This window comes from Episyrphus balteatus, chromosome 4, assembly GCF_945859705.1.
Source record: "Episyrphus balteatus chromosome 4, idEpiBalt1.1, whole genome shotgun sequence".
Lineage (NCBI taxonomy): Eukaryota > Metazoa > Arthropoda > Insecta > Diptera > Syrphidae > Episyrphus > Episyrphus balteatus.
The window spans coordinates 14,860,803-14,919,146 of record NC_079137.1 but is presented as its reverse complement, the minus strand read 5'-3'; the positions used below and the strand labels follow the sequence as shown (position 1 = coordinate 14,919,146).

General features: G+C 32.1%; 6 protein-coding genes across 8 annotated transcripts; 3 read left to right on the top strand and 3 right to left on the bottom strand.

The window, feature by feature from the left end:
* The first annotated feature begins 15,089 nt into the window (after positions 1-15,089).
* Positions 15,090-21,430, top strand: LOC129917955 (calcitonin gene-related peptide type 1 receptor). Its single transcript, XM_055998213.1, has 11 exons — positions 15,090-15,174; positions 17,762-17,914; positions 17,991-18,228; positions 18,544-18,634; positions 18,702-18,793; positions 18,854-18,980; positions 19,042-19,143; positions 19,255-19,376; positions 20,799-20,872; positions 20,956-21,062; positions 21,128-21,430. Exons 2-11 carry the CDS (start codon positions 17,782-17,784, stop codon positions 21,398-21,400), a joined length of 1,359 nt encoding a protein of 452 aa, XP_055854188.1. The 5' UTR covers positions 15,090-15,174; positions 17,762-17,781; the 3' UTR covers positions 21,401-21,430.
* On the bottom strand, positions 21,127-47,608 carry LOC129917952 (uncharacterized). The gene is made up of 7 exons (XM_055998209.1): positions 47,496-47,608; positions 34,523-34,867; positions 34,079-34,456; positions 24,889-28,544; positions 24,715-24,829; positions 22,418-22,665; positions 21,127-22,338 (listed from the first exon to the last, which is right to left on the bottom strand). The coding sequence occupies exons 2-7, from the start codon at positions 34,841-34,843 to the stop codon at positions 21,897-21,899; spliced, it is 5,160 nt and encodes a 1,719-aa protein (XP_055854184.1). The 5' UTR covers positions 34,844-34,867; positions 47,496-47,608; the 3' UTR covers positions 21,127-21,896.
* LOC129917954 (histone acetyltransferase Tip60) lies at positions 37,895-40,372 on the top strand. Of its 3 annotated transcripts, none has more exons than XM_055998212.1 (6): positions 37,895-38,145; positions 38,237-38,363; positions 38,432-38,679; positions 38,745-39,490; positions 39,547-39,759; positions 39,932-40,372. In XM_055998212.1, exons 1-6 carry the CDS (start codon positions 38,086-38,088, stop codon positions 39,939-39,941), a joined length of 1,404 nt encoding a protein of 467 aa, XP_055854187.1. In that variant the 5' UTR covers positions 37,895-38,085; the 3' UTR covers positions 39,942-40,372. The 3 variants fall into 3 exon arrangements, with proteins under 3 accessions (XP_055854187.1, XP_055854185.1, XP_055854186.1); XM_055998210.1 differs by having other exon boundaries at positions 37,896-38,145; positions 38,733-39,490; positions 39,932-40,367; XM_055998211.1 differs by having other exon boundaries at positions 37,897-38,145; positions 38,733-39,490; positions 39,927-40,363.
* Positions 42,102-44,559, bottom strand: LOC129918204 (CWF19-like protein 2 homolog). Its single transcript, XM_055998601.1, has 4 exons — positions 44,479-44,559; positions 43,528-44,310; positions 42,293-42,970; positions 42,102-42,230 (listed from the first exon to the last, which is right to left on the bottom strand). The coding sequence occupies exons 1-4, from the start codon at positions 44,557-44,559 to the stop codon at positions 42,102-42,104; spliced, it is 1,671 nt and encodes a 556-aa protein (XP_055854576.1).
* Positions 47,496-48,402, bottom strand: LOC129917956 (uncharacterized). The gene is made up of 2 exons (XM_055998215.1): positions 47,716-48,402; positions 47,496-47,645 (listed from the first exon to the last, which is right to left on the bottom strand). The coding sequence occupies exon 1, from the start codon at positions 48,239-48,241 to the stop codon at positions 47,738-47,740; it is 504 nt and encodes a 167-aa protein (XP_055854190.1). The 5' UTR covers positions 48,242-48,402; the 3' UTR covers positions 47,496-47,645; positions 47,716-47,737.
* A 3,214-nt stretch (positions 48,403-51,616) lies between these two features.
* On the top strand, positions 51,617-56,395 carry LOC129919128 (ras-related protein Rab-35). Its single transcript, XM_055999975.1, has 3 exons — positions 51,617-51,978; positions 52,378-52,677; positions 55,831-56,395. Exons 1-3 carry the CDS (start codon positions 51,927-51,929, stop codon positions 56,076-56,078), a joined length of 600 nt encoding a protein of 199 aa, XP_055855950.1. The 5' UTR covers positions 51,617-51,926; the 3' UTR covers positions 56,079-56,395.
* Positions 56,396-58,344: the final 1,949 nt, after the last annotated feature.

The window sequence follows — 58,344 nt, the reverse complement described above, 5'->3', positions numbered from 1 at the left end:
TTTTTTTTTTCAAAATAATTTTTTTCTAAAAGATACTTGATATAGAAATTTATGATATCTGAAAATCTTGGTGGTTGAGGTAACTTCTTATTCTTTTTTGAAGCAGACAATTTCAGTTGTCGATTCCTAATTTGGATGAAAAAAAGTAAAATATTACCATAAAATATCTCCATACTTTAGATCAAATGCAAAAAATATTTTATTCAAAATTAGTTTTTGGGAATTTATAGCAAAAATAGTGATGAGCAGAGCTCAAAAACTAGACGTGATGGAATAAATCTGTAAACAGTTTTGAATTCAGCACACTCAAGTTAATCAATATCACCTTACAGAGTTCTTGATCCCGACTGTTTTTTGTCGACCAGTGTTACCAAAGAGATACATGATACACTTCGCCGCCGGTGCTCTAGTGACGCAATTGTTTCAGTTATAGATCTATCATCTAAAACAGTTAAGTGCATTAGAAGTCTTATGCCGACTTTTCATGAGTCGATTTTTACCGCAGGTGACTAAAGTGACAATACCCATAGAAAAATCCTAGTCGACTTTAGCCGTGCGACATATCGTGGGCTAAAATTGAGTCGTGAAAAGTCGTCATAAGACAGGAGACCATTAGTAAAAATGGGGAAAAGAGTCGGAGAAAGAACGTAGTCATGGGGCACCAGCTTTTATTTTGTGGCTTTCCGGCTTGAATCCATCCAATACGACTTGTATTGAACGGTCAAAATGATATTTTCTAATCGAACGAAGAAGAGAATTATCGATAGGAAAGGCATGCATTTTCAATAAGAGAACTTAATGCCAAACTCTATCAAATGCCTTTGAAATATCAAACGCCATAATCTTACGTTCTCCAAAACGATTTGTTCCATTGTTCGGTGAGACATACCATCAGATTACTAGTGAACATAATATGCATTCCTACGAAAGCCGTACTGCCTTTCATTAAGAAGCATCCATTCTTCGAGATATTTCTTCATCTGGAAATAAATCAGAGTTTCCATGTGTTAGGAAAGAATGGACGTAAATGCAACCGGTTGGTAGTTGGATGGTGAGAAGGATTCGCCTTTTTTAGGCACAGGCTGGACAAATGCTATTTTCCATCCACTCTGAAGTCTCGTTCAGAGTGAATGGATGAATAAGCTTTCGCGGGGGTTTTGCAAGTTTATAAAACCTGAAGCTTATTTCTTTAACCCTGATAATCTCTTTACAGCTTGAATCGAACCATGCATTCTCTCTCGGTTTGATAACTTGCCGGAAAGAATTACATTTTTGATCATACCTGCGCTGGAGTCTACGTCACTACCTAACCTAGGAAGCATAATAGACCGGCCGGCCACTGCAGAAACGCTCAACTCATCGAGCTAAAGAAAATTTCAAATTGGAAGTGAAAGAAAGGCCATTAGTAGTTACGAAAACCACAGGTCTTCCCGTCCGCATCCTGGCACGATTGGCGTGGTAAAGTTCATTGTGCATCTCATAGATCTAAAAGACTATATTGGTGTCAAATTAAAGGAAATACCATCTTCTTTTCAAATTCAGACGTTTTTCGGGGCAAAGGTTGTCAGTTTAGAAACGCAGCCTGCTTTAATGTTAGAAGCGATGAAAGTGAGTTTTTTTATAAAGTCTTGTTTTTTGGTATGTTGGTAGATGAGTTAAGGAACTTTTTCATTATAAAATAAAAATAAGAGTCCTAAGCATTTAAATACAAAGGTATTTTGGAAAAAGCTGGATAGATTCTTAACAATGACCCAAAGTATATGCAAAACTACGAATAAATGAGGAAAAAGTCTCAAATAATACGCTGCGCCCCTTACAACTTATCGAATTAAAAGGCGAATTTAATTTAAATTACAGCTAATAATGTCTCCTTTTTGGCCAAAAATGGAGGTTAGGTTATGCAGCCTGTTTTAAGATTAGGAGCGTTTTTCACTTCAAACGTTTCCCCACGCTGCGGGGTGAAATGTTAAGATTTGATCTAGCAGACCTCTCAATTTTGAAAGAATATGTTATTACCCTTATTTTGACATCACTGATTCTTCAATGTCTATATTAACAAGATTTGCATGGCACCTTTTGTCTAATTTTGCCTTATATTTTAATAATTTTGAAAATACCTACTTTGTATGGATTAAAAAAAAACTATCAACAAATGGCTTTATAAACTTATATGCCAGGAAAGTGCATAGTTTTACCTTTGATTTGATACCAACAAGACTCCTTAACTCGTTCACGAACACCACCAAAAACAGGACTTTAGACAAAAACTCTTGTTTAGCGCTTCTAACCTTAAAATGGGCTGCATGACAAAACTGCCAGACTTTCACAGGGAAGACCTCTGACTTTTGATAGCTGACAATATCGCTTTTAATTTGACACCAATATCGTCTTTTAACTCTATGAGATGCACAATGCACTTTACCACGCCAATCGTGCCAGGATGCGGACGGGAAGACCTGTGGTTTTCGCAACTACTAATGGCCCTCTTTCACTTCCAATTTGAAATTTTCTTCAGCTCGATGAGTTGAACGTTTCTGCAGTGGCCGCCCGCTCTATAATGATCAGTTAAAGTTTCTGAAAAAAATTATTGAGACCGTTTCATTTGGCTTTCTCATATTGCCAAACATTTCTCTTTGGTGTGTTTTTTTTCACTAGAATAATTTTTGAAGGCTTTTGAAGTTTGCAACTTTGTAGCCTCTATTTAGCTTAGCTTAACCACAAAATGTATTTGAAATTTCCAAATGATGATTTTATAAAAACATGAATTCTTAAGTTAGATTTGTATCCTATTCGTAAGGACATCGACTCGGAGCGTTCTCAAAAACCAAAAACCTCTTTAAGAATGAAAATTTTAACAATTACCTGAGTCTTTTATCATGTTTTTCTAAAACTTTTGTCCAAGCAATTAATTTTCCACCTAAAACCAATAGTTAAGAAGATTTAGTAGGTATATTCAAACCTTCTTATAAAACTATATGAGAAATTAATAAAATTCTTTGACATATTCTTAAAATTATATCTCTCAAGCCTTCCACCTAGAAACTTCGAATGACAAAGATATTATAACAAACAATAACGGTTATACGCCATTTGAGTTTTGAGACAGTTAATCGTTAAATATCAAAAATTTTATCTACCATAAATGTGCCAGACAAAACAGCAATATACATTTCTAGAATTGCTACTTTGTATGGCAACAAAAAGAAAAAAACAAAAAAAAAAACAGGCCTTATTTTTCTATTAAAGCACAAGGCCATATCCCCCTTATATCAGTAGGCATCAGGGAGTAATTGTAATTGTTTTTAAATTAACTATACAAAAAAATATCATTGTTGTATACCTCTCCCAATATAATAATAAATCAATAAAAGTCCTAGATGGCAGAGGCAAAGGCAAAAAGGATAAACTACAGCACAACATTTTTACCTGGGAACATATTATACAAAACTCATGGGTCGATTCCTTTTGAGCTAGCATCTGCTGGATGCTAAAAATATCATCACCTCGCTCCGTGTTCGAATCTGTAGTATATTCTCTATTAACAGGACGCATGTTTACTTCCCCATGCTCATGGTGGTCGTCGAAAGCATCAAGAAGAGATAATTTGTTCTCAGCAAAAGCAACAGTTAGGCAATAATTCATGGGTTAGAATGGGTGGTTTTGGTATTGGTTGTGATGTATCACTGTTTTGTTGTTGTTGTTTCGTTTCGTTTCGTATTTATGCCAGACAGCAGCGAGCGAAGAGGCACGTGTGTGTGGTGGGGATGATGTTGTTTTTCCATATTCCTGTATCCTGTTTATGCTTCATTAGGGGTAGTTTTCCATGCTATCAACAGGATACCCCCAGACCATCACCGTCGTCGTTGTTTCCCATAACAACCCATTAAAAAGTTATTACCCAGGAATCAGAGTTGGAACTTGCAAAAAGTGTACCGCTCCACTACATAGTGATAGTATGTTACTGCTACTGTTAATATATGTATGTATACATTTTATTATTAAAAGGAATTTTCTTCTCATTCCTGTTTTTCATGTTTTCGTCCTGGGTTTTTTGGATAAAATTCCGAATTAATTTTACATCGAATATTTTTTGAAGGGGCCCAGGCCACTTATGTGAAAGCGATTAACATTAACGAATGAGCGAACACACGAGAGATGATTTATGAGTAAAAATGGGTTTTGTGTGCCAACAAACTTTTCTGTATCTTTTTCTAGCTCCTTTAAAAATCTTTTCCCAACATCTTCAAATATTATGAAGGTTTGAAATACTAATTATGTAGAATGTATGGGTACATATACCTACTTACCTACATTTGCTACTACGACATTGATACAAAATCAGATAAGCAGAAAATGTAGCACTCAACTTTATCGAGAAATCCGTTAAGGAGAAACTTCGAAAATAAAGGTCGAAGGAGGAGGCTGTGAGAGGAAAGATTTTTTGAATTTAAAAAGTTTAAGTGGGTTGTCGAAATATGTCCATAGAAACTATGACGATGCTTAAAGTCAGAGTGTGAGAAATTTTAACCACTAAAAATGATTAACTGTGGGGGGAGGGGGAGATTGAAATGTAACTGTATTTGTTGGCTGAAGTTTGCTCGCAACTTCTACTTCTTGTTAAGGTCACAGATGTACATTGTAACAGACTATATAGAATATTTTCGTATACTTTTCAAGTTTGACAGTACTACGAACTACAAGTTGTGTCGTTTATGTTTAAGCAGTTAAGTTAAAGGACACACCGTCGTAAACCCTCGAAAATTGTTGGAGTATGAGCGAGGAGAAGAAAGAAGCACGTTGTCAAGGGAGAATTTAAAGGTATAGGGAAAGAAGAGAAAACTGAGAAGAGAGGTAGAAAGTAGCACGAGAGGAGTTCTTTCTTAGGTCAGAGAGGGGTTAAAGAAGAAGTAAAATTAAAATATTTGTATTGATCATTATGGTTCAAGGGCGAACACAAATCTGTTTATGGCATGTTAAATATTTTGGATATTCGGTATTGCAGTTTAAGAAAGTGCGTATTGTTAAATTATAAAAGGACCAGACTTTTTTTGTGTGTCGAATCATTTCTTAAATGAAATATTTGGACTTAGAAGACGAATACCCTTATTCCCAGTTAACAAAAAAGAAATCCAATTTATGACATTGACACTATTCAAAAATATCGAGGGGAAATCACAAAAAATTATGATAAGTTCTGTTTATAAAGAAAATCTGGAACAGGAAAGGTTAGATAAGAAGAAGTGCGTAAAAGCTGTCAGAAATAAATTAACAAAAAAGTACAGCTTTGGATTCTACAGGGTTAATCTTCGACTATCAATTTTGAAATTAAAAAAAAAAAAAAATAATATTTCGCAATGATTTTCTATTGAAATTAATCAAACACTAATAAGAAAGATTTAAATGGTTAAAAAAATCACAAGGTATTATTACCCATTGATTTACAATAGGTACCTTCCAAGCCAATTTTATTTGTCTTGAATTATTATTAGTAGTGTTCAATTCTTATGGTATCAATGTAAGAAATTCGTCAAAATATAACAATGGTTTTCGAGTATAAGAAAGTTGACAAGAGGATAAATAACTTATGGCAGAAGTGTCTTATTCGCATAAATATGTAGGTACCTATTTCATATAAAACTTATTTTATGTTATAAATCATTGAAAATTTCCTTTTATACTTTTATGTTGCAAATCATACAAAATTGTTTTTTTTTTGTTTTATTTTCTTCTTTTGTGTTTCACGTAAAAATTGTCAAAATTTTACTTTGAGTAAATCCTAGTATTCAAAAAATTGTATTACTTTTATAAACTAAAATTTTGTATTTCAAATCAGGTAAAAATTGTCTAAACTTTTCTTTGTGTAAATTCAAACAAAAAAATCCTTATATTCAAAAAAATTTTATTAATTTTTAAACTTAAATTTTGTGTTTCAAATCACGTAAAAATTGTCCAAACTTGATTTGAAAAAAAAAAAATAATTTTTAAATACAAAATTTATTTAAATGAATTAAAACTTTTTCTGAGCTTTATTTATTTGTTCTTTTCTTAACTACAATAGCTCAGAAAAAGTTTTTAATTCATTTAAATTAATTTTTTATTTAAAAATTATTTTTTTTTAATTCACTCAGTTTTTTTTATGAAATAAAACTTATTTTTTTTTTATGAAAATAAACTGGGCTTTAATAAAAAGCACAAAAAATTAATACTCATTAACGTGTTTTTTTGACTTAAATGATATGAAAGTGTAAAAAACAACTTAAAAAACGAAGAAAATTGTGTTTGATGCAAAATTGTGGAGAAACGGTTGTCCGCAGAAAAAAAAGTTTTTAGACAAACTAAAACTGTAATAAATTCTTCATTGGTGTAAAAAATTTTTCAAATCAAACGTAGTTTGGCAAAGATAAAGCCAGATAAGGGAAAAGAGAACAAAAATCATAAAAACCGTGGTAACTCGAAAACGGGAAGAAAACGAGAAAATTACCTCATAAGTTTTTCGACTTAAAATGACCTCAGGAATCCATGGTTTTCGTTTGGGGCGGTGACTGTGGGACCAGGCGCGGATCTAGAAAATTGATTTGGGGGGGGTCACAGGATTAAAAAAACTTACTTCCAAAATAATTTTTAAAAAATGCTCAAGTGCTCAAAATATATGCTAGATTTTAGCTGACATAAGAAATTCTATCCAAAATCTTATATCAAATGCATTTTCGAGAGGATTTTGTTTCGGAGCTTAAAATAAGCTAAATTTTTGACAATACATTAAAAAAAAAAAATTTCAGCTGTCAAACATTTACCTTGCTTTGGGACCCGGTTAAACTTTTATCTTCAGAGTAAAAATTGTTTGCAGAAGGATTGATGTATTTTTTTAATAAATTATCAAAAACTGAAAATAAAGAAAGAAAAGTGGGAAAGTAATGCCGACTTTTCACGAGTCGATTTAAGCCACACGATAGATTACAATAAAAGCAGGATTTTGTTTTATTATTGTTTCGCAAATAAATACAATGATCTCATCTGGATCACGAGAAAAATAAAACACAGCTTTTATTGATGATGAAAAAAATTTTAAGTTATTCAATTTTTGTATTCTAAACGCAAAAATAAAATTCACAGCTCAACGCTTGTTTGAAAATTGTAAATATTTATAAATGTTTCATGCATCATTAATTCTTATCCTCGGCTAAAAATTTAACCAAATTCACACACGACCTAAAACTAAGACTTGAAATATATGTCCCGTTTTCGAAAAATTAATATTTAAAAAATATATGTTTACATTTTGCTTAATCCAAAAATTAATTTTTCTATATTTAATTTTTAATTAGTACAACCAAGCTTTTGTTTAAAAAAATCTGTTGAAGTTAATGAGGTTGTCATTTTAAACAAATTTAGAAGTTAATAACCGTTCTACACTGTGTGAATCTTGAACCTTGTTAAATTAAACAGAAACCACTTTGATTAAACTGTTTTTCGTATATCTTCTTAAACCAAAATATCAAATTAAGTTATTGCGATTAGTTATGATTAGGGCCCGGATTTGTATGCCCTAAAAACACGAAATATGCGCCTAAAATATGCGCTTAAAATTACTAAATATGCCATCAAAAATCTAAAATATGCCTTAATAAATTCAAAATATGCTGCAAAAACACTCAGTACAATACAAAAGTAAACAAAAAAAAAATTTTAAATAAAATAAAAAATAATTCAGTCTTTTATTAATGGAAAGTTTTCACAGCAAATAGCAAATAAAATTAACATTAAATTCAGGTAGGTTTAACAAAAAATATATCATTTATATAATATCTTAGTACATTAGTTTCCTAAAAAGGTTTTGTTAGCATGAATCATGAAATGCTTCCTGAAATTTTCAAAACTAAAACGTTGGGATTTGGTTTTAATAAACTTTTATACATGGAAAATGACCTCTCCAAGTCCACAGACGTTAGAATATTGACTATCCAGGCACTCTTCATTTTCATTTAGGGATAACATGGTGGAGAAATTCTTAATTTGTATGTACCTATCCTTCGTTTTTTTTTAAGAACATTTTCTATTTTTTTACAAATAGACTGACCCATTAAGACTCTACTGCATTTATTTTCGAAATTGCTTCCTTCATCAAACTTACTTGTTTACTCTCTTTTACAAATGTAGCGAGTTCCAACCCTCTAGTTTTACTATTGTCTCACTGAGAAACCCATAGTTTCTCAACAGTATTCTTTTCCAGATGAAGATAGAAATGTTTTATCGGAGAAATTAGTTTAAGGTCCTTAAAATTTATTTTTCTTAAAATATGCTCGAAAAATATGCATTTATTGTGAAAATATGGTCACTAAGCCAGAATATGCATTTATACCAAAATATTGCAAAAATATGCGCTAACGATTGAATGCCACTTTAAAGCAAATCTCTTGATTCGAAAAACTATCTGATTCATTTGTTTTTAAGGCTGTCCAAAAAAAAAATATGCATTTGCATAAAAATCCGGGCCCTGGTTATAATATAGCGTTCGTGGATCGGAATACATGTAATCATGAAATAGTTATTATATAATGGAAAATTATATGATTATTCAGGTTTTAAAAGTTTTCATTAAAAAAACGTGTAAGTAATCAAAAATTTTTTTTCATGGCCTCATTATATTTACAACTAAAAACGACTTCTTGCTAATATGCCCATGAATCATTTCCTAAAGCATAGTCATAACAATAAAGAAACCCTTCTTATGGTTTAAAAGCTCGTTTCCACCTTTTTGCCTTATAATTTTCTGTTTTTCATCTGAGGTTTTGGGGGGGGTCATGACCCCCACGACCCCCCCCCTAGATCCGCCACTGTGTGGGACACCCTGTTTTTATCTAATATTGTGATTCCTTGAATCCCTATCCGAACTTAAAAACTTCTATTTTCGTAAAAAAAAAAAGAAACCAGTAAAATGTTGTAAGAAACTTGAACTATTTATGAGCAAGAATTGTTTATGAAAATGTCATTCAAACTTTGTTAAAAAATTATTTTTTTGTTGTTTTCAGTTAAAAAAAAAAAATAGTACTCATACGCCATACACCATTTTCTTAAAAACAAAAAATTGTTTTTTTTTTAAGAAAAGTTTCTGCTTAGAGAACCACAATTAATTCAAAGTTAATTATTCCTTCATTTATTATAATATTGATAAAGCAAAACACATGCATAAAATTTAATCATATAATTTCAAACATATTTTATATGGCTCTTATCTCAAGGAACTTAAAAAAACTGGATGAAACCAATAGCATATTAACCTAGCCTAAAGTATTTCCTTGAATGACTCAATTCATCCTGAAGTTAGTCCTTGTTACAAGAGCTTCCTGTGCTTCTTCCGTAAACGTTTCAATAAGAGACATTGCTGATTTTATCCTCTATGTAACAAAATCTTCTGAACTCTGTTTAGTACGTAGAACCATATCTATACAAATCGATGTAGATGTCAATATCACTGTGTACTTGAATTTACTTACGGAAAAGATGGATTAAATTCTCGTCAACTCCAGTAATTTTAGATGTCAGAGCGTAATAAATTTTGCATTTTTAAACATAATTTCTATTTTTCAAGGTATTTTTTTTTCTGATTTTAAACCGGAGATGAATAGGTATCTAAAGACCCATAGACTCCATTAAGATAATGATATTAACAAAATTATATAGAATTATTTAGGACATAAATTGAATTTTATCATTTTTTAAAGCTTAAATAGTTAGTACTTGGTAATTAAAATCTCATTTTATATAGTTTTTATTTTGGAAAAAATTTCAATGCAAGTTTAACCTTTGACATTTAAAAGTTTATCAGTTCACGATTTTAAAACCGCATTTTACACGAGTCTGTATTTTATTATTTTGATTTTGCAATTTACTTCCACGAATTTTCGTGGGGTTTTCTGCTTCAAACACACACTACCACCCCACTTTTCAGAGTTTTCAACAGATGTTTTGAGCTTGTGAGTGAATCATTTTCCATAGCAAGCAAGGATTTGTAGTTATTTTTTTTATGCATACCTCGTATACCTTAGTTGTTGCAAATTGTTGTATAGCTATGTATTTATTTCGAAATGCGAAACAAAATACTTCATTGAAAATGGAATGTGGGTGTAGGATAAAAGAGTGTGGAATTATTTTATGTTTAATTCTGCTTCACAGAATTTAAACTTGTAGATAATTTTTTGTATTTGACTTGTTTTTAAAATAAATTTTCACTTCTTTCTTTCAAAAATTAGAAACTTATAGTTAGTTTTATTCAAAGTATTGTCAAGTATTGCAGCCATGGCAGGAAAGAGGAAACATTAAATCAAGGCTTTAATAATTCATATAGACCCTAATTTCATTCAGTCACTAAATTCAAGTGTTGAGGACTAATTGTTTTTGAAACTTTTCTTCTTCCAATTAATGATTATAAATCCACGTTTTCGTTTTTTCAATACCTTTCACCATCACCAGTTCTTTGAAGTCAGGTCAAGCTTTTGAAAAATAAAATAATTACGTCAATAATAATTGTGAAACATCCTATATATCATCAGATTTGAAACATTAAATTTCACAAACAATACTTAGGTTGTTTTTTTAATAATTTCATAAGTATTTGAAAGTTAAAAGAACAACCTCAAGGCTAGGGAGCAAACACGATTTCGCTTAGTACAAGAAAGATAGACTTTTTCGTAGAACGAAAGACAGGAAGGCGGATTTTTTTTTTCAAATCTGAAAGAAGGGTATTTAAAAAGCTTGAGTCCTAGTTTTGGGGACGCCACCCAAGACCCAACCCCCTGGCGAAATCCTTTATTTTATAAAATGCGACCGATCAAAGTTGTTAGGTAACACAAATATCTCTTTTGTGCAGTGTGCACGCACTTTTACTAGGTGTGGGCAACAGTTTTGAAGTTACGTTAGTTTATTTTTTCAATCTTTTAAATTTTTCTCAGTCCCTTTGATAGTTACATAATTTTTTCTCAGAATTAAAGTTGAATCGCTCATTTCAAAAACCACAACAATTTGAATTTTTAAGCTTAATTTAGCATTTGAGTTTAAAGAAACTCACTGATGTCTAAACTCTAAAATAACCGTCATATTTTATTACTATTAGAGATAATAACGAAAAAAACTCGAAAAATAGTATTGAACATAAGTTGTTTTTCCAAGGAGTAGCATGTAGCATATGTGGTATATAATTAAACCAATATAATCTCTTTTACAAATTTTGTAATGGCTTATTATTGAAAATTATTCTTAAAAAAAAAACATTTATTTACATGTCACATGTATTTATTTGTAATGTTTCATTATTTTAAGGTTTTAAATCATATTCTCTATCATTCTTATTTGGGTTCAGTAACCAATCGTTTCAACAACAACAAAAATCAGGTCTATTTGTAATAATTCCTCTATATTTGTGGCAAATATTATCCAAATTAAAGACTTGAATGTTGTTGAAACAATCAGGACGATGCAAATTTTAAACTCAGCCATATATAACTACACCTGCCATCAAACAGTGCATGGAGAAACCTCTTAAGTGACTAGACGCTGGACTTAAGTTGTTTTTGGAATATAGCCCGATCAATCCAGAAATTTTATTAAAGTTAATTGAAGTACAAAGTTTTTTGATGCAATTAGGTTCTTTTGATGGAGTAGAATATGAAACCACATTTTTACACCAAAATTTGATATGGCGTATCCCCGAAAATGACCCTTGACCCCAGGTAATACGGAAAAAGTGATTTGAGGCGAATTTAATACAATTTTAGTATGTTGTAGTTCATGTGATGCTCATAACAACTCTCTATGGGTGCAACCACCTTGCACCAAGTATACCCCCTCTTAAGTCCGCTTCTTACCCCATTTTTTACTCCATTGTATCCTTTTAATGGGGAGAGTACGATAACTTAGGCGCCTAGAATTGATAACGGCGATAGAATTGGGTGGGGCAATTTTCTAAAAAAAATTTGAAAAAAAATTATTAAAAAAACAACGGCAACACTTACAGCTATGAGAGCCAGAACTGTACACTTAATTTTAATTTATATAAATCAAGTTATTTTAATGAATTGTTTTTAAAGTCAAAGTTTTGAAAAAGAGTTTTTAAAAACACACTTTTTCTAGACTGTGGATATCAATAAGAAATTGATCGATAAAGTATACTGCCTCAGTTGATTTCTAATAATTCTTGCATTCTACATAGCTTTAAACAAAAGAGCAAGCACATGCGACATACATAGTCGTGCATTTAGTTTTTAATACCCAGCAGCAATGTAGATATTCAATACTCAAAAAAAAGTCTTAGTCCCAATTTATTCGCTCTCTATTATATTAAAAGTCTCTATTAAAAATTAGAAAACTGTTCGCATTAAAAATTTTAAAACATCCCTTTTTAAATCACTTTAAACCTAAGAGAGTGTGAGTAAATTGGACCTTTGTTGTTTTTAGCCCTTAAAAACTAGTTTTGAGAAAAACGATTTATCACGGTCTGAAAAGCTAATAAAATGTTGTTATAATTAGAGTTTAATACCATTCCTATGTTCAAATAGTTTGCGAAATATTGCATTTCAAATGGTCAATTTTATCGAAATCCTATATTTTGTGTAGGTAGGCATTAGGGATGTTGCGGATGTGGATTTTTTCACATCCGCGGATGCAGATGCGGATGCGGTTTTTTGAAAGTTAACATCCGCAGATGCGGATGCGGATGTTTAAGATATTATATACAAAATTAATATAAATGAATTTAAATAATGATACAGTTATAAAATACATTTTTTCTATTTGAAAATTACTTAATAAAAAGTAATACCGCCACCTTCTCTGCATCTAGTCGGTTACACAGAGGTTGGTTAATTAAGCCCCACTACTAAATAATTGTTCCTTAGGAAGACTGGCTTGTGGAGTGGGTAGAAATTGTCGTTAAGTTCTTTACTGGCACTTTTTTTTTGTCTGGAAAGAAAGATCACAACAAAAACATTACTGTTAAAAAAGGAGCCAAGTTCTCCTATGTTGAAATTATGCTGGCACAAAAAGTACTGAGATGTAAAAGTGTACCAAGTTCTAAAGTTTGGGTTCAAATTCGTATCAATAAAATTTTGATTGTTCTCTTGACAATTTTTCTTTTAATTACCGATTTTTAAAGTTATTTCAAAAATTGCCAAGTAAACAATCAAAATTTTATTGATACGAATTTGAACCCAAACTTTAGAACTTGGTACACTTTTACATCTCAGTACTGTTTGTGCCAGCATAATTTCAACATAGGAGAACTTGGCTCCTTTTTTAACAGTAATGTTTTTGTTGTGATTTCACTACTTTTTGCAAGGTATGGCTGTAGAATTGAAAATCTCTAGGTATATTTGATGAAAATTCAGTGAAAATGGGCGGTTGCCACGCCCCCTGGCTGAAACTCTCAAACTTTAAATTTTTTCCTTTGTATAAACTACCATCTCTACCATTCTACCAAATTTCAAGATTCTACGATAATCAGAAGTGCTCTTTTATAATTAATGAAAATTCAGCGGAAATGGGGCGTTGCCACGCCCCCTGGCTGAAATTCCCAAATTTTAAATTTTTTCCTTTGTATAAACTACCATCTCTACCATTCTACCAAATTTCAAGATTCTACGATAATCAGAAGTGCTCTATTATATTTAATGAAAATTCAGCGGAAATGGGCGGATGCCACGCCTCCTGGCTGAAATTCTTAAATTTTAAATTTTTTCCTTTGTATAAACTATTATCTCTACCATTCTACCAAATTTCAAGATTCTACGATAATCAGAAGTGCTCTATAATATTTGATGATAATTCAGCGGAAATGGGCGGATGCCACGCCCCCTGAATTGAAAATCTCAAATTTTCGATTTTTCCCTTTGTATACACCACAAGCCCTATCACCGTGTAAAATTTCAAGTTTCTACGTTAACGGGAAGTTCTCCATAATTTTGATGATCTGTCAGTGAGTGAGTGAGTCAGTCAGTCAGTCAGTCAGTTACGGTTTTTGCGATTTTTGAAGCCCTATATCTCAGAAACTACTCATCGTAAAAGGCTGAAATTTTGTGAGGAGTATGGTTTTGACAAGCTCAATAAATGTAGCGAGTTTGAAATTTCTAGCATCTTTGGTGTGGAAGTTAGAGGGGGGTCGAAAATGGCCTGAGTTGTTTCCTGTAAATAAGGGTGTAGTGCCAAAGTTGCTAGAGAACTTGGCTGGGCACTACCGTGCCCCTTGATCTTTATTAATAGCCTCTTTTCACCCCAAATTTTATAATTTCGCAAATTAGGTCAGTTCGAATTCCAAATTCTAAAAATTTCCTATACAATTTAAAATTCGAACTAAGGCTCCAGTAAAATCGGACTATATTTAAGACTTTTGCATTTTTTCTGTGTTTTGCCTAAAAAAATCAGTAACAGATGTATCACTCGGTGTGACTGCCACTTGTACGCGCCATTCGCTGGCTCCACCCAACTTCTTTCTTGTCGCATCTTCTTTGCAGCCGCATCCGCATGAAAATCCGCATTTATTATTGCGGATGCGGATGTCCCAAATCATGTGGAAGTTCCGCATTTGCGGATGCGAATATTCGCAACATCCCTAGTAGGTATATTAAATTTTTCGATATTGAGGGTGTGAGCTCGATGCGATCCAGGATCACTCGACTAAAAATGGAATTCCAAATCCAATATACGTCCCCAAGAATAAAAAGCAACAGCATGTCCTTAATGAACATAAAAAAGCGGTAGATTATTCATAGGTACACAAAAGTACCTCTACATACACTATAATATGTATGTTTGAAACACATTCCTCAAAGTAAACATGCGTAAAGAGCAGTCATCTGATATACATTGTTTCTTTAGGGTTAATGCAGCATCATAATGCATTTGGTTTCGGTCAACATTGCACTTTGACTGACTGCATATCAGTCATCTTTTTGACCGAGCAACAATAAGCTGCTCTCTATTCTGTGTCCTGCAGCTCCTTTTATTACACTTGTAACTTTTGTTAGTTTATAAAATGTCTCATCATATTTAAAACACAGTATTACCTTAAGATATTTATATCTCTGTTTTTTTTTTTTAAGTGAGAACTAATTGACAGTTTTAAAAAGATATTACCAAGTTTAATGGTTAAGTGAGAATATTCAAACTAACGGCCAAGTTTATTAGGTAAGAAACATAACCATATTTTGTTTGAAATTTTCGTGTAATTTTTTTTTAAAGTACATTACATGTATACCTATGTATGTATGCGTATCGTTTATATTAATACATATATGTACATACTTATATTGAATAATAATCTATATCAATTTTACAGCAAATTGCAATCTCGGTAAATAAATTTTAAAAATGTTAAAGGCTCCATGAATGTTCCATAATTGTATTAGTGATGAAAGTAGGTAGAGGGTGAAGCACGTGTGCGTTTAAAAGCAAATAGCTTTTTGCATAATATGGGTGCAAAAAAAAATGAAGCAAATATCATTCATTAACCACAAAAAGGATGCCTCATAAAGAATGTGTACATGTACATTTTTACTTACATACAATTTCTGTGTGAAATTAATAATTAGATATGGTGCTTATGTATCTGTGTTATAAAAATTAGCCATTATTGAAGGTGATGACATTGAAAGAAGCTTACCTACCATATCTAAAAAAAAAATTGAAATAGTAAAAAAAAATCAAAAATTGATATTTTTCAATATTTTTGTCTTAGTTTTAAAATAAATTAAGCTTACTAAAACTTTCTTGTGCAAAAATGTTCGTTGAAATCTGTTTAACGGTTTGCGAGAAAGTCAGAAATCAAAGAAACGGTTTTATGGCAAGTACCGTTAATATCGTTCAAAAATACTTTTTTAATTCAAAATCGTTATAGTCATTTTTACAGTCATTAATGTTAACGAACGTATGCCGTGATTCGACCCCAGGTGTATATCAATTTCATATATTTCTTCTGATGACTTTTTCACCTAAAAAAAACTATTTTTCTATCACTTGTGTATATTGTATGTATATTCTTCGGTATGTGTAGATTTTTGGGGATTTTGGAGATAGTGACAAAAAAAAATTTCTTCTTGGAGATTTTGTACATTGACTCGGCCTTTCCCCCTGAACTAATATTTTGTGGAGATTTTTCCTACATTCTTTTTTGATAATAGTGGTAGCTTTAGCCAACTGCGGGCTAAGCAGTTTAGCTTCCAGCACATGTCCTGCTAACCTTGTAGCGCTAACAGAAACTTTGAGTTCGTTTTTTGTTTACTGAAGCCTATATTAATGGATGGTACTTTCAGAATTAGATGACACCGGCCCACAAAAAATAAAGTTTTCAGTACTTTTGACAGGACTTACCTTTCTTTATGTATAGGTATGTATTTTTGACGTGATGAATCCGAATCTGAAGTCAATTTTGCCAGGACATTTTCAATTTTAAGTAAATAGCAAAAACCACCGATTTTTATGGCTTTTTGCAATTTACTTAAAATGTTTAAGGTGTACAGCCAAAACTTCAGATTCGGATTTAGATTGTCAAAATTCATAAAGATAGGAAGGTCCGGTCAATAGAAAATTGCCACCGTTCAACTCTCAACCACGTGTTTCAGACTGATTTTAATGTTTTGCATTTTGATATATTGTTCACCATTTCAACATCAGGACATTCAATGATATCTAAGATGCACTGGTAAGTTTTTCCTTCTTAATACCTTGACTAAATTTCATGAACTATTTGGTCTTTCGGCCTATTTTGACAATTTTTCACAATGCCGATTTATGGTAGTATAAGAATCCTAAAAATATTAACCGTTGCATTTGAAAGTGGTCTAAGTTCATTTTTTTCATGTTTCCAGATATTTGAAGGTTTGCATCTTTAAGTTTTTAAAGTGTTAGGGAATTCAGGCGATGAATTAAGATTATTAACATTTTAAATTGTAAAATGTAATTAAATTTATTAAAATTGTCAAAAATTAATAGTTTTTTACCCCCAAATGGACTTAAACCACTTTCATGAATAAAAAATTATAAAAAAATAAAAATTAAAACTAGGTCAAAAATAAAGGTCATATTTTTGAATACAAATCATATTTAAATAATTGGATTAGATTGGAATTAAATTAAAAAGAACTTATTTTCAAGAATAATCATATTATAGGAACTGATTCATTTATTTAGTTAAAAAAATAAAATTAAAATTAGACTCCTTTCAAACAAAAAATGATTATAATGCTCTTTTGGTCTTGTGATTATAATACTAAGAGGATGGAAATATCTTTCTTAACTGACCATTAACTCATTTTTTGTTTCCAAAACTTTTTATTTAAACTTTGTAAATAATTCTAATTTCTGTGTTAACAGCCGGTACATACAATAAGGATTGTTTCACACAAACTGACACTTTAAAACTAACACTGAAAACTTTAAAACTAAAAAAAATATTCCTTTTTAAACGAGATAGAATTTGTTTATAGTCGCAAAGTTCAATAAAAACTAATTGAGTAGGTATGTTAAGTTTCAAGATTCGATTTAAATTTAGTCTAATTTTTAAGCATAAATGTTTTTATTCTTCATAAATCACTCCTCAGTAGAATATCCATGTTGTCATTACCAAGCCTTTTTAAACTCATATACGGTGTAAGGTTTCGAATGATTCTAAAAAATATTGACCCAATAAACTTTTCTTAAATCATTCACATCCCTACATTTATTTAGAAATGTGTGCAATATTTTCATATTTTAATTTCATTTATTTTCGTTTCAGACTTTAAATAAATATTCATCATGAATATGATTTACGATGTTAGACACCAAGAAGATCTAAAAAAGACTCTCTCTTATCTATTCTATGAGTGCATGACAAAGTACGATGTGGATTTTCAAGGGGATAATGAATCGATTATTTTACCAACCTCGTGTAAGTTTTGATTATAAATATCTACCTGCGAAATTACAAATTAAAAACTTTAACAAACATTTATTTTATTTAACAGTCTTTCTCACTAGCGCCAGTGATTCCGCTGCCACCTCCGCTAATAATAATGAATCTATCACTTTGTTTGCCGGAACTGCTGAAAACTCAACTAATTTAAACGTGTATAATGAAACATATTGCCCACTTACATTCGACGGATATCTATGTTGGCCTCCAACTTTAGGAGGAAATGTTTTTTCTCAAAATTGCCCTGATTTTGTTGAGGGGTTCAATGCAAATTTTCTGGCACACAAAACGTATGATGAAGAAAAAAAAACAATTTAATTTAACTTTTAAATGCAAATTAGATCAGTTTAAAAATGGGGGGAAGGGGGGGGGGGTTACAATGTAAAAGGTTTCTGGGTATTTTGAATATTGTTTATGTTTGGTGCGGTGGTTCAGAAGTGGGACGGTCAGTTTGTAGCGAAAAATGGATTCATTTATTTATTTTTTTTTTTTTTTGTAGGTAACCCACGAAAGTTTGGGGTTTACATTTTCAACTTTTTATTGCGTTTAAATTTCTAGAAATTATATTTAACGAACTTATAATAAAAACCCTTTGCAATTTCCAGTTGCCTTGAAAATGGCAGTTGGTATCATCATCCCGATAGTGGACAGGAGTGGTCAAACTACACCAACTGCATAGATTACAATGATCTAAAGGTGAAATATAGAACAAAAAACGTTTAACCTTCCTGAATAACATATTTTATAAATTGTTTCCATTTAGTTCCGGTCTTTTATTAATGAACTTTACGTAAAGGGATATGGACTCTCTTTGATTTCGTTAATCTTGTCACTGATGATATTTTTAGGATTCAGGTAAAGGTGTTATTAAAAAGGCTACAAAGTTTCTTAATTTAGTAATACAAACTTATTTAGGTCACTGCGTTGTACAAGAATACGCATCCATGTGCATTTGTTTGCATCTTTAGCCTTGACATGCATTGCATGGATAGTTTGGTATAAAATGGTTGTAGAAAGGCCTCAGGATATTCGTGATAACCCAGTAAGTAGTTTGGAAAACTTATTTTATACTTGCAATTTGTTTAATATTTCGCATTCCAAAGGAATGGTGTATTGCACTTCATTTGGTTGTGCATTATTGTATGCTTGTGAATTACTTCTGGATGTTTTGTGAAGGATTACATCTTCATTTGGTGCTTGTTGTGGTAAGTTTTGAATTTAATTTGCATAGAAAAACAAATGTATGTTTCATGTAATATATAATTGTGTAAGTTTTCAATTATAAATGTTTTTGTGGCAATATATTTTATTTATAGGTATTTGTGAAGGACACTGTTGTAATGCGATGGTTTATTTTGTTTGGATGGCTATCGCCATTGCTCGTTCTTAGCGGTTATGCTGTTGTTCGTTTTTATCATCCAACGGATTCAGCACATCAGTGAGTACCTATGTCTTATTTTACTTTAAATATAATAAATGTCTCCTTAATCAGGGTTAAATCTGTAAATAAATTAGTTGTTAGCAGAGTTCTACTTAAATACATATACTTTACAAAATAATGGGCTCGGATTTTTTTAAGAACGGAACACTTATAGCCCACACAAATAGCTCTTTAAATAAGGGTCACCATGACGTATACGTAACATTTTTTTTTATAGAAAAAGTCAAACAGTAATATAAAACTTGTATCACTCAAATTTGTTTGATCATTTTTGCATCTTTATTAATGATTTTCAACAATGGTTGTAAATTATAGCCAGAATATGCTTTATCTTCGAAAATATTAAACAGTTATAATTTTTGTTTTGATAGATTTGTATTTAAGGGGAAAAATATTACATATTTAGAAAATTCATTGAACTTTTATGGAACGAATTTTATGATTTCTCGAGAACGGATTTTTTCATTAATTTTTGTTTGTTCCCGCCCTCGAGAAGATAAGAAAGAAATTGATAAATATTGAACATTGTGTTACATGCTGGTTCCGGTAACACCAGTATAGTATAGTTTTGTTTGTATTAAAGCTAAAAGTCTGACTGTTCTTTCAAGATCTGAAATTATGTAATGTAGCAGTTGCTTCTTTTAGAGTATCGACCAAACAGATGCAAACATTTCAATCAGCGAGTTATATTGTTACCCAAGATGTTGCAGTCGCAATGACTCTACAGTTTGTTAAATTCTGCCCAACCCAATTTTATCGAGCTATGTGAAGATATTTCCGCCGATGACAAACACGCAAGTTGCATTCCGGGCGTACAAAAGTATTTCTGATGAAAAACATTTCACGTGAAACTCGGGATAGGGCTTATATGCGGATAATTTTTTGCAAAAATTTGCGGACTTACGTTAATAATGGCGAATAAAACGGCCAAAATCTGGATTAAGAGTCAAAAACCCATTTTTTGAAACGGAGCTATTCTAGCATCTTAAATTAAAAACAAAAATTAAACTTCATAAACGAAAAATATAGGGCTAAATTCATAGTTGTTAACTGAAACTGGAGTTAATCCAATGCAATTCAAATTTGATAAACTCGAGTTCTTCTTAAAAGCAGTTTAAACAGTGTTTTATAAATACGTCCCATAATTTTCAGTGAATTCGTTATATCGAAAAATTCGTTGTATGGAAACTATTTTTTTCAACTTAAAAACAAACATTGGCTGAGTTCATTAACGAACCAAAAATTTGCATCAAAAATATTTCTGGTGCAAACGTTATGCTTTGTTGGCAAGGTAGTGTTCCTTTTCATACAAAAAGTTGTGACGCAAATCAGTGTTGCGTTTATGAATTCAGCTCTTCGCTTATGAACTTATAGAACTGTTTATCCCAACACTTTAACTTCTTTATTATTTTGTTTAAGCTGCTGGATGTCAGAAAGTGATAGCATGTGGATTCTTACTATTCCCGTTTGCATTTCACTGATGTCGTCTTTTGGTATAAATATAACAAAAAAAAAAAAAAAATAAATAATCATCAGATACTTATTGAATAATATTTTTCTGCTTATATTTTAACAGTGTGTCTCATCAATGTGTTAAGAGTGATTGTTAGAAAGCTTCATCCAAAGTCAGCTCAACCTGCTCCATTGGCTATTCGAAAAGCAGTTCGAGCCACTGTTATTTTGGTATCAAACATTATTCGTTACACAACTATTTAAAATAATCAAATCGACTTTGTATTTTTTCCTAGATTCCTCTTTTTGGACTTCAACATTTTCTAATTCCATATCGTCCAGATAGTGGAACAACACTAGAACGTTTCTATCAAATAATGTCCGTCGTACTTGTGAGTCTACAAGGATTCGTTGTATCATGTTTATTTTGTTTTGCAAACCATGATGTTGCATTTGCAACAAGGAGTTTCTTGAATCGCTGGTTTCCGAGTCTTGTATCTCCTCCACCACCAGGAACAAATACCGGACAATTGGCTACAACAACCCCGAGTAGAGAGTTGGGAGTTTAAAGGAGATAATGATTTACTTATTATTATTTTTTTTTTTTTTTTCAATGTGATAAGACTTAATTTAGTAGTAGACGTAAAAATAATAAGAGTGGGCCCCCAAATTAAAGGTACAAACAAAAAATAATAATAACCATCTTAGAGGAGTCTATAGAGGTTAAATTCGAATACGCAAGGCAATATAAAATTATTTCGATCTAAAAGACTAATTTGAACTGCCTTGAATGCTTTGAACAACAGAAGCAGGTTGAATGAAAAGTAAAAAAAATATTTGTCATATTTTACCAATAACAAAAATCAAATGATTTTCAACATATAAAATAACTTCTTTGGCTCCAACTGAGTGTAAACAGAAGTTAGAAACATTTTTTATTTTGTAATTTGAATTTTTGTCCTTGATACAATAAATATAAACAAATACTATAAAAGATCAAATAAAGGTTATTTCTAAATAATAAACTTAACTGTTATAGATACTTAAAAAAATAAACACAAATATTTATAAATCCAGAGCACGATTGAATTCAATTATTTTTTGACACACTAATTTATCATTTTCCGCTAATTCTTCTTCCAATTGTGCCCGCAAATGCTGCAAATTGGGCATTGTCTGGCAGTCAGGAATATTCAATAGACTATGAAATATTACATCCCAAAGTGTTTTATTGAGATATCGAGGCACATGTGTTCTATGCGTCCATCCGGTTGGTTTCTTTGCAAGTTCCATGTATTTTCCAAACAACAACACATGTATGACACCAGCTAGGCCGAATAAATCTAATTGGTAGGTCCATGGACGTTTCTCACACATTTCAACGCATTTAAAACTTTCATTATCATGGGAGTATGTGAATATTTGGCCTTTCGGAAACAAACTCATGTCAATGGAATTTCCAAAGTCGATAAGCTGAAGTGTAGGTTGTTTTCTACCGAAAACCAATCTAATATAGAAAACAAAATTGTTTTAAATGTTTCCTGTTTGAATAATAAAAAAAAACTATTTATTCAAAATCTACTTACTTTTCCATTAGAATAAAATTATCCGGTTTGATATCAGCATGAATGATGTTTGATGCATGAAGATGATCCATTATGAGTAATAATTGACTCGTCATATGCATCACAACGTACTCATCAACATTTTTTAAAGTTTCTTTTTTGATTTTATTACAAACAGAGATGAGTGATCCGTAGCGGGCGAATTTCGAAAACAAAATGCTTGCGTTATTTCCAATCAGTCCATAATCGATTTTCATGAAACCAGACATCTAAAATTAAAGAATTCAAAATCTAGAGTGTTGTTGGTTCAATTGTTTCAACAACAACAAAAATTGGCTCTATATTCACGTTCACACAGTTAAAAAAAAACAAAAGTAAGAAAAGGGTAATAAACATTCACATCCGTTGATTTCCTGATGTAGATTTGCTTAGAAAATGTAGTGCGGGGAGCAAATGCGTTTTATTGGGGAGCAAATGGCGTCTGTACGTTATTCTTCCAATAAACGGATAAATTTATGTGTGTTCCTATACAGTGCCCGACAAAATTCTTCGTACGATGCACAAATGTGTTTATTTATTTTTTTTTTTGTGTCTCCAATTGAAAGATTTCAGTTCTTAACTGAGTCCACTTTTAAGGAAATTGGAAACAGAGTTATTGTTTTTATGTACGAAGAATTATGTTGGTCATTGTAGTTCAGGTAATATTAATTAAATTGTAAGGTTACGTACGTAGAAAATTAATCACAAGAAGATAATAAAAATGGGGCCTTTCAAGGTCTAAGATCGAGTTTAAACTCCGCAAGATTCGAGTACCGGATTCGTCTGAGACATTGGATGTACGGTGGGAAGGCAAATAAAAGGGAAGAAGTTTTCAAAGATCGCAGGGGTTAGTTATTAAAAACAAAAATTGAATTATAAAGAATTGGACATTCCACAGATTCAATTAGAAGTCGGTAAAAGTTTTCAGATTTATTAGTTTTAGACAATCTTAATGGAGAGGAATGATTAAAGGATCTTGCCATGGAGTTGAATCATTAAGATGGGAATGAATTGATTGAAAAATAAGTAATAACGGTGATATTATGTGCTTGCGTGAAAATTTCATTGATTGGCAGTTGGTAACGTTTAATTCTAATTTTTTAAGACACCAAGCTGAAGTTGCTACCGCTGATATTGTTTAAAAAAACCTAGTATCGTCAGCATACAATGTAATATGGGAATGCTTAAGACCCTATCGATGTCATTATTGTAAAGATAAAATGTATTCTTGAGGTAGAAAGTGCAGTGATGGAAAAATAATTAGAAACACGATCTTTCTTTTCAAAAAGTATGTGTGTTCATAATATAAGTAAAAAATATAAGAAATATTTATTAGCGGATGCATTTGAAGAGCTTGATGTTTTATTAAGGATCTCCACTTTATTACACATTCTTTTTTTTAAATATAAGGGGTTGGTCTGCCAGGAAATCTTTTATTATTTTTTTTATTTTTTATTTTTAACATGCAGCATTTTTCGAGGACTGCAATCACATAAACCAACTTATAGAAATTAGTTGGGGATAGTTCTTTTTATTAATTGTACGTTTAATTCATTGACCAAGTTTGGCAAATGTAAATGCTAAAAAACAAAAACAGGATATTCCTTAATAATTTTTCCTCCTTGTTTCTAATTATATTTCCATACAAAATTGGACTATATTTTAGATTTTTTGAAATATTTTTCTTTATTGGATGAATTATAAAATTATTTTCTTAAAATGTTGCAAGGATTATAATATCATCGCTCGTGTTTGCTAAAAATTTGTTTAATATTTTGTATTTATAGTAGTACTGTAGCTTAAAAGGGGTTATAGAAACCATTTTGAAGCGCACGTTATAAGATTGGTTTTTTAGGTAGGAAGTGTTAGAATATTCATTTGCGTACAAAATCCACTTAGCTCAAATTACTTGTTGTTATAAGTATTAAGTTATCTGTTGTTTATTTGTTTTGTGAAAATTTCTAAAATGTTTTTATTCCTTATTAAATTGTTATCAAGCTCAGACGTTATTGTTGTTATTAAAGAGTTCTTTATAAGACGAAGACTTTTATTTTATCAAGAAGGAATCAGCAGGAAGAATCACACTGATGTCATTTGGCCCACGAGAGTATTATTCGCCAAGTTGACTCAACTTATTTTCAGACTGGTGATTAGGTGCAAAATTGGAGACGGGTTACAAACAGAGCTATTCGGCCAAAATTACTTAAATATTAACATAACATACATAGGTTTGATAAACCTACTCGAAAAAAAATAAAAATAAAATTTCAACAACTTACCATTTCCGTGGTGTGCAGTCTGCTCTCCAATTCCAAACAAATATAGTACTCCCATAAGTTAGCTGGCCGCTCTTGTTTCAATGCAAATATTTGTCCACTCTCAGATTCTTTTGCACTGTAAAATTAAAAAAAATCAAAATTTTTTGCCACTAATGATTTAAAAACAAAAATTACCTATAAACCGATCCGAATGTACCTTCTCCAATCAGCTTAATAATGTGAAACACTTTATCATTTAGTTCCACTGAATTATCTTTCTTCAGAGACTTAATCTTCCCCACCAATTTACAGGTTGGTAGATTTTCAATAAACGATATAATATCAACTTGACCTAAAAATGCATCTTTCAACTTTTTATTAAATGGATTAACATCTCTTGCAACACAAAAATTATCAATAACATGTTGAGTTTGATCCATATCAATTTCTTGATGTACAAAGTAATCGTCATCGCATTCATCTTGAGGTTCAGGACTCCAAGCATGCCGTGCAACTTGTGGTGTTTTGGGAGTTTTTGTATAGTAAATACTTTTTCCAAAAACATCAGGCTCTTCGTCTGATTCGGCGATGTCAATACATTCAGTTGCACGAGGAACTTGCTTTTTTAGTAATTGGCTGGTGGAAGTAGACGAAGAAGCTTCTGATTTTACACTGAAATTTGTTCCTGGCCGAATGAATTCATCAGGAATTGATAATGATGACGAAGGTATAGATGTCGATGGAGCACTTATATTGATTGATTCTTTTTTAATCTGCGATTGATGAAGTTCAAAATTTGGCATATTGTCAACTATGTTTATAGATTCTCTTTCAATCTGAGATTGATGTAGGTTATGATTCGGCAGCAATGTAGAGTTCTTAATCATGCTCAGATTTACTGCAAATGCTTCCGTTCGTATATTTTCTTCAAAAAAACAATCTGCCTTAAATAGAGATTCTCGGGTTGGTATTGAATTTCGTTCAGCATTATTTTTCATTGTGGTTTTCTTTGAATTCTCAATTGAACTAAGACTTTTGAGCTCCGGTGAGGAGTAGTTAGCTAGAAGTTTATTTGTTTCAGAGGTGGAATGATTTTTCGATTTTATGTTTGATGACTCAGGCTCTTCAAGACCAAGACGAGATATCTTTTTTGACAAATCATGGTTCATCGTGTCTTCGTGTATTTGGAATTTTGATGTAGCTCCTGTTGCTGTTGTAGTTGTAGTGGATTGATTAAAGTTTGGAAGGAAAGAAATATTTTTTTGAACAACTGATCGTTCTTCATTGGCGACAGTGGGCATCTTAAAAAAGGACTTTTTATGCACGTCTGGTGGAGATAAATTAAACATAAAAGAAGACTTTTCAAAATTCTCTTTATCCTCAATAGAGTTTTGTTTTGTCTTAAAACTCGTAAGGAGACTCATATTACTTCCTACGTTCGTGGATGGAGCCTCTTTTGGTTTGGTACTTTCATTTGGTTGTCTATTCTTTGACAAATATGCCACAAACGAATCTTCAGCGGGTTTATTTTCCCCAATAGCCACACTGGGAAACCCAGATAGGAATGAATCCTTTGTTGTTTGTTTGTATTTTCCGCCAGGGGATAAATTTAAAGACATGTCATTGGAAAATCCGGGTAAAAATGAATTATCTTTTGTTTGTTTTTCATTGCAATCTATATTGATTGCGCATTTAGTTGATAAATTTGGCAAAAACATTGAATCTAAAGTTTTGCCTTTCAAATCGTCAGTGAAAAATGATCGAGATGGAGTTTTAGCCACGTCCGAAACACGTTTAACTATACGTTCGGGTGTGTCATCTAGTTTCAATCTTGATGGGACAGGTGAGTTTTGGAATTTCATGAAAGCTGAAGATGAGAAAATTGAATTATTCAAAACAACTGCTGATGGGGATTTGGGTGCAGATTGAGGTTTTTCCATATTTGTTGAAAGTTTATCGAAGAAACTCACTTCATTTTGAATTTTTGACGAAGACATTGACGAAATAGCTTTCCTTTCGGCTTGGTCGTTTTTTATTGAAGGAAGTCCTTTATCCTCAACTTCAGGATTAAGTTGTCTCATTTTCGTGATTAAAATCTTAGGGACAGTCTCAGTTTTATCTTCGAAAACTCTGACAGCTGGCATTAAAGGTACAGTGTCTTCTGGTTGTTCCAGACGAGATATCTCATTAGGGTTCGTCTTTGCAGCAGACGAAAGAGACGTATCTTTATTGTGTTGACGAATTGATATCATCAATTTTTCACTCGTATCTCTATCGTTAAATGATTTGTTCTCGTCAACAGTTTCCAAGGTGCATACATTTGCCATCAATGGCAGTCTCGACTGATGAACTTCCAGTTCAAAGTCGGGTGAATTTATGGAGAGTTTAGTGCTGCCAGTCGAACCGGTTGCATGTTCTGAAGTTTCCATAATGGTAGACAGTTGCTTGCCACGCATAGTGAGACCAGGATCGTAGTCAGGTGATAAGGCTAACGATGGAGCTAAATTTTGAATAATCGGGGCAACAGGAGTCGGGGCAATATTTTCCACTTCAGACAAACTAAACTGTATTTGTTGTCTAGTTTCGGTGGTGGGTTGTTGATTGGTAAGTTTGACACTTTTACCTGGAGCTTTTGGTGTACTTATAGAATGCGGTTTAATGAAACAATTGAAGACCTGAGTTGAACACGTTTCATTTGCTTCGAAATTATTTTCCTCATCTTCGAAAATTTGAAAAGCTATCTTCTGTGGCTCAGCGGGAGTAACTGGCGGAGCTGGTGGCGATGAAGGAGGTTTGAAAGCAAATTCTTCAGCAATTTCCTCCCGAAAGGACGAAATATTACTAACGTCTTGAATTTCTGGCAAATTTGGCTTCTTTAAAATACTTTTACGATATTGGCGATTTGATGGTGCGGGTAATTCTTCGAACGTTTCTTTTGCTTTCTCTTCCACCTCGTGTATAACATTCTTAGAAATATGCACGGGAGCAATGGATTTTCGTGTGGGAAAGAAACTTTTCCTTCTCACACCATCCAATGGCGTACACATAGTCTCTTCCATTTCCTCTGTAATGGCAATAGTCTCATTTTGATCGTATTTGAATTTCTTTTTGCCATCCTTCCATCGTTGGTATAATATTTCTTCAAACTGCAATTCGTTTCCTGGTGATGGATAAGAAAGTTTAATATCAATTGCCATCTTTTCATGTGCTGAATTTTTGAGAGGATCAAAATCTGTAGATTTAAATGAATCCTTATCATCTATGGGCAGATTTTTTTTAGCAAAATTTGGATACATTCTTATGCCTGATTGTATATCGGCTTTCCAGTAGGAATCGTATTTTTTTGTAAATTTATTTTCGATATTTCTCTTTTTGCACCAAAAATAACAACCAAGTTCTTCGAGGGAGAACTCCATATTTGGTCTAGGATAGATCAAACACTTGTCGTAAGATGGATATAATCCTTTTGTTATCTCATTCTCTATCGTAACAGGAATTATCCACTCTTCTTGAGGTTGATTGGATGGTACGAAACCATCTAAATATATAAAAGGTCCCAAATCGGCTGATTTCTTTTTCAGCGGAGAATTAACTTCTTGATCTTCGAGAATTTCAAATCCAAGGGCGGAGCGTGGTTCAGAAGTGAAAAGTTTTTTCTTTCTGGCAAGTGGTTTGTTCCAAGGTCCAGCTTCTTTTAAATTCTCCTGATTACGTGTGCTGTCTAGGATTACTTTCACTACAGATGTGTCAGAAGCGAATTCAGCAGTGGGATTCAAATCACAAGGCAGTTGCTCGTCGTCGTTAAAGACTTGTATGGAATTTTGTTTTTGTGATGGTCGAGAGGATTTAACCTTAAAAATAGAAATTGAAGAAATTCTAATTAAATATGAAAATAATTATACCAACGGTTGTTTCAATTTTTGTTATGACCTATTACATTTAAATTTTTCACTTTTTTATCAGTCGTGTTCACTGAAACGCGTCTCAAGATAATTAAATTTAAATGTAAATTCGGTTTTTATTTAAAAGCATATTTATATTGAAAAGTGTAATCATAAGGTTAAATAAGTATGTATAATAAATTTCCACTTAGAAAAAATCACTAAGGGCTGAATTCATAGTCTTCACTCAAGTTGAGATTTTAGCAGGCTTTTAGTTACAGCTCACATCTCTTCAGCTGCTGAAGAAAACAAAGTCATATCTCTTTTTCAGTCTTAAAAACAAGCAACATGGGAAAATGCAGGAATAGAAAGATGCTTTTTAAAGAAAGAGAGGTTTAACTACCCTGCAATTTGACCAAGGTAGAATCGTGTTAGAATCGCAACAATCAAAACACGTTTATGCCTGGCGAGATCTCGTTCGTAGCATTGGTGGGCTGTTTCTTAGAGCCCCCGCACACTACAAACTTTTTATCGGCCGACAGTTTAGTCGGTCTCTTAATCATAATGAAAATGTATGAGAGTTCGCACACTACAACGATTGAGTATCGGCCGATCAAAAAGTTTGTTTGATCGAAAAAAAAGTTTGTTTTGCTACACAATTGCCTTTAAACTAAAATATTTCCTAGCGACCCGACTGTTTAGTCGGCTGCCTGTGCGCACACTAGGAGCCAAACTCGACTAAACTATCGGCCGATAGAAAGTTTGTAGTGTGCTGGGGCTCTAAGAAACAGCCCACCAATGCTACGAAAGAGAAAGCGTTAGTTGGAAGCACTGCTGGGACGAGACCATGTACTTCCAAAACAGAAAGATCGGAGGAGGCAGCAAAAACAGAAGGTGCCAAGAAACGAAAAAACAATAGCCTTGACAACACCCCGATCGAACTACAAGTTGCCTTTTTAAGTCGTGACGGTCCTGATGAAAAAATTACGGCTGAAAATTGGTTACTTGTAGAAAACGAGACCTTTAAGGCTATGGTGGCGAAACTAGAGAACGATAATTCTGAGGACTATGTATATCTTTAATGGGGCTGGATTAAACGAAACATAGAACCAACATTTCAAGACAATTCATTAGAAAATAAGATCAAAAAATTATTTTTTTTTTAGTTTTAACGTCAAGTTTGTGTTTTCTACAAAAAAAATTCATCGAAATCTGTTCAGTCGTTTATGAGAAAACCAGAATACAAAAAATTGGTTCTATGGCATGTACTATTTATACTAATTTTTTTTTTTTTTTTGCATCTAAAGTCGCTCTAACGATAGCGAAGTCGTTAGAGCCTTTTTTGAGAAAAAGTACCGTTAATTAAGGTGCTAAACAAGTTCAAATGTTCCCTCTAGAAAGAACTGTCAAAAGTTTCTAAGGAAATTATTGAGACCATTCAAGTTGTATTGCTTGAATTCCCAAATGGCTTTCTTAGGAATCTTCTTTTAAGCGGAATTGGTACCGCAGCCGTCTAACGATCTTTTAAAATTTGGATTAGTTTTCAAAATATGATGAATTTTATCGTCAGTAAAATAAGGCAAACAGTTGCTTTTTCCAGAAAGACTTATAAAATATTTGTTCACTGATTTTTGATGTTGTTTTCGATTGGGCGCCAAGACGCGTTCGGAAGCATTCATAAGTTTTCTGAAAGTGTTTTATTCACCCGAAAGTGATTCAAGTTGTTTTATTGGTTTTCAGAATGAGTGAATCCTTGAGTGAAACCAATCGAAAACGACATAAGATTGTCAACCTAGAATTTGTTTTGAAACAATAATATTAATAAATCAAATTGAAGATAACAAGTCCCGCTGTTTCAGCGAATGATTCTTCTCAAACCATAACAACAACGTTCAATGAAAGCAGCATTCAGGGCACCAGTTATTTTCATAGAATACGAGCTCAATTAGTGCACTAAATCTGAATGTATTTCCAATAATGTTTAGATAAACCTTCATCAACTTTTGTCCAACGCTGCATTTTCTTAACGTTTATCTTATTCAAGCAACCATTTTGAATACCTAACCCATGTTTTCGCATGTTACCCGTTGCACAAAATGTTCTTCTGTTCTTAAGACCCATCGTCTCGCAATCATCTTTATTTCATGTTGTTCATTGTTATGAATCCTAAACTTGCCCTAAAGTTCCTATATTGCAAGTAACAATAAAGGCAATTTCTATATGCACTCGGGGCAATCAATCCTGTTCAACTCGAAATGTCAAGTCAAACTTTGTTGGTTAATAATGGTCGAATTAGAGAAATGTCGAAAATGAATATCCGATTTTTTTTTTTTTTTTTTTCAATTTTCGTAATTTTTGTCTGACTGTTTTCCATCCTCTGGGAAAAATCTTACACAACAATTTTTTTTAATAAATTCTACAAGTGCAAAAGAAGATTCATCCCATGAAATTACAAAAAATAAGCAGAGTAAATGATGTGCCCTTACTCGGTCCGATAAAAATTGGTAGTACAGACCTTATGGGAAAGCTTTTTTTAAAATCAGTGGGACCTAACGATTGCCTAAAAGCAATTCACAAAGAAACTTGCCCCTGAAGCACACAAGTTCATGAAATAAAATTTTTATTTAAAAATGAAGAAGGTAACCCTTTATGCAGCTTTTTCAAATTCAAAATACGTATTACAGCAACATTATGGTAGCTTGTTTGAAAAAGGTACTTAGGAATAAGAAAAGAGTGCGAGTGAGAGACAAACATCCCTATCTTCCCTTTACTGCCAATTTGTGGAGTGCACAACTACTACATCACGTATCTGCGTCACACTAGTGATCCGCCTGTGGCCCTGTGGCGTTGGCCGGATTTACCTCAGAAAAAGGTGGCAAGTCTCCCGGTTTTGTATTTTTTTTTTTTAAATAATAATGATTTTTAAGTGCATTAAATAGGTGCAGATTAACAAAAAATTTAATGTTATTGAGTCCCCGCGTTAACAAGTTGATTGAAAACAGAAGTCAAGAAAAACTGCGTACAGTCGATTTCAGTGCAAGGACAATGATAGAAGGTAGAATTCTCTAGGTTTGGGTTTATTTTTCCTCTTCAAACAACGGTAATACTGTCCGTGTCCAAATCCCCATTGTAACGTGAAGCCAATAGCTGTGTTTTTACTTGCGATATAGGTACATTATATAAAGTTATGCATTCGTACAAAAAAAAAGTTGAGATAACATTTTTCCATGACATTACGATGGTAGAGAATGCCAAAAAAGTGGGTCCCGGAAGTCCGTCTGTCTGTCAGTCTGTCTGTCTGTCTTTATAAGGAGCTACATCCTAAACGGATGGACCGATTAATGTCAAACTTGGTATGTAGCGTTACTTGGCTACTCTCCAGAGGGGTTTTTGGAATTAATTTTTTTGGACAAAAAATAACGGTACTTGTCATGTACCGATTTTAGTAAAGTTGAAATTACTCAAAAACGGCTCCAACGATTTTGTTTAAAAAATTCAAGTGTTAGTTTTAAGATAATGAAAAAAATTTTGTTTGAAAATCATTATTAACGGTACCTGCCATAGAACCGTTTTTTTTTTTTCAAATCCGATTATCTCCGAAACTGCTTAATCGATTTCAACGAAACTTTTTGTGAAGAAGCATTTTTATACATATGTAGACTAAATTTTGAAAAAAATAATTTTTGGATTTTAAAAAAAAATTTGCAAATTTTTTTTTGAAAAATCAAATTTTCGAAAACGGGGCATTGAATTTTATTGAAATTTTGTTTTTAGATATTGATTAGTGATTTCTACAAAATGGCATACCAATTTATTTTAAAACTTTTTTTCCAGAAAATTAGTTTAAAAAAAAACGGCTCTTACGATTTTGAAAAATTTTTTTCTAAAAATGCACCTTAATATGTCAATCAAAATTTCATACTTGTTTTCAGGGGCAATTTGATTTCAGATTTTATTTTATTTAAAAAAAAAAAAAAACGAATTTTATTTTATTTTTTTTTTGTACCCATATAGTAGGTACCTACATTTTCCAAATTTCTATATAAAAAGTCTTAAAAATTTAAGCAACATCAACTCTAAGAGCAAGTTCATGCGACTCAGTCGTGCATTTTATTTTTTTTTTTTTTTGGTATTGGTATCCGTAGATATCCAGAGTTGGCGTTAACATGCATTACAAAAACAACACAAAGCTGACGATAGGAATAGAAGCTAAACGAAGGCGGATAGAATTATGATTTTTTAGTGATTTTCGATAAGCTGTATCTCAGTAAAAAATGATCGCATCATGACAAATCAAAAAGCATGTGAAAGCTACATTCTTCTAGTTTTAGGATTTAATGACTAAATATTTTATTTCTAACGGTAAAATAGGTTAATCGTTGGAACTGTTCAAAAACCAACATTTTCAAATTTTTTTTTTGTGTTTACTTTTCTCATAAAAAAGTGGGAAAATTTTTTGTGATGAAATGATAATAATTTTTAGAAAGGCTATATTATGTATTTGGCTTCAAGATTATTTTTGTTCCAAACTTCTACGATTTTTTAGACTACAATATCAGTCCTCGAACCAAAAACCATACTTTTGACTTTGACTATCAATATCCCAACAACGGATCACTCCACAGAAATTTTAAAGATACATTTGAAAATTTCATTTAATTCTCTACAAAGAAATTAAGTTTGCTTTGTTTAAAAAAAATGTTTTCGTACATTTGATATCAATTTAGAAAAGCTATCAAAATAGGCCTTTTTACAGTTTTCTAGAAAATGTGCCACTATTTCATAACCATGGGTGATAAGATTAAACTGGGTGATAAGATTATTGAAGCTTAATAGACCTTAAATTAATTTGCAAAGTTTCAGACTTATTCATCAAACAGTTTTTCTGTTGTGAGAGTTTGAACTTTTGAGATAATTTAAAACACCACATTTTTGCAGCTGAAATTTTTATGAGCAAAATCAAATTCTTTTGAGTTTATTTGAACATTTTATTTAAATACCGTTTAAATTTTAGATAAACCAAAGAAAATTAAAATTTTTCAAGAAAATTTAAATTTTGAAAAAAAAATTTGGATATTTTTCCATTTTTTGAAAATTTTGGATTTTTCATTGGTTTATCTAAAATTTAAACGGTATTTATTAATAAAATGTTCAAATAAAAAAAAAAAACAAATAAGTAAAAACAAAAAACAAATTTGAAAATGTTGGTTTTTGAACAGTCCAAACGATTAACTTATTTTACTGTTAGAAATAAAATATTTAGTCATAAAATCCTAAAACTAGAAGAATGTAGCTTTCACATGCTTTTTTGATTTGTCATTATGTGATCATTTTTAACTGAGATACAGCCTGTCGAAAATCACTAAAAAATCACAATTTTTTTTTGTTCCTTAATTTTTTGAGTTAGTGTAGTAGGTAATAATTTTAAAGAAAACCCTCCACATTTAAAGATAAACAAATTACTTTAAATTTAAATTATTCGTTTCTTTCAAATAAATTCCTACCTGAACTGTTCCTGGAGCAAATTTCTTAACAGCAGCTCCCGTTCGAATGCTACCAACTTGTTTTTTATGCGATTTCAATGATATCAGTGCGCTTCGCTTCTCCTGCATGGAACTTTGATATTTCTCCTTCGAAACGTCGTCATTATAAAGAATCCTTTGAGACATGGTAAATCCGAAATGTTGATGAGCTTCTTGGAGTTCTTCAAATGGCTGAGCCTTACAATCGATTCCTTTTCTAAAAATCTGATCAGCACTGCGAAAATCACCCATCAAATCGTAGTAATAAGCCCAACAGATGTATAAATCGGCAACCATTGTGCCAATTCCTTGATGATAGAGTTTTTGATAACATTCTTGTGGTTTCTCGTGGTTGTCAATCTAGAACAATTATTATATTTTATTTCTTTCTTTTTATTATCAAGAAACAAAATAAAAACAACTTACATATTTAATATATAATTTAATCATTCGTCTATCCTGATGATAACGTTGATCCTTTTCGAATTTTGTCAAACATTTGATTAGTACTTCATCGAGGCCAGATTCTTTGCCACCGGATGGATAACTCTGTTCAATCCAATAGACATACTCAAACCAAGGTTCCAAAGGATCTTCACCATCATATTTCTCGATGGCTTCTTCGTATTGGCGCCTTTGTTGTTGAAGCTCCTCTTGAGATTCTGTGTGAAGTGCAGCTTGAAGAATGCTAGCATTTCGACCGGCTGCTAAAGGCTGAATGTTTTCTTTGGCGTCTTCAAAATCCATTACACTTTTTATGTCTTCACAAAACTTATTTAGATATATTTTAAAAATGTTATTTAATTATTTATTTTCTATAAGCTGTTGACGATTGAATTATGGACGTTTGATATTTTTCAAATTTGCAAATAAATAAAAAACAAAATGGAGATACCACAGACGAAACAGAAAAGATTTCGAGTTATTCCAGAGAAAAAGTCCTAGGGAAATTTATAGAAACATTTTATGGATTGGAAAGCTAGCTATGGTGAATTTGTGCCTTCTTGAGGTGGGGTAAGAAAATTACCCCCAGGAAAGAAATTTTAAGGTCGTGTGTCAACTGGATAAAATTGATTGATACGCTTCAGTACGGGACATTAGGTGTGTTTTTTTGTTTATCTATATAGATTTTGTGCAAAAAAACGACATCGAGATTTTTGAAATCAAAACAATTTACGTGTTAAAAACAACAAAAACTTTATCTGTATAGATTTTTGAAAAATCCAGATAATTATCCAGATTTTACTTTCTCTCGATAAAAACAGTAGTGCCAAGGTACTTTATTTGTTGTGTTCATACAAAAATATCTGAAAATATTAACAAAAAAAAAAAAGCGGAGAAAACGAGGTTTGAAAAAAACTCTCATAGAAAAAAATAATCAAAAATTTGTTTGACATGGTTGCATTGAAATGTAAATATCTCGAGATATACGCAATGCACTTTTCAGATAAAAGTCTTAAATGGATCCTGATAAGATTGTTGAACAGATATGTATATAAAATTACCAAAGTTTTTTCGAAAAATTAGAAATAAAAATAAAAAAGTTTTTACATTTGATTTTTAAAAAATCGAAAAAAAATTCAATATGGCTACCTTCAAACGCTTATAACACAAGAACGACGCAACCAATGTTAATGGTCATGGTCTTAAAATGTAGCTAAGAATATACAGATAATTCTTGGTTTTTTGTGAAAAAACAATTTTTTTGAATCCAACATGGATGCCATGGCCATATGAAAATTTTTGTTTGCATCCAACATGGATGTAATGGCCTTCCCACTTCGGAGTTAAAATAAAAAAAAAAACAAAAGCAACATTTTTGACAGACAGCTGCCAAAGTATATGTACAGTGGTGCCAAATATTTGCATGGATTTCAAAAATCCCGATGTCGTTTTTTTGCACAAAATCTATATAGATAAACAAAAAAACACACCTATTATTTTATTTGTCAATAGCCCTGTTCCATTGGCAGGTGGAAAAGTACTACTAGTAGTTTACTAGCGATTTTAAATGGAATGCACTTTCAACGAATTCAATACAAATCGTATCTACTCGGGAAGAAGAGCATGAGTAGATGCTAGTACTAGATTAACCAAAATATCTACTAGTGGTAAACTACTACCTTCAATGGAACAGGGCTAAAAGCTCCGCCCAACTAACACAACAGCTTCTGTAAATTGAAAGGTTCTACTTTTTATACAGCATGTATTGACCTTACTTCAGAATTTAAGTGCTTATAGAATTTCGAACCCTTTTAACACCTTTTAATAAGTAGTTGTATACTGTTAAAGAAACTTAACCAGAGAAAGCTTGATTTTGGGATAAGCCTGGTTAATGAATTTATAGAAGCTTTGCAGAAATGACAAAGTTTTGTATTTGATTTTGATATTGGATAAACTTTTTGTTTTTTAATTGAATAATTTAGCTCGGATATTTTTTGTTTTCACATTTCTGTCAGTTGAGCTGATAAAGTTTTTGATTTCATTAATGAATATACTAGGATGGCCGGACGAGTGGGTAGAGTGGCGGACTGCCACCAAGCAGATGCGAGGTTTGACTCCTGGGTGTGGTAAAAAAATTATATACTTTTAAAATTATTATTTAAAGATTTACTAAAAACGAATGGGATGTTTGATATAATTTCAGATTAAAAGATAAAATTCATGACCTAAAATCAAATCAATTTGTAGTTGTTTATTTTTCAATTAAAGAGCTATACAAGCTCTTTCGAAGCTAACTGTCAAATCTCACAACTTCGGTAAAGCTTCGTTCAAGCTTCTTATAGACCTTATAAGTACATTTTGAAGTCTCCAAAGTCGACAACGAAAATTCTAACGAAAAAATATCATCGAGTATTCTGTCAAAGTCAAAATAAAAAAATTCAAAATTAATTTAAAATCAAGAATAATCAACAGAAAATAATTTTTAAAGCAAGAAATAAATGAATTGAAAAAACCGTCAACACTACTCTTGGACACAAGAAAAATGCACATGACAGTAAAAAGTAAGTGACAAATGAGTGAAAACTCTCCAATTTTTCGCTAGAGCTGCGTACTGAAAAGCGAAAAGCAAAACGAAATTTTCCGTTCAGGATTTCGTTAACGATATTTTGTATGGAAAGTTTCTTTTCACTGCAGCAGCGTACCAGACTTTAATGTAAAAGGTCTATTATTTTATTTGGCATTCGAAATGAGATAATTTGCAGCATATACTTGACCATGAATTTAAACCGTTGCATGTATATATTACCTACCTTATTTCTTGTCTAATAAGTCCAAATGTCTAAGTCCAAATGAGATAATTTCGGAAATTATCTCATTTCGAATGTCAAATCGTATAGAAAAAAAATTTGAACTGATTTAATTTGCGAAATTATCTCATTTGGGCTGTAGTGATATATTTTGCAAATCTTTCCCATTTAAAACTTGAACACAGGTAGCGAATGAATGAAACATTGTGTTCTAGGTTGGGGTTTTTTTTTTTACAAAATTACCCGTACTACAACCGTACCAATGCCAAGCCTTAAGGGAATAATCACACTGGAAAGGTATGCGGTAGTGGTACGGGTATTTGTATGAATACAATTTCAAACCGGAACATCAACCTTCAGATGCGGAATTTTTTCATACAACTACCTGTATCGCTACCGCAAACCTTTCCGGTATGGTCATTCCCTTAAATTGGATCACCCTTTAAAAATAAATTATCTCGTCAAAAAAAATATCCCATTTACCAGTTTTGTTTTGGGAAATTTCATTTTCAAAACCTCCATGTCGCCGCATTCATATTCTTTGGTAGTAAACTTCTAATAATCTAATCTGTGGTAATTACTTCATAAAAATTGTAATGTTTTATTTTGATCATAAATAAAAAAAATATTTACTTTGTGTTATAAAAAAGCAAAAGTAAAGTGCTATTTCTCAAAAATTGTTAAATAAAAACTTGTATATTTGTATTATCAAATATTCAACACAAAAAAACACTTCCAATGAAAGTCACATCGAAACTAGATTTTGATGAAGATTTTTCATCAATATGTGAATCTACGGTAAAACTATTTTGTTTTTAATCTTTAAAAAGTCTCACTGAAAAACAATTATACCATCATTAATCTTCTACATTGATTTAAAACATTTTAGGCAGCACTAACTGAAGGTTGCCGACTTCCAGTTCGCATGCACAAAACAGATGATTGGCCACTAGCTGAAATTGTTAGCATCAAAGACAGCGAAGGAAAACGACAATTTTATGTTCATTATGTTGATTGTATGTCTTAAAAAAACCTCTTTAAACTATTTTAATTACAAATACAATTGTTTTTTTTATTTTTTAAGTTAACAAACGCTTAGACGAATGGGTCGAAGAAGAAGATCTCGACACACGAAAGGTTCAATTCCCACGACGGGATGGCACCACGACCGGAGCAAGCACTGGTGTTACAACGCCAAAGAAACATCATTCTTTAGCTGGAACTGGCAGTGTTTCACGACCTGCCAGCCCCGTTCCTCTAAATAATGAAATTGTCAATGGAAATGCGGTTCTTGCAGCGGCGTTACAAAAGAAAATCAACCGAAAAAGAAAAGTAAGTCCAGTAGAATAGTTATCAAAAGTTTTCGTGAAATATTCTCTTTTAAGCTAACTCCACAGGCCGTGCCAGTAGTTGAAATACCAGAAGAGAATTCCCAAGATGGACTTACTCCTCGTCAGTCGGGTAGTATGGTCATCCACCAGGACGACGTTGTTACTCGCATGAAAAATGTCGAGATGATTGAGTTGGGTCGGAATCGCATCAAACCTTGGTACTTTTCTCCTTACCCTCAAGAACTTTGCCAAACTCCCTGCATTTATATTTGCGAATTTTGTCTTAAATATCGCAAGAGTAGAAAATGTCTCGAACGCCACTTGATCAAATGCAACCTGCGACACCCACCTGGTAATGAAATCTATCGAAAACATACTATTTCTTTCTTTGAAATCGATGGCAGGAAGAATAAGGTTTATGCTCAGAATCTCTGTTTGTTGGCAAAACTCTTTCTTGACCACAAGACGCTCTATTACGATACTGACCCGTTTCTTTTCTACGTCATGACTGAGTTTGATTCTAGAGGCTTTCATATTGTGGGTTACTTTTCAAAAGAGAAAGAAAGCACTGAAGATTACAATGTTGCTTGTATCTTAACTATGCCACCGTATCAACGAAAGGGTTATGGCAAATTACTGATTGAGTTTAGTTATGAATTGTCCAAGTTTGAGGGAAAGACAGGTTCACCAGAGAAACCATTATCTGATTTGGGTCTGTTGTCCTATCGATCGTATTGGGCTCAGACAATACTCGAGATATTTATTGCTCAGAAACCGTCAGGGGAAAGTGAAAAACCTCACATTACAATCAAGTAAGTATAAATGACTACTTGCGACTTAAAACTGTTAAATAATTCATAAATTTTAGTGACATTTGTGAAGGAACGAGTATTAAAAAGGAAGATGTTATATCGACTCTTCAGAATCTTAATCTTATCAACTACTACAAAGGGCAGTATATTGTTTGTATAAGTCGTGAGATTATTGACCAACACAAAAAGGCAATGGACAATAGAAAGATTCGAATTGACTCGAAATGTTTACACTGGACGCCAAAAGATTGGTCGAAACGCTCAAAATGGTAAACAAAAATAAACCATCTAGGCGCATTTTATTTTTCTTTTATTTATTTTTTTTATTTCTGTTTTGTTTTTTTCTTTATTTCTTTTTTTTTTTTAATTTTAATTCGTCACACACATCTCGTTTTGCGACCTGGGAAATATATCAAACAATCTACCATACGAACAGAATAGGTACAAATAGATTAACGAAAGAGCGCAAAATTGTTTCATCTGCTTTTGTTAAAAATCTTGTCATTCGCAGATGATTGGAAGGAGATCGAGATAGCGGATAACACTTATTTATGTATCTGTGAAAAATTTTTTTAAAGATGTATTTTTTTTTCAGATTTATTCAGAAGAATTTACCTCACTGAAGAAGCAATATTGTGTTAACTTACATATTTTTTTTTTTTTTTTTATTAAAATTTATGCCTAAAATATTAATTTATTCCCTATCGAAAGGGAAAAAACTTAAATGTTGGTACTTTTTTTTGTATTGGTTCGTGTGGTTTAAGAACCTTTTTTTCTTCTTTTCGGTTCATTTTATAATTTCTTTAAACAGTCGCTTAGAATCTTCGTTTTTCTTTTTTTTTTACTTTCGGCACTACTTTTTGGAAGATTTATTAATAGCTTCATTTATAATAATAATTGGAGCGCAAATACGTAAAACAATTCGTATTTTAAAATTATCTTTCGGTTAATTGATAATGCAATTTGTTAATACAAAATCAAATAAATAAATATTTTCTGTGCGAAGCGGCCAGAGATAATTAAACCAAGGTTTTTATATTGTATGAAATTCTTTTGGGTAACATTCTTTTGGTGACAGCTTCAAACGCTTTTTGAAGTCCTGTAAAAAACGACGCAAGTATGGCGAAAGATAGGGTAAGCATTTGATTTTAGACTGGATACAACTCCGCGCTGGCGTTCCAAATTGAAAATTTCTTGAGTTCGATGAGTAGAGCGTTTCTGCAGCGGCCGCCCGGACTTCTAGCTTATAGCAGAACTGGTTCAGAAACTCATCCAAAAACTATCTCACTGTTCAAAAACGCTTGGATCATTTTCGAGAAAACATAATTGACATTATGTCTACCTAGAATATAAAATGGTGTTTTTTTTTTACTTTACAAAATCTACGTCTTTTTACCTTGAATGGAACAAATACCTACTTTTGACTTCTTCTTTTTCTCGGATCTAATATAAATTCAATTCGTATTGATATTTATAGTAAAAAAACAATCACAAAATCCCTTCGGTAAAAAAAATCGGCCTTATCATGTAATCCATTCGTATGTGAAAAATGCTACGAAAACGAATCGTAAAGAAAAATTTCATACAAATTGTTATTAGGTTAGGTTAGGTAGAAATGGCTATCAGGAAAACGACTGACACACTTTTACTGGTCCGTTGTGACACCATGATTTTGCAATGAAATTCCTCACTAATTAAACCAGTTGGAGCTTTTAATGAAGCGGTGAAGGTTGAAGATGTCAGCATTAATTAGTTCACTTGTATCTTCTAGGAAATATTTTTCCAAGTATTTTTTACGTCTACTGGAAAGGGCAGGGCAACCTGCTTAGAGACGATAAATTTTTTGAACGTTTTTTATCTAGCCTAGCCTAGGCTAGATCTGCTAAGTCGTTTTACATGTTATAATGTTTGACCATCTTATGTTTGTTGCCTCTATACCTTCTTGCTTCAGCATGAGTTTGCACGTTGCGATTGGTATACCAATATTTGCTTTGTTAGGAAATTGGTATTAGAGTTCCACTTCGAGCGAGTTCATCTGCTTCGCAGTTTCCCAAAATATCTCTGTGACCCGGCACCCAAAAAAGGTGAATGTTAAACTGTTCTGACATCCCCATGAGAGATGAACGAGAGTCGTGGGCAATTACGGAGTTTGTGGAAACAGAAGCTAACGATTTAAGGGCGGCCTGGCTGTCAGAGAAGATGCGGATATCTGATGTAGATATCACGTTTTCTTTGAGCCAAGTCAATACCTCTTTAATCGTCATTATTTCCGCTTGGAACACGCTGCAGTGATTAGGGTGACGGAAGGAGAGACTAAGATTAAGTCTTTCTGAGTAAACCCCGCCACCTACTCCGTCATTGGTTTTAGAACCATCTGTGTAGAAATGAATTGAATCATCTCTCAGAAACTCGGCATTCTGATTCTGATTTGAAATTGTCATTAAGAACGGATTATAATTTTTCGGGATCCGTAACTAATTTCTAACACGAATGGAAGTCGTGATAAGGCGGAATATAAGGTCTGAACAATTGGAGGCAATAATTTTTTTAGAGTTTTTGTGATTTTAATTGTTCTTTATTTTATTCTCTATAACTTATAAATAAGTTAAACTCAACAAAGATCTTCCTCGTATGGTTTTAACAAATCTGCCAAATTTTTAATTTTGGTTTTAATATTATGCTCCTGTCTAGGAGACCGCCATTTTCTCATATCCAATGTTAACATACCACCAATTATTTCCTAAAAAAAAAATGAAAATACATTGAAATTTATTGAAAAGGCTTAAAAACGCATGTTCATACCTGAGCAAAATACAATGGAAACATTTCTTGATTCTCAATTACATGAGCAAATCCTAGATCCATTCCAAAATGCACCCAAAAATATGGCAATCCATTTGGAATAGATTTCCTTAAATTCTTCTCCTTCAGGGTAACAAGTTGTTTATTCTTTGACCATTCATATTCGCTTTCTTCTATACCCTTTTTGAAATAGAAAGGTGCCATTTCAAAACCACTCGATGGTACACATTGTATAACCATGTGAGGACGTTTATGAAGATATCGAGCAGTTTCAAAAAATAAAACATCCTGTTTGCGTTTAGCAAACAATTTGGTCAAAACTCTTCGATATCTAGTGATTTCTTGCCACACATCTTCATCTAGATCTGTAGAGCATGTGTAGTGGTCATTGGATATAATCAAACAATGGTTTGTCTGAAGACCTTCATGCCATGGCAGAGCCAGGTAAACATGTTTGCCAACAGACACAACAAGTTCTTTATTCATTTTGTCCGAATTAAAGCATTTGTCACAGTTGTTAAGCTTCTTATTGTGACGACTTTGATTGCGAATTTCACGTTGTGCTTCTTTTTCATCTTTCGGATTGGCAAATATATCTTCAAAGTCTTCATTGAAGTTTTTATGTTTTTCTTTAGATTTACTGGAGGAGTCGACAGTTGTACTGGCTTCTCGCGCAAACTGAAAGAAAATTTATCGATATGATTAAACTTCAAGTTTTATAATTTGTTTTGTTCAAAGATCTTTTATCTTGTATGAAATTAATAAAACATTCACCTTTTTGCTACCCTACATTTAGCCGGCTTCGTCAGGGGTTTTATTTTATTTGAATTAATTTTAAAATTGAATATTTAGCATGTTTTAATATTTAAATTATTTAATAAATTAACAAAAAAAAAAACAGACTTAATGCTCTCTATGATAACAAAATGTAATGATAGTAGCTCAAAGTTTTGGGTGTAGCATTTTGTTAGTTTTTTCTGTTAATTTATTTACTTGTCTTTTTCTGTTAATATATTAAATAGATGATTAAATATTAAAACATGCTAAATATTCAATTTTAAAATTAATTCAAATAAAAAAAACGCTGAGGAAGCCGGAAAGAAACCGGCGAAACGTAGGATAGCAAAAAAGGGAAATAATGTTTTATTAATTGCATCCAAGATAAAAGACCATTAAAGCTCAAAACAAATTATAAAAAATATGGGAATATTTCGAACAATTTTTAAAAACTTTACCTTCTTTCCGAGGTCGTGCTCATCATCGTCGGAGAATCTTCGAGTACGACTAGACACATCTTTATGTGATTTTCTATGCTTTTCGCTATGTGAATTTCTATGATTTTTGTTATTTGACCTTTCCTTATCTTTGAAATTGCCTTGTTCCCTCGCAAGTCGAGCTGAGTTGAGTTTATTTTTTAACTCATCGGCTAGGTCTTTATTGCCCAGTAACTCAGCTTTCATAATCTTAGCTCCGAGTTCATTCATTTGTTGGTCTGAAAGAAATTCAGTTCCTGTTTCCTTCTCAGAAACACTCGTCGATGATGGTTCTTTTTCTCCTTCATCTTCCTTCTTTTCGGTCAAGGATTTCGTTTCAGTTTTTTTCATCCAGTCACCTTTCTTATGACTTTTAGATGAATATTTCCTAGAGTGACTATAATTGTCATCATCAGAATCATCTTTTGGTTTTCTAAATGCAGGCAATCCAGTTCCACCATCTTTCCAATGTGGATTAAGTTCCCTGGTACTCTTGCCAGGCTCATATGTTTCATATGTTGTGCATTGTTTTTTCGGTAAGGGTTTGTTCTTGGAGAAAGTTTTTAATAAAACTGAACTTGTCATCCAATCATCACGAGTCACTTCTGGAGAACATGATCTCTTCTTTGGAGAAGTAACTTGTCTTTCTGGACTACTGGACTGACTTCTTTCTTTATGTTTGTGTTTTTCTTTAATTTCTCTTTCTGAACTACTGGATCGGGATCTTTCCTTACGTTTATGTTTTTCCTTATCTGACTTTTTGTGCTTTTTATGATGTTTTTCTTTGTGTTTCTTGTGTTTTTCTTTCTTTTCTAAATCTTTGAGCTTTGTAATGGGTTTATTTGTTTGGTTTTTATTGCTGTTTCTATCCTATGAGAGTGGGAAATGAATATAAATTGGCGTTTTTCATAGATACAAAAACATTATATTTACCCTTTGAAGGAGCTCTTCCTTGATTCTTCGCAAATCTTCTAGAGCTTTTTCTTTTGCTAGTTGAGTATCGGATTGACTCATTTTTTTCGAATATTTTTGATTCTTTTTATGCAAAATAGCCGAATTTGTAGAAGAAAATAAACTTGCTTTCAAATATTACCACGACTTGTCAAAGAAAACACTTCAACTTTGTTGCTGTCAAACTGCAAGCATTTTTTACAGGTGCGCATTTATTCGTTGTCTTCAGGGCGCCCAAGTAAATCAAATTTTCAACAATGCGATATCAAATAATGAAAAATTACTAGGCTTAAGCAACGCAAATAAATGGAATAAAGGAGTCTTAAAAAATAGATAATATGGTGATTGGTGAACACAGTCCGTACGAGCATTACGAAAATAGGGAGGGGGGGATTGTGTGGGAAACAGAAGGGCTAGATTAGTCGGAGTGAAAAATTTCTTGCATCATCTTCATAATTTTTCCTGCAAATGATGAAGATGAAATCTATCTTTTCTTTTGTCTATCTTGAATCCATTTGAAATCGATTTTTTGTTTAGTAAAATATCCCCGAACATTGTTTACGACACGTAAAACGCATTGAGATCGATTTTAGTTCGATTTTTTTTTGTTGAAAGCAATTCGACATTTGTAATTATGTATGAAATCTGTTCATATAATAAAACCTTGTCAAAAATACAACAACAACAAATGTTCAGAGAAATGTCAAACAGAGCAGTGTGTGTGAAAGTGCGTTACATGCGTGCGTACATGCACATTATTTAGCGATTTTCAATGGAACGTAGGGTAGAAGGGGGAGGATTTGCCAGGATTTAGGAAAATTGACTTAGCGCAAAGTTTTTACGTTTCTTTTAATTTTTTTATATCTGATATTATTATTGACTTTATTATCTTCACTTAAATATTTTTTTCATCTTGATATATTAATTATTTCTATTTTTAATAATTTATTCAAAAAAAAGAAAAGTGATGTGGCAAAGCCTCCCCAGGTGGGAGGCTTTGCCACGGGGGTGGGGAGGGATTGCCAGTTACCTAAATATCAAAGTTAATTCAAATAAAACCAATAATCATAAACAAAGCTTCTTTTTAGCTTAAAATACGAAGAAGGGACTGATTTTTAAGGATTCTGCCATCCTCTTTTGAGGAAGCTCGCTCTGGCAAATGCACCCCATGGGGTACATTTGCCAGAGCAAAACCTACCCAAAAACAAATGGCAAATGCACCCCACAAGCTAATCTTTCAAAAATTTACTAATAACTTTTTTATAAGTTAAACAGTAAAAAAATCGCTTCTACACAGCATAGTACACATAATTTTGAAAAGATATTTGTATCAAAAAGTAATTTAACACGACAAATACCTACAACTTACGACGGTTATGTACCTTCATATTTTGGTTCTCAACATTAAAAAACTAACACAAGCGTCTAATTTATTTCGTGTCTAGCCAAAAGCTGTCAAACTTTGTGCAAAGTTTTCAATCATAAATGTGCAACAGAAAATGATTTTTTGTTATTTAATATTCTGTTGGTTTGGAAAAAAACCTGGACTGGCAAAGGTACCCCACTGGCAAATGCTCCCCCTTCTACCCTACTTTTAACGAGTTCGATACAAATCGTATCTACTCTGGAAGAAGAGCATGAGTAGACGATAATAGTCCCGTTCCATTCTAGGTGGTAGTTTACTACTAGAAGATGTTTTGGTTAATCTAGTACTATCATCTACTCATGCTCTTCTTCCCGAGTAGATACGATTTGTATTGAATTCGTTGAAAGAGCGTTTCATTGAAAATCGCTAGTAAACTACTAGTAGTACTTTGCCACCTCCCAATGGAACAGGGCTAGTACTAGATTAGCCCCGTTTCATTGGAGGTGGTAGTTTACTCATGAGTAAATCTAGTACTAGAATTAACACATAATCTTCTACTCGAGGAGATAGGAATGTGTAGTTGTTGTACTAGATTTCTACTCACGAATAAACTACCACCTCCAATGGAACAGGGCTATTAACCAAAACATCTACAATTAGAAGACTACCACGACCAACTCCAATGGAACAGGGCTATTATGTTTGAATCTTGATACAAATCTATATTAGCTGCGTTCCTTTGGAAATATTTATCTACTTTTTAGTACTTAAAACTACTTTGATCTACTTTGCTATACTGAAAAAGTAGTTCAAAGCAGCTTTAAGTACTAAAAAGTAGATAAATATTTCCAAAGGAACGCAGCTATTCAGAATTTTAAATTTCGATTCAATTTTTTTTGTTGAATCTGAAGTGAGAAACAAGTTATGATATATGAGATTTTTTTCAGATTTACAAATCTGACTCCAAATCTAGCAGAATTCAAAAGAAAATATAACAATACAATCTACCAACGTGCACAATTTGTTTGTTTCGTTTGTCTAATGTCGTTTTCTATTGACGAAAATTGTTGAAAGGGGGGGTGAAGAGGGGAAATAGTGGACAAATCTCAGATTTCATGATCTATTTGCGTCTTGAGATTCAAAAAAATGACAAAAAAATGAATCTGAGATTCAAGAATCGGATTCTGGATTTTTATCAAGATTCACGCATACAAACACACGCACTTTAACACACACTCCTCTGTTTGACATTTAGCTGAACATTTGTTGTTGTTTTATTTTTTTTATACGCACAGATTTCGCACACAATTACAAAACTAGATTTCATATTCTATTTGCAGTGGAAAATCTGAGAATTTTACACAAAAACCTCAAAGGTCAATAGAAAACGACATAAGAGCTAAGCACAAAATAGATAATAGGTAGTCGGAGTCGATGTTAGGTGAAAGAAGTGTTTTGGAGGAACGCCTTACGTTAATAGCAATATGATCGATTTGGATGGGGTGTTTGTTGAGTTTGTGTATCAAAAAAAGAGCCCCAACATTTATTTTTCAGAATCTAAGTTCTAGACTTAAAACCTGATGGACATGTGGTTTGAAGTTATATATAAAAAAAATAAATAAAATATACTCACTTATTTCGCTTTTGTTTATTTTTTACTAATGCTCCTCTTATCTTGAATTTGTACAAAAAATAATAACTTAATTAGAAAATGCAAACTTTAAAAATAATGTGAAAGGATTCCAATTAAACTCATGTGACTATCAAACTTGTTGAGCTCAACCTGGAATAAAACATAAGATCATTAAAAGAAAACTGTGACATGTGACAATCATGATGAATAATGCTCTTACATTATACCATAACGTGGCTCAATTACATTTCAATTCTTTTCAAAAGGGAATCAAATCCAGAAACGACTGAACTCTCGAGATTACGCTCAACCCTCATTAATGATGATTGAATGAAGTCCACTCGATTCTTATTGTTTTCTGATGAAAAACTTTGTTCAACAAGATTCTCAAAATTGGGAGTTTCAGCAATAATCTTTTTAGTTGTAGCGACATCATCGGTAGTGAAGAATTCATCTTGCTTATCGATGTTAGTTTCCTGAGCTATTGTCTTCATACTTGCTTCAGTTTGTTCATTGCCATGAAGGATTTGAAGCTGTTCCGACTGCAGGGCATTTCGGGAAGCAGACGATTTTATTAAATCAACGTATTTTGAGTATAAATTTAAATATTCGTTTCTGGTGTCGTTGTATTGCCTGATTTTATCTTCAACAAATGGACGAATTTGTTGTTCGTCTTCTTTAAATCTTTTATAAGCTTCCAACTGGATAAGGAAGTTGATGTCGTGCATTTCAGCAAGTTCTTCCATGGTAGATAATTATTAATTTTGTGTGTTCAATAAATTATGAGATAATTAATTAAACAAATTTAAAATAATAAAAAAGACTCGTTTTCAAAATCAAAACAAGAGTTTCTGTTCGAATTTAAATTTTTTAATTTTTGAACTTTGAAGTTTCTGGCCACAGAGTATAAAATTAAGATAGGAAGACAAGGGATCATCGCATCGTATAGTGACCAGTGCTGCCATCCCAAAGATAATTGAGCGCAGTATATTTTAAGAAAAAGCGCAGTAGATTGCAATATACCGCAGTAGATTTTTAAATATACAAAAAACATTCAAATCACAGAAATATATTTTACTTCAACACAAATTAAATAAATTGCACGACTGGGGTCGCACGTACTTGCTCTTAGAGTTCAATTTGCTTAAATTTTAAAGACTTTTTATATAGAAATTTGGAAAATCTAAATATATGGGAAAGAAAAAAAAAAGGAAATTCGTTTTTTAAAAAAATAATATAAAATCTGAAATCAAATTGCGCCCCAAAACAAGTATGCAGTTTTGACTGATATACTAACATGCATTTTTAGAAAAAAAAATTTCAAAATCGTTAGAGCCGTTTTTTAAAAAACTAATTTTTTATAAATAATTTCTTGGAAAAAAAGTTTTAAGATAAAATTGGTATGCCATTTTGTAGAAATCACTGATCAACATCTAAACACAAAATTTCAAAAAAATTTTATGTCCCGTTTTCGAAAATTGGATTTTTCAAAAAAAAATTTTCAAAATTTTTTTAAAAATCCAAAAAGTATTTTTTTCAAAATTTTGCTTTTGGCTTATATTTAAATTATATAAATTCTTCATCACAAAAAGTTTCGTTGAAATAGAATAAGCACTTTCGAAGATAATCGGATTTAAAAAAAACGGTTCTATGGCAGGTACCGTTAATAATGATTTTCAAAAAAAAAAATTTTTATTAGAAGATAGACCTTGTCTTAAAACTTACATTTGAATTTTTTAAACAAAATCGTTGGAGCCGTTTTTGAGCAATTTCAACTTTACTAAAATCGGTATATGACAAGTACCGTTATTTTTGGTCCAAAAAAATTAATTCCAAAAACCCCTCTGGAGAGTCGCCAAATAACGCTACACACCAAGTTTGACATTAATCGGTCCATCCGTTTAGGCTGTAGCTCCTTATACAGACAGACAGACAGACTGACAGACTGACAGACTGACAGACTGACAGACTGACAGACTGACAGACTGACAGACTGACAGACTGACAGACTGACAGACTGACAGACTGACAGACTGACAGACTGACAGACTGACAGACTGACAGACTGACAGACTGACAGACTGACAGACTGACAGACTGACAGACTGACAGACTGACAGACTGACAGACTGACAGACTGACAGACAGACAGACTGACAGACACACAGACGGACTTCCGGGACCCACTTTTTTGGCATTCTCTACCATCGTAATGTTATGGAAAAATGTTATCTCAACTTTTTTTTTTTGTACGAATACGAATATATAGTACCTATATCGCAAGTAAAAATTAGCTCAACAGTAAAAAATACAAAACAAAATAAAACTGAGCAAAAAGATGTCGGTAACTTCTCAAATTACCTGAAAAGATTTAAAAATACGACTAGTTTCCCGAACATGAACAGCTTTTCGCCCGGAACTCACAAGTAACAAGTGAAATTAAATTTTTCGTTTGGAATTTTGTTCACGTAAGACTCACGATAGGGCTGCATTTGAATTTTTTAGGGAATACATTTAGATGTCGCCCGGAACTCACAAATAACAAGTGAAATTAAATTTTTCGTTTGGAATTTTGTTCACGTAAGACTCACGATAGGGCTGCATTTGAATTTTTTAGGGAATACATTTAGAGTGAGTGAACGTGGTTCAGTATTTAAAATTTTGAAATGGACACCAATCAAACTTTGATTAGGTACTATTAAAATTTTTAATAGGGGAGTAGATTCGTTTTGCTGCGCAGTAGATATTCATATGGTCAAAAATGCAGTAGATCTACTGCTAAAGGAGTAAGGTGGCAGCCCTGAATTAGTGACACCATATTTTCCTTGCCGAAGATGTTTTTGTATTCGTTATTTTTGATCCCTAGGGGAATTATTATTTTCACCTCATTAGCCTACCCTTCAAGCAAGAAAACTGAGTTCAGAAAAGACACTCCGACCTCAAAACGAGAAAAACGGGGTTGCACTCACACACTTGCAACTTTTTGTGTATGAACACAAAATCTAAGGAGAAATCGTGGTGAAAAAAACCAATATATATAAAATCGGCTCCGCGGTGATTATAATTTCCATACTAATTTGAGCCACCGTGGGACCCGTTTCGTAGTCGAGGTCGGACTCAGGTGAAGCGGATTCGGACCGAGGTCGGACTCGTTTTCTTGAAGGGTAGGCTTACCGAACAGTTCTTATAATTCAATAGGAAGATTATGGTAAGGTAAATATAGTGGTGAATAATCAAATGAGTATGACTGAAGCTACATTTCAGCGTCTGTTAAATTTACAGCCCTATTCTGGGCAACCTCACTGTCACTGATGCCTCACAAGTCACAATAACCTCATAACTCGAGGTGATCCTGATTTTGTGACTTTTTCGTATTCTAACGAAAACCTCACAGTCACAAGAACCTCATAAGGTGAGGTGAGTTTCATTTTATGAGGTTTTTCGAATTTTGGCGTACTCTAACAACTTGTGAGCCTAATCAAAATTGTTAAAATTGTGATCTCCTTCAGAGCAGGTCACAACTCACAAATTACTATAGTTTTGACATTTTTTATTTCCATAAAATATTTTGATAACAAATTTAATTTTTTTTCAATTTCTGATTCAACAAAAGCTGCGTTCCTTTGGAAATATTTATCTACTTTTTAGTACTTAAAACTACTTTGATCTACTTTGCTATACTGAAAAAGTAGTTCAAAGCAGCTTTAAGTACTAAAAAGTAGATAATTATTTCCAAAAGAACGCAGCTAAAAATGGCAAAACATTTGGATTTCCTGTCGGAGCTGCAACCTTAGCTGATGGAGTTGGTATCCATGTTGGATCCCACATCGCTGTAGACTTATCAAAAGTAAAGCCATAACTACAATGCCCTAAAAAGTTAAAAAGTGGGAAATTTACAAAAGTAAAAAAATTGTATTTCCTCGTTTGTGCAACTGGCCCTATGATTTTTACGTAATATCATTTTAAGAAATTCTCCACCACCAAAAATTCCAATAAGACATTTTTTTCGTTCTAAGAATATCCCATTAAAGTGAAAACTCTGACTTATTTCGTCAAGTTTCAATTTTTTTTTGTCAAATTATTTTGACATTTATCTTTGATGTGTCAAATAAAATTTTGCTCTTTTTTACAAGGGATACACAAGACACAACCTATGAAGAAATATACATATATATCTTTTAATTCTTTGTACACAACACGACAAAAAACTTATCATAATTTCATAAATTATAATATTTAATCAGAAAATCACAAATCAAATCAGTTCAGTAGCTTGTCTAGTTTGTCCGATTTAGTTTTGGTTCATGTCATAGTCGTTAAAAAATTCATTTCTTCTTGATACCGTTCGTGCCAAAAGGAAAGAAAAAAAAAACCGAAGATAGGAATTTTTTTTTGAAAAAAAAAGACAAATTTATACACTTTACACTCAAAATGACCCGGAATTTCGATCATTTGTTCAAGCTGTTAATTATAGGCGACAGTGGTAAGGCTAGCAAATAAATTTTTAAGTAGCCTTCATGTTTTTTTTATTCGCTTTGCAAAAAACCACAAACTTTTTGGCTGCTTTTGTGGGGAGAGCCTCCCCTATTTTTTTGTTTTGTTATTTTTTCTTTGGCTGAATAAATATTTATCATCAATATTTGTATGTAATTTATATCCCATTGATATAGTCTCTGTAATAAACTTTAGAATAATTAATAAAGACTAATCCTTCAACTTATTTAAAAAAAAAACTGATAAAATTATGATATCATTCAATAAAAAAAAAAAGTTTCTGGCTTCTGTCGTTAGTATTGTTGACCTGCTACTAGCATCCCTACTTTCTTGTCAAATTTGTAGACTATCTAAAAAGTTCGTTCTTGTTCTTTTTTTTGTTTTGCAGGGGTTGGAAAGTCATCGTTACTAATTCGATTTTCGGATGATACATTTTGTGGAAGCTATATAACAACAATTGGAGTGGATTTTAAAATTCGCACAGTTGTGATCGACGGACAGCGAGTTAAGCTTCAAATCTGGGACACTGCTGGACAGGAAAGGTTTCGCACAATAACAAGCACATATTACAGAGGGACACATGGTGTCATCATCGTTTACGATGTTATGAATGGTGAATCGTTTGCCAATGTCAGACGATGGCTGGATGAAATCAATAATTACTGTGACGTAGTTAATAAAGTTTTAGGTAACTATTTCAATTTAAAAATAAAATAATTATGTTATGAATTTTAATGTAAATAAGAAACTGGCAAAAGCCCAAAGGGTCTAGGCGTTAGACAATAATCTTTCCAAGGCAGCTCGCCCTTTTGTCAACCTTAATTACTTGGTTGTTGCGCATGTCGTCATGGTCTCTTGGGCCATCACTCCCATTTAGATTCCAAGATATTCTGTAATGTTCATCTACGGCAGCCTGGATAGCAACTCCTCCAATTTCTTCATATTTTTTACAGTGTATCGTTTTCTAATTTAAGAGGGAACCTAGTTCAAAATTGACTATGTCTTTCTTTTAGGTTTAAAATTTGTCTTGTCCTGTTTCATATTTAATATTAATCTTCACTCTGTGTGTCGTTACTTAACAAATTGTTGTGATAAAGCTGGTCAACGTGTGAAATCTTTTAAACGAGAGTAATAAACCTTTTGGCGCAGGGAAATATTTATAGCTTAAACAATTTAAACAAGAAACAATTTTTAGGCAGTATAATAAATAAATGTAATATAATGTGAAAAAGCAATATAATAATAATGTGAAAAACAATACTTTTAGGCTTTCAGATTATTTTAATTATTGTTTTCGTTTGTTACATTTGATGTTTCAATAATTACCTACCCTGTAGGAGTTCGATTTTTTTTACAAGTGCGGTGTTAAAACGATTTTAGTCAATTCGGGTGTGATGAATTGAGTAGTGGCAACTGTTTTAAAAACTTGGAATTAGTTCATGAGATTTTGGTCAATTTAAGTAATTTTTTGCATTAAAATTGCCCTATTCGTTATAAGTTTATAAGAAAATTATAAAAGTTCTTGGAAAATATAACATTCCACAACCTTTTTTTAGAGGTGCTTTTTTGTACATTTAAGAATATTCTAGTACCTTTTGATCTCAATTAAGTAGTGAAGAAAGAAATACCTTCTAGAATCTTCGAGAACTTTCCAGGTCCACACCACTCCCACTCTGGTTCTAGATTAGTTAATTGTCATAAGTATAACGAGTCCAATAAAACATGAAAAGGTTAAACTATAGTAAGTGAATACCTTGTATGATATTCGACATATTCAAAGGTGTAAAAAGAACGATTGACCCAACCTCTCGACCTTTGAGACATATCTGACGATTTTAACGAACAAATTACAAAAAACGACGAAAATTATACGAAATTCTTGTTATTTTGACAGACCCCTTATAAAATCTAATTTTCGAAATTTATGGAGAACCTGGCCCAAATTTTAAAAACGGTTACCACCACTGAATTCAGTACACCCGGACAAAAATTTAAAAATAACTATTATAGTTTATTTTTAGCAGTAATTTATTTTCTCTGTCATCCAGATCAGATCATTGTATTTATTTGTTTAACAACAAAGCGCAAATAAATGCAATGACCTCATCTGGGTCAAAGGTTATCATTGTAGTACCCCATAGAGCAATGGTTAGTGCGATAGACTGCACAATTTTTTGTTCAGTGGTTGCCTCTTGCGGGAAATTAACAGAGCCAATAGTATCATTTTCATGATAATTGCATCTGACTTAAGACGTCCGAACTCATCTGTAAATTTAATCCCCTCTATTCTTGCCTTGCCTTCTTATTAATTTTATGAAAAATTAACTAGGCTTAAGTTTTTTTTTATTCTTATACGTTAAAGTAAAGCTTAGTTAAAAACAAATGTCTTACTTAAGGTTTAGAGCAGAATTCTAAAAGAAATGTACAAATATAAATAGATTGACTCTTTTTTATTGTTCTGAAAACTTGCCGTGTAATTGTAGTTTACAAAAAGTAAAAAAACATAGTTTTTAGAACCATGTTTTTTTAAATTCAAATTGTAATTATTTGTGGTTAATAAACCGAAAAGTCGACGCTTTTTTCGAAATCACCTTATTCGCTAGACTAAACATCATGCGGTTTCTTGTTATCCGCTAAACTTAAGAGATGACTCTGTTTCATTATTTTGAGTCGATAGAGTAAATAAAAAAGAAGTAAATAAAAAAAGAAGTGGAATAAACTTTAAGATTGTCCCCTAATTATGAAACTTAAGGCCAATTTATTAAGCCTCCTTTAAATTTTGAAATTTGTCGTTTTAGTTAACAGCTTTGTTAATCTATTGACGATTGATTTTTTGAGAAATAAAACTGTCAAAAGCTACGATTTTGTCAAATAAAATATATTTAAAGGAGAATGGGCAAATTTGTATGGAACGTGGACGCTGCGCGGCCATTGATGAATTTGTTATTTTATGTTATTAAGTCTTACATATGTTTTGCAGAAGTTTTGATACCTATTTCATTAATGGCCGCTCAACGTCCAAAATGCCCATTCTCCTTTGAAGATTTGAAGGATAAACAATATAAAAACACAAAAACTATGGCCCGTAAGTATTTTGTAGCTAAAACGCCAGGCAAAAACCCACAGACGGTGTTACGATATACCAGTGGAAACCAAAGGCTGAAAATATTGCAATTTTTTTCACTAGTCGTTTAGATATTCTCTACTATTTATGTGCTCTTCTGCGCTCTGCGAAGTGGATAAGAAATGCATTAATTTCTTTGAATTTTGTGTCTATTAAAAATCTTAAATAAAGTGTTATCCATTTAACCCTCATACCCATAGATATCAAAAATTTCTGGCAAGCCTATACAAATATTCTTGTCTGGCGAGAGAGAAATACCAATAGCGATCAAAACCTAAAGCAATTCATTCCTATAACGTAAATGTCGTTTGAACTTAAACCAGTCAAAATTACCAATTACCAAACGTTAGTATTATGAAATTGACTGAACACATTTTCACCATTATTTTATTAAACTTTGTTTAATAATATAATAAATAAAATGACATTTGACGCTAATGGATAGTGAATAAATAGAAATCCTGCTTAAAACCTCCATTTGCTCTAAAAATCCCTCTTAAAAGGTCGAATTTGGTGTTTTAACTAAAACGCCTTTTAAATTTGCTCAATTAGTTATCAAACCTCAAACAAATCCTTAAAAGAGACTGAATTAAACGAATTTGGTTTTTAATTTTAAAATTCCCCTTTTTAATGGCGATTTAAGTTTAATCGAGAGTCAATAATTTAGATTTAAAAATGCAAAAATTCCTATTTTAATTAATTTTGTTTGTTTTACAGTTGGGAATAAAGACGACGATCCAGATCATAAAGTTGTCATAACCGAGGATGCTCAGCGCTTTGCTAGACAAATGGACATTGAACTGTTCGAAACATCAGCAAAGGATAACAAAAACGTGGAGGAGATGTTCTTATCGATCACCAGACAGGTTCTTAATCATAAATTCAAACAGACTCCACCATCCAACGAGACGATAAGTGTAAGGAAGCCAACTAATAATAAGAGAAGTCGAAGCAAATGCTGCTAGCTTTTGATGGACTTGCTAAATGGAAAAAAAATTGTATTAATTTTTTTTATGTTACTTTTGCTCAAAATTTTTGTTGTTTTTTGTTAGTTCTCATCATCAAAATAATTACAATTCACTCACAATATTTGTAACCCTATATATGTCGTCGAAGTGATACCAATAACAGTAATTTTTTCTCAGAACATTAAAAGTAAGATAAAAAAAAAATAAAATATCTTTTTAAACTATACAACACACACACATAAACAAACAAAACAAAAAAAATGCGAACAAAACAAAAAGCATTACCATTTAAAAATAATTAATAAATTATTATCCTGTGAAATTCCATCATTTGTGTTTAGAAAAAAATAATAATAATAATAATAAAAAAAAACAAAACAAACAACAACTACATATAAAAAAAAGGATACAAACGGAGTCAAAATTAAATGACGTGTTTTTACATTTTTATATGCATTCTTTTATGTTTAGCCAAAAATATTTTTACAAAGATTTTGTAATTAATTAAGGATGAAAAAAAAAAAAATAATAATAATAATTCAGAATGAAATATATAATTTATAATCTTAGAAATTGTTTGTGTGTAAAACTTTTAAATGATGACAAACCCAGTAACTATTAGTATTTATTGCGTGAATAAAATATTAGGCTTTTTTCTTAAAGACACGATTTTGCAGGCCCAACCATTGCATATCATTCCTTTATTCCTTAAAAAAAAAACCAAATACATGTTTGCATTGCAAATTTATAGTAATTTTAAAATGTTCATTTGATGTGCATTGGCATATATCCCAATTTATTGATAGTTTCCAAATAAAAAGAAAAACCATTGATTTGATATAAAAATCTACGTATTATGGAATATTTATAGGACGATAAACGTAAATGTATGCATTGATTATTTGTTAACGAAATTCGTAGGAAAGTATCAGTATACACTGATTTAAAATTTACTACTCTGTTTTGAACACTCATAGAAACAATCGACAGGTACATGATTCTCAAAGTTAGTTGTGTTTCAACTTTCTTCTAATACTGAGGAGAACCCTTTACTTTTATTGCCTTAAATGGTACTAGGTGGAGAGATCACGCTAATCTATGACAAAAAGAGGACATGTTATGAAAAAAAAATTGTGTTTTCAATTATAAATGACGATAGTGAACTCTTGATAGAGGTCTGGAGCTAAAAAGTATAAAAAAAAACAACGTATCACAATGTGGAAGAAAGCTTTTGCAGACTTCCCAGCACTCCAACCGAATGGAACATTTCACGGGAGTTATTTCCTTCATCCGGGCCAAATATCAGGATTGGAACCCCATCTCAAAAAAGCTTGTGCAAAATTAGTTGTATCCTTAGCAACGAACTTAGCTCGTTTTTACCCACAAACGTAATTAGGCATACAAGGAAATGAAAATTAAAACAAAACTGGCCGAGGAAGTTTCACCATACGAGCTATTTAAAAAAAGCAAGGTAAGCCAAAGTAACATGCCTCCCAGAATACAATTGTATATGTACATTAGGGTGTCCGTTATTTCCCAAAGTGATGTTTTCGGGGGAGACACCCCCCAGATCGAAAGTTTAGGACCTAAATAAGGGGAATTTAGCAAAAAACATTTTTTTGGAGGTCATTAACCGTGCAAATTTGTATGGGAAATTTTTAACTTTTACATAAATTTTTTTTTCTCTCTAGTTAAATCATCTATTTTCTATCTATTTTTTTTTTGCTAAATTCCCCTTATTTAGGTCCTAAACTTTCGATCTGGGGGAAGTCTCCCCCGAAAACATCACTTTGGGAAATAACGGACACCTTAATGTACATCTACAAAGTTTAAAAGGTAACACAAGCTCATCTTATTGAAACACAAGAAACATTTAAATCATGCCAGAAGATTACAACAACACTACGAAAAGATGTGGCGAGTTGGCGTTTTACATTGTTAGAAAATCGAGTTTTTTTTAATTTTTGTACCATTTCTCTTTAACAGCAGGTGATATTTTGTAATAAATTTATAAATTGCAATTTCATTTGTTCATTTGCATTCTACGCTAACCAAAAATTAAACAATTGGTTGCGCTATGGTAAAAGCTTCGCTATAGAAACAAGTGATAACTTTTTGAGTCTCGAAGGTTGACTTTTATGTTCACTTTTTCATGTGCTTATACAAAAAAAGTAGAGTCAATGAAGGCGCCTATTTATAAGTCCTCAGAAAAACGGCGTAGTTTACATCATGTGGTTGTGAGGGAATATATTGTTGTTAACCC

Excerpts from the sequence above, each read along its gene's own strand:
- LOC129917955 (XM_055998213.1), top strand. The coding sequence starts at position 17,782 with ATGAATATGATTTACGATGTTAGACACCAAGAAGATCTAAAAAAGACT. Across the intron at positions 18,229-18,543 it reads AATTTTCTGGCACACAAAAC|TTGCCTTGAAAATGGCAGTT; the intron begins GTATGATGAAGA and ends TGCAATTTCCAG. Across the intron at positions 19,377-20,798 it reads CCAACGGATTCAGCACATCA|CTGCTGGATGTCAGAAAGTG; the intron begins GTGAGTACCTAT and ends ATTTTGTTTAAG.
- LOC129917952 (XM_055998209.1), bottom strand. The coding sequence starts at position 34,843 with ATGGATTTTGAAGACGCCAAAGAAAACATTCAGCCTTTAGCAGCCGGT. Across the intron at positions 28,545-34,078 it reads TTGCTCCAGGAACAGTTCAG|GTTAAATCCTCTCGACCATC; the intron begins GTAGGAATTTAT and ends TCTATTTTTAAG. Across the intron at positions 22,339-22,417 it reads AATTTTATTCTAATGGAAAA|ATTGGTTTTCGGTAGAAAAC; the intron begins GTAAGTAGATTT and ends TTTCTATATTAG.
- LOC129917954 (XM_055998210.1), top strand. The coding sequence starts at position 38,086 with ATGAAAGTCACATCGAAACTAGATTTTGATGAAGATTTTTCATCAATA. Across the intron at positions 38,680-38,732 it reads AAATCAACCGAAAAAGAAAA|CTAACTCCACAGGCCGTGCC; the intron begins GTAAGTCCAGTA and ends TTCTCTTTTAAG. Across the intron at positions 39,491-39,546 it reads AAACCTCACATTACAATCAA|TGACATTTGTGAAGGAACGA; the intron begins GTAAGTATAAAT and ends CATAAATTTTAG.
- LOC129918204 (XM_055998601.1), bottom strand. The coding sequence starts at position 44,559 with ATGAGTCAATCCGATACTCAACTAGCAAAAGAAAAAGCTCTAGAAGAT. Across the intron at positions 44,311-44,478 it reads AGGAAGAGCTCCTTCAAAGG|CACAAAAAGTCAGATAAGGA; the intron begins GTAAATATAATG and ends CATCATAAAAAG. Across the intron at positions 42,971-43,527 it reads AGCACGACCTCGGAAAGAAG|TTTGCGCGAGAAGCCAGTAC; the intron begins GTAAAGTTTTTA and ends ATTTTCTTTCAG.
- LOC129917956 (XM_055998215.1), bottom strand. The coding sequence starts at position 48,241 with ATGGAAGAACTTGCTGAAATGCACGACATCAACTTCCTTATCCAGTTG.
- LOC129919128 (XM_055999975.1), top strand. The coding sequence starts at position 51,927 with ATGACCCGGAATTTCGATCATTTGTTCAAGCTGTTAATTATAGGCGAC. Across the intron at positions 51,979-52,377 it reads GTTAATTATAGGCGACAGTG|GGGTTGGAAAGTCATCGTTA; the intron begins GTAAGGCTAGCA and ends TTTGTTTTGCAG. Across the intron at positions 52,678-55,830 it reads CGTAGTTAATAAAGTTTTAG|TTGGGAATAAAGACGACGAT; the intron begins GTAACTATTTCA and ends TTTGTTTTACAG.